General features: G+C 42.1%; 1 protein-coding gene across 1 annotated transcript; it reads right to left on the bottom strand.

Annotated features, from left to right (window-relative positions):
- Window positions 1–14,167: 14,167 nt before the first annotated feature.
- LOC149271751 (NADH dehydrogenase [ubiquinone] 1 alpha subcomplex subunit 6-like) lies at window positions 14,168–43,340 on the bottom strand. The gene is made up of 3 exons (XM_089507147.1): window positions 43,202–43,340; window positions 20,535–20,650; window positions 14,168–14,299 (listed from the first exon to the last, which is right to left on the bottom strand). Exons 1-3 carry the CDS (start codon window positions 43,338–43,340, stop codon window positions 14,168–14,170), a joined length of 387 nt encoding a protein of 128 aa, XP_089363273.1.
- Window positions 43,341–72,089: the final 28,749 nt, after the last annotated feature.

Genomic DNA, 72,089 nt, shown 5'->3' on the forward strand with positions numbered 1-72,089 from the left:
CGCAATGGGCGAGAAAATCACCTATAAATAGGGCCGTTTTTGAGGGGGCTGTTCACTTACCTGGCGAACCGCTGAGCCGATACTGCACTGACCTTTGAGTCTGGTGAGCAGTGGCAAGGTTAGTAAGCTGAAGACTCCATGGAGGAATTAATGAAAATGCTGCAGGAGCGAGTTGCAGGAAGAGGAGAAGACTGGCTTCGCGGTTGTCTTCAGGCTTCTTCGTTTTCAGACGAATTGGTTCCTGTTAATCCGAGCAGTGCAGAAGACGGAGTGGTGGAGGAGGAGCCGGAGGAAGTTTTTATACCGGCGAAGATCCCGCAAGATGGCGCTCTATCGCGGGATGACGGCGGTTCATCTAGATCAGGTGATCGGGTCGCGGTTACGTCTGATAGACGTAGCAGACCCGGAAGAAGAGTCTCTGACACCGTACAGATGAAGAAAAGGCCCGCTTCTCGGGTGAAGGAGGTGAGGAAGAGGTCCAAGACTCTGCAGGACCCGGGTGAAGGCTGCAGCACACAACTCAGCAGCCGGGGCAGGCGTCTGTCACAGGCTGTTCCAGATGCTGCAGAACAGCTTGATGCTGAACAGAGTGTCTTGAGAGCTGAGGGCAGAGCTGGTGAAGATACTGTTCAAGACGTTGGCGCCACAAGCGGACAAAGAAGGGCTTGTAATTCCGGAGTCGGTTTGGGATTTGACTTCACCCAGTTAAGTGATCTGTTGGTGAAATCTGTTTCAAGGAATACATGGGAGGGTTACTCCAAGGCTTGGAAGGCTTGGACTGTTTTTGTTCAACAAAGGAATTTGGATATTTTTGAAGGAAGTATAGATGGAGCTTTATCTTTTGTGGTTAGCTTAATTGATAAGGGTATGGCAAAGTCTAGTATAGATAGATGTTTATTTGGTGTAGCTTTCTTTTTCAAGTTGGCTGGTAAGCAGCATTCGTTTAGGGATTTTTTAATTAAATAGGTGCTCAAAGGCACTAGAACTAGGATGCCTGATGATAGAAGACCTCTGTCATCAGGGGTATTACAAAGTTTAATAAGTATTTTGTATAGAATTTGTTGGGATGAGTTTGAATGCAGATTATTTAAAGCTGCTTTTGTGACAGCTTTTTTCTGAGCTTTTAGAATTAGTGAGTTAGTTGCAAATAATAAGAATGGTGGGTCTGGCTTACAGGATAGAGATGTGATACGTGACGTTAATTGTTTGTCAGAGCTTCAAAGACGGACAGGGACGCCAAAGGTTGCTGGGTTGTCTTGAATAGGTTGGAGGGTTCAGATATTTGTCCTGTTGGAGCTGCAGAGGCGTTCAATGAAGTTCGGCCTGGGGTTACTGGGAATTGGTTAGTGCATCGGTCAGGGTTACCCTTAACTAGGTTTCAATTTAGGGGGGTTTTGAATTTGGGGTTAAAGGAATTGGGTTTAGCAAACGAAAAATATACCACTCATTCTTTTAGAATTGGCGCTGCTACTGAAGCTGCCTTATAAGGTTTAGATGATTCAATGATTAAGAGGTTAGGTAGGTGGCAGTCTGACCGTTTTAAAATATATGTTAGGCCAAATTTGTTATAATATTGTTATGATGTTTTAGTAGTTGTTAACTTTGCATTTTTTACAGGTCGTCCAACTTTTATAGTTTGGATTGTTGGGCATTCTTTTGTATTTTGGGCACAAAGAAGAGCAGCAGCAAGAAGCTATGGAGAGAATTTAGGTTTTGCTGAGAATGATATTGCTATTTATTGGTTAGGGGTAAGAGGTTTAAGGGTTAATAATTTAAAAGATTGCTTAGAAGAGGGTATAGATAATTTTCCATGGCCTAATGCAATTATAATACATTGTGGCGGTAATGACATGGGTAAAATGAAGTCATTAGATTTAATAATGTTTTGTAAGAGTTTAATTTTATGTTTTAAAGAATGCTTTCAGGATGTGTTATTGGTTTGGTCTGAGATTATTCCACGCTTTCTGTGGCTGCAGAGGCCAGAATTAAAGGCGTTGGAAAGGGTACGTCGCAAGTTCAATAGGGCAACAGAAAAATTTATGTTGTTGGAAGGTGGTTTTTCTTTTAGGCATACAGAGTTAGAAGGAGGGTGTGTGGGTTTTTATAGACAGGATGGTGTTCATCTGTCTGACATTGGTAATGACATATTTAATGTTGATTTGCAGTGTATGGTTGAACAGGCCGTGGTGTGGTGGGGTAGGGCCTCAAATGGTCATTAAGAGCCCATTTGAGGCGGTTGGGGTGAACTGTAAGTTTAACTTATGCCGACTGGCTTTTATGGCGGTTGGCAAGATTATGTGATTTCAGTCGGATGCCCTGGGCTTGTGCCAAGGGCTTGTTATGTTTATGTTACAATGGTTGCAAAGTTATTTCGTTACATTGGAAGTATGTATATTTGATAAACTAAATAAAAGTCCACGGCCTGTTTCATCCAAGCATGGTGTTTGTGTATATTTATCAATGTGTGGTTATTTTGTATGTGTATATATATACATATGTTGTCATTAAGCTTAATGTCCCTTACAACCTCATGATAAAGCCTGCAACTATAGGGCAGGGTGCCATGAGGTTGTGGGGGCGAATAAAGGTCAGGTTATTATTGTTAGGTATAGGCTGTGGGGTCAGGGAAAGGAAAATTCGCCCCTCCCACCCACCCTGTATTATATTGTTTTGTATTCTTTGTCGTGGCTTTTATCGGGGTATAGTTACTCTATATCTTTAGGGTGAACTGTAAGTTTAAGTTATGCCGGCTGGCTTTTATGGCGGTTGGCAAGATTATGTGATTTCAGTCGGATGCCCTGGGCTTGTGCCAAGGGCTTGTTATGTTTATGTTACAATGGTTGCAAAGTTATTTCGTTACATTGGAAGTATGTATATTTGATAAACTAAATAAAAGTCCACGGCTTGTTTCATCCAAGCATGGTGTTTGTGTATATTTATCAATGTGTGGTTATTTTGTATGTGTATATATATATGTTGTCATTAAGCTTAATGTCCCTTACAACCTCATGATTTTAATATTTAGGGACTGAGACATTATACTGAGGATTGTGTGCAGACGTTCTACGGGAATGTTATGGTATTTATTGTTTCTGTTTAATATTAACCTCCTTACAACATGTGTTAAATGCTGCTTATTATTTGCCTAATTTATTTAAATATTTAGGGACTTGCACTTTATATTGACGACTGTTAGCAGGTATGTAATATTAGTATTGTTGTTTGTGGTAATACGAATGTCCCAAAGAAAAAAATTATTTTTCGCCTTGAGTATAAATTACATGGCTGTATTACAGTAATAACTCCCAGCTTTGTATACAGTGAGGTTGGTTAGTATTGACAAAACCTGGTTTATCTTATTTTTGTTCCGTTCAATCTCATTGTGCACTTGGAGGCAGCAACTGTTGTCAGTCATGTGATCTTTGTGTGACTTTTCCTGAGCTGATTCTTTGTGGCAATGCTAATGAAGTCTGTGTCTTACCCCCACCCATGTTCTTCTGTGTCCTGTCCCATATCAGTCTTGTTAAGACTACATGATACTCTGTATGAAACATTGTCCACTCCTCAAACAATCAAAACATCTATTTTGTGGTGGCAGATAGAAAAAATTGGAAGTGCCCCTCCTGAGATCAGGCTCTATAAAAAGAAAAAAACAAACAAACATAAAAACATTGGATATTTCTAAACTCAGGACAAATATTAGAATCTATTTAGCAGTTTTTTTTTCATTGGCTGTCGTAGATGAGTAAAAAATGTTTGAAATAAAATCAGAGAAAGTGCCCTTCTAGTCCAAAAGCTTGAGTATCTATATTTCTTACACTGGTCCATATTTTTTACAGCTGTCAGATATTAGTTCAGTATCTGCTTCTCTTGGGTGGTGATTTCTTTAGTACATACTATTACATCCTAGAATGTTGTTCACCCAAAGTACATCAAACAGTTAATTAATGCAATTAAAAGCATCAGTTAATCACACTGTACTTACTGTATAAACTATGTACATAAAGAGTAATGATAAATTAGAAATGTGTGAGCTTGTGTGAAGAAGTATTTGCCTACTAAGTTTTATTTTAACTGAGGGTGCAACCAGACGCTTTTCAAGTCCTTAGCAAGCAATGGCTTCAGGAGTTCTGTTTCTGCTATAAGTGATTTTTGCCCAGCAAATTTCTGCATCATAACTAACACACTAAAAAGAACCAACAAGACAAAGATGAGTTTAACTTTAACATAATGCTAACAATAATACAAACAATGCTATGTTGCCTGTTGATATAAAGGGTTAATGAAGGTCATAATTTGAAGGCAACAAAATACAAATAAGTAGAAAAAAAACATCTACCGTTTTGAGAAACTTCTAGATGACTGGGCTTTCACTTCCCAATAAAAGCTACGTGACCATGACACAGCATAATAAAAGTACTGAAGCAAGTAGGAGGAGGTCAGGTTGACTCAGCATTAAATTGTGATGAAGGATTTGATTTACAGTTTGTTATGTTGCATTACATACAGTTTCAAGTGTAAAATTAGATCCTCAAAATGTTTTAAAAATGCTGGCTCATAGTGTCTTACACAATACCATACCTCCCAACATTTCAAAATGTGAAAGAGGCACAATATAGCAAAGGATCACCGGAGCTGCTTATAAATATGAACTCCACTCTGTAAGTAGCAACAATAAATATTTAAAAAGCTCTCAATGAGAGAGACATGGGAACAGAGGAGTAGGTACTCACTGGATACAAGTGGATACTCACTGGAAACACCAGCCGATTTCAGGGTGAACAAACGCCATTATCAAGGTGAAACATTGATAGGTTTCACCTTGATAAGGGTGTTTGTTCACGTCGAAACGGATTTTGACCATTATCCTGGCTGAGTCTTCTGCTTTTTTTCATATTTATTATTGATGGTGATACACTTGTATCCAGTGAGTACCTACTCTCTCATTGAGAGCTTTTTGAAAATGTGAGAGGGACACTTATTTTTTTTTGTTAAATCGCTCGTGAGGAACTCACTAATACAAGCAATTGCACTTTACAATGTCGCGCTCGCATCGCCAACCTTCATTTTTGTCTGCGGAGTCATGCATATTACATATGCCAGAGTGGCATATAAGGGTATAAGGCATTTCTGGAGGCAGAGTGGCATATAGGGGGTTAAAAGGCATAACATGGGGCAGAGTGGCATATAGGAGGGTTAAAGGCATATCGGGGAGGAAGAGTGGCATATAGGGGATATAAGGCAATTCTGGGGGCAGATGTGCATAACTTGGTGCAGATTGGCAAATAAAAGGAAATATAAACAAAAAAATTGTTTACATAAATTAATATTTACTAGTAAAACTTTTTCTCTATAGGGTCGTCTTATAATCAGGCTTTTTCTTTTTTTCCTAAATTAATATTCAGATTTTGTGGGGTCGTCTTATAATTATAATCTTATAATACGGTATATTTCATAATCGGTAACATTCAAAATACGAGGAGGCAAGTATTATCCCAACCTTTTAACCGACCCATCTTTTTCTTGTTTCAGATTGAAATATTTTTTTCTACTGTTATTCTTCAGAGTTTTCATCTTGGTTGTATTTTTTTGTTCATTTTGTTGCAGCACAAGAGGAAGATTGGTTGGCTGATTGATATAATATCATATATATATATATATATATATGCCCTGCTGTGATTGGATACTGCATTCTACATTTGCATACTGTAATGCTTCAATGTTTTTGTTTAACTATTGATATTTGCTGCTACATTAGTAAAGAGAGAATCGTATGAATAATATTTAATCCATACTTTGTCGCCGAAGGCTAGGAAAATCCTACATTTTTGTTTACAATGGTGAGGCAGACCGAAATACTGAAGCTAGACTTAGAGACTGACTAGTATGTTTAGTTCATTTAAGCTTTAACCCCTTCATGACAATGGCTGATTTTATTTTTTGTACCCTTTTGTACCTTTTAACATTTCTGCGGTGCTCATGTTTGGCTATAATTTTATTTTCCCTCTGAATCCTCACAAAATTAGGTAAAGTGATGGAAAATCCCCTCCAAGTTTATCAATTCAGGTGTCCTGATTTCAGAAATACCTAATTTATATAGATTTTCCATACTTTCCCAGCACTAGGGAGCATACTATAAGGTGTACATTTTTTATGCCTATGGCTTAACGGGTTTGGGGGTTGTGAACGGGGGCAGGAGGATTATACTGGCTAAATGTTATGCTAGGGCAATGGGATCGAAGGTTTTCTAATTTATTTATTTTTTATTATCTTTTTTATATATTTTTTTATTTTATGTATTTTTTATATATATATATTTTTACACAAAAATGGTTAGAGGTCCTCTTAGGGACCTCCTGAACATGGCAGTGATGTCACAATGACATCACAGCTCACATTATTATTTTTATTATTATTTATATTATCATTTTAATGATTTTTTTATCATTATTTTTAAAATGAATTAACGGGTTTTTTTTTTCCTTCACTGTTTCAGGACGGGAGGGGGAGTGAGAGACATGGCGATGCCAGCTTCTGTTGTCAATGGGGAGTCCAGGCTGTCAAACGACAGCCTCATCTCCCGTGCAGCGGCAGGGATGTGTCCCTGACGCAGCACGAAGGGCTGGACATACCGGTATGTCCATAGGAGATTGAAGGGGTTAAGGGCAATAATTACAAGTAGCGTTTTGCTATTTCAAATTTTTTTCCCATTTTTGTGCTATTTGGGGCATCTTTGTAGCCAGCTGATGCACTTTACCTTATCAAACCATATATTTATTAAAACTAGACACCCCAGGGTATTTCAAACGCTAGTATCTTAACTCTTTCTATGCACTAATTCTACCGCCAGTCAAACTTTGTGGTAGTCATTTTTTTAATTAAGGTATTAATATACTGCTCCTGGTATATACCACTGTCAAACAACATTCCAATACGTGTTCAGCAACAGCTCCTGAGTTCAGTGATAAACCTATGCAATGGGTGTTGTCAGGTTGTTTGGGGGGGGGGGGGGATTAGCCAAATTTGGGGTATGCAGAATTCAGTTGAAAATTACTCCTCATGTTCTTTCAACTTACCCCATCAAACCATACATGTTTGAAAACTAGACACCCTAAGGTATTTCAATTCCTGGTATTTGAACCCTTTCCAGGCACTAATACTACAACCAGCCGTAGTCAAAGTAAAAAAAAAAATACAAAAAAAATATCTAAGCTCACAAAACCAATAACCAGCAAATAGTAAATAAATATGTTAATGACTAAGCAAATATACTTATCTTCCTGAGGACCAGCAAATAAGTAATTTGAGGATTCACCGGATTTTACATGTTATGGGCTTTTATGATTGGTTCATCTGTGTTCCATTGTTCATGTTTGGTTGTACTGTTTTTTCTCAACCTGATTAACTTTTTTGCTGCTATGGAGACTTAGGCATAATATGAGCCTCTTGTCTGTTAAAAAATCATATTGTTTTTTATAACTATACACCCAGGGGTATTTTATTTTCCATGCACACATTTAACACGAGCTACATTTTACATTAGGAATCTACAGCTCCTGGTATATGCCACAGCCAAACAACACCCCAATATGTGTTCAGCTACTTCTCTTGAGTACAGCGATACGCCCACACTTTTGTTTGGGAGCTAAAAGGTCATATTTGGGACGTGTGCATTTTTCAACTTGACATGTGGTCATCCTGCCCCCATGTGTTATTTTGAACATTGTTAAAGTTGGCAAATTCAATTTACCCCATCAAGCTACATAGGTTTGAAAACTAGATGCCCTAGGCCTAGGGTATTTCAGATGCCAGTATTTTAACCCTTTCCATGCACTAATTTCACCATTAGCCTTTGTCAACATTTGTGGTGCTATTTTTGTGTCGTCCCCCCCCACACACACACATTGTACTTCAGGTGTGAATTTACAGCTCCTGGTATATGTCACCGTCACACAACACTCCAATATGTGTTCAGTAACATCTCCCAAGTACAGTGATTCTACCTCTTCATGGGGTTTGACTAGCTATTTGGGGGCAAAAGGGCCATTTGGGGCACGCACATTCTTCACCGTTGAACTTTATTTGGTGATCCACTGCCCATGCTCTATTTGTAGTGCCCAATAAAACAATGTATTTTTTGAAAATTGTCACCCCAGGGTATTTCAAATGCTGGCATTTTAACGGCAGCCTTTGTCAAAGTTTGCAGTAGTATTTTTGTGTGTATTTTTCCCCACACACGTTATACTTCATGTATGAATTTACAGCTCCTGGCATATATCACTGTCACACAACACACCAATGTGTGTTCAGCAACATCTCAAGTACAGTGCCTTGCATGGGTTTATCGGGTTATTTGGGAGGTAAAAGGCCACCTTTGAGAGGTGTGCCTTTTTTTAAATTTGGACATCTGGTTAGTCGGTGCCCATGTCCTATATTTAGGACATTTTTGAAATCTGTCAATTTGTTTTACCTCTATTGTTTTGTTTCTAAACCAGACTTCCCCTGGGCAATTAACATCCCAGTATCTTTCATGCGAGAATTTTTGTGAAGCTACAGCGCAAATTGTAGGACGTTGGGTCTCAGAAAATGAGGAAAATCTCAACATAACAAAAACAAATATTCATTAGGATCCAGGCCTTTTGTAATTGGGCTGCAACGTGAATAGAAGCGCTTTTTTTTTTTTTTTACGTGGAGGAGACAGAGGGGTGCCTATATATATATATATATATATATATATATATATATATATATATATATATATATATATATATATATATAAAATCGGCGGCAGGGGCTAATAATATATATGGGCGGCGGCCCATTTGCGCCGCATTGTAGAGTGGTCTGTTCTCCCCACTAAACAATGGATATCGTTGGAGGAATCCTTCTTGACATCTCCAATTAGTGCGATACCATGGATTCGCGATCCATTGAGGTGTGTCTCGTACTCTGCACACCCACTTATTGTCCCCACCTTGAGAGTCTTTAGGAACATTTTGAGGGAAGGCTCGCTTTCCAGGTTCCTGGCTCATTACTCCCTCTGGATGGGAACCCGGGCTTCCCACTGGGCCACTCGCTGGGTGGCTTGAAAGCCTTTTTACCTCCTAAGGTGCACCTTCTTCGCCTGTGCCATGTAGTTAGTGGATGTGAGATTAAACCTTTGGGTGCATTACTTGGTCGGGGTTCTCCTACTTTTTCGCTCCAATTCCTCTACCACCAACTCAGGCACTTCATCATGTCCTCAGGGGTCTTGCCGCTTGCTGATAGGCAGCTTACACCTCTGGAAAGGTATTGTCTCGAACAGAAGGAACCTCCCCACTTATTGTCCAAGTTGTACGCGCTATTGTTGGCGCCGGAACCGTTGGCTAACCCTTATTACGTTTGCCTTTGGGAGAGGGACTTGAATTGTTCGTTCTCCTCGGAGGACTGGACGAAAATTATTTCTAACACACAAGGGCTCGGTTTCTAGCCGGATGCAGGAAACAACCTTTAAGATACTTACAAGATGGTATAGGGTCCCTTTGGACATCCACAGGTTTTTACCCTAAGTGTCACCTACCTGTTGGAGATGCTGGGCCCATCTAGGTTCCTTACTACACATTTGGTGGTCGTGCCCCGTTATTAGACCCTTTTGGGATGCTGTCGTAAAGGCCATTCGTGAAATTGCCAATCCCGATTTTCAGGCTTCTCCCGAATCTATTCTCCTCCATCACACAGATATTCCGCTTACGAGTTACAAAAAGTCTCTGACATTCCATCTGATTAATGCGGCTAACGCTATTCTCCCTAGACACTGGAAGTCAGCCACCCCTCCCTCATTTTCAGCTTGGGTAAATCAAGTTGAATTGGTTTACCAAATGGAAGTTTTGGTTTGGTCCGCCAAGGGTGCTGGTCATAAAATTGAGCTTAAATGGTTCCATTGGCGTACGTACGTGGCGAACTTGGAAAAGCATCTCCCACCTATCTCTTTATAAGGCGATATCTGCTACTTGCCTCTCATGACACGAGGTTTTGCCGGGGGACTCCCCTTGTACGCTTTCTCGTGTGCATTTCCATATGGGGTACTTGATTGCCACTGGTTATCAGGACATCCCACTGGACCCTGGGACCGACATGTTTCGTTATAATTTCCTTGTTATTTGTTTTATTTTTACATGCCGGGTATTCTTTCTCCTTCGCGGATTGTCCCAACCTGCCTGGCCAGTTTTATGTTCTTTATATAGTTCATACACTCTGTAAGGTGCCATTAATTAACCTTCTCACATACTTAAAGCCAATACAGAGAGGGGCGTTTGCTCCGTTACATGTCTCATCGAATGCAACCTCTCAGCTCTCCATTGCGATAATGTCACCGGTTTCCAACCGTCTGGGGCTGATATTGTTGTAAGCCTTTCCCCTCTGGGTCTATATGTGTTGATACTGTACCTTATGTGTTGGCTATGTGTCAGGTTTGAATCTGTTACTTTTACCTGTGATACACGGTCCACCCAGACCACATCGCGAATTTAGCTTATCCACCGCAATGTCTACTTTTGGTCTATAATATCCTTACTGTCATGTTTCTGCTTGTATCAACACCACTGTGTACTGTGTTCCTTAGACATATGTCCAACCATACCGGATGTTCATTGTTATTTCTGTATATGACACTCTGTATTGTGTTTATTTTCCCAAACGTGCAATAAACAGAGAATGGGGGGGGGGGGGGGATATATATGGGCAGCAGGGTCTAATATTCAGCTATTATTTTGAAATCATATTTCAAGAGATAAATACTTACTATGTACTTAAAAATGCATGTCTAATGCGTATATGTGATGGGGCCCATCACATAAATCAATAACAAAGGGAGGGTCTTGCTGGTGGCAGGAATACAAATAGTGCTGGCTGGAGGCGATCATACAAGGGTCTGGGGGCACCACATTAATCTATACTAAAGGTGCTGGCTGAGGCATCAATACACAAGGGACAAACACACTAAGCGGGGTATCAACGACAATGCAGAGAGTGTGTGTGTGTGTGTGTGTGCGCGTGTGTAAAAGCCTGTCCTGGTGCGTGCGTTTGGTTATCTGTTTCCTGGCACTCAATTTACAGTAGGAACTATTTAATCTTTACTTATCCAGAGATAAAACGCGCTCCTGAATTTGTAGTGACGTGTGTGTGTGTGTGTGTGTGTGTTTTTCTTTCATAAAAATGGGCTGCTCAGTCTTAAATGCCCAGGCCTATATTTTTTTTGTCCCAGTCCAGGCCTGTTAGGATCTGTCCGTTTTGGCACTATTAAAACCTCTTTTGGTGCTTTTAAGCAGGGAAGGGATTATATATAAAACTATACACAAGTGATTAATAGGAGCAGCCCAAAAACTCAATTTTTACTAACCATCATTTGTTTTCCCTGAATATAGTGGCAGTACACGTCAATTTAATTGACTCAAAACTCTCTGCTAAATTACCATCCCAAGAAACACTGCATCTCCTTGGGCTATTCTTAAAACAGCTTTCCATCTGTGCACAGATTACAAACTTTTTCCTGCAACCGTCTGGTAGCGGATCAGAACCTTCTGTGCAAGCGACATGCTTTGCTTCAGAGGCAGACTTCTTCTGAGTGGGTGGCGGTATTCTGTCCTCATCTAGTTTTACTGGAAGTACAGGACTAGACATCTGCATGCAAGGACAGAAATAGACAACCAGGAGGGGAGAGGATATTTTAGAGACAAAGAAAAATCTTACCGTAAACTCCTCTGTTCCGTGTGGCGGATTGGCGACACAGAAATCCTTGTACTGACATGCACCCACTGCAGTCAGACAGGAAGTACAGCTTAAATATCCAATTTTGAGTTTGGTGAGCACTCGGAGGAAGACTACCCCAGACAGCAACCCGTGTGCCTCCCCTCAGGACTATCGTCCATCCTAGAAGGGGGCAAGAAAGAACTGAGGATTGTTGGAGCGAGTATTTATGGGCTACTTGTCCGCTTGGAATAAGCACACCCACATGTACTGCCACTACATGAAGGGAAAATATACAATAAATCATGGGATGAATAGTCTCATTGATTATGACTGCGACTGATGGTTTCCAACATCATGTGAGTTTTTTTCTTCTACGGGTAAGAGACAACCACTCAAATTTAACTCAGTGGAAGCCAAAAGTGTTACTCAGCAGTAGAAGCATTACAAGTGTTAAAAGTTCATTTTATTGCCTTTGCTAGGTCTGCAGCAGTTGGGCTTTCTAAGTTTTGTTTTTTTTTGGATTACTTTAGAGCTCTTGTAGGATTTTAAAATTAGAAGCCATTACTTTAAAACCGGGTTATGTTTCAATTATACACTTACACTACCTGCAAAACCTTGTTTTGTGTAGTAGAAATGTGTACTGTTAATGGTGAATTTAAAAGGCTGCTAAATGGAAGAGACTTTCAAAAACAGAAGCCTTAACCCTTTAAGGACAATGGGCGGTCCCTAAACCCATTGAAAACAATGTATTTTGTCATTAAGGGGTTAATATGCTCACCCTAGAACAGGGCTCGACAATTCCCAGGCGCCAGAATTTAGTCCTGGCGCCTAGGTGTTTGTCAGCCTGTTACATCCACAAAAAAATTGCACAGCCACTCCGAGCCCGCCCTCGAGTCTGAGATCACTCTCACGGAGTGATCCTGTAGGCTGAAAACGCGGTTGCAGGAAAACCAGCAATCGCGTTTTCAGCTGCCACAGGCAGCTTCAGGGAAGGGGGTGATGTGCTGATTTGGTCCCCACACAACACCCCCCAGCTGCCTGATCGCTCCATGAGAGCAGCAGTGCAGCGTTAACACCTTCAATGCCGGCATTTTAGGGGTTAATTCCAGTTTTGTACGGGGCTCTGCTGCTGGTGGTCTCCCAGGCAGACCAGCAACAGCAAAAACAAGCCTCCATAAGCCCTTTGATGACTCCTGTAGGCATGGAAGCCTACAGCAGTCATCAGAGACTCCCCCCTGCAATGGCTGGTCTATAGACCAGCAATCGCGTCCCAGCTGCCAGAGGCAGCTTCAGGGACAGGGGGAAAAGAGTTCTCCACACTCATGTGGAGACCGAAGACCAGCCCCAACCCTCCCCTGCTGCCCGATCGATCCATGAGAGCGAAAGTGCAGCGTTAACCCCCCTTCAATGCCACAATTGTGTATGACACATTTGTGGCATTGCAGGGGTTAACATTTGTCCCCACAAGCTTGTGGGGACTAAATATCAGTCAATGCTGTGCTCCAATGGAACATCAGCATTGAAAACAAAAATAAAAAAACCCCAACAAAAACCAGCACTGACCTGAAAGTCCAGGGTGCTTCCAGGTCAAATGCTGTGAGTTTAGTAAGTGGGCTGATGATGATCAGATCACTCCTGACCAACGGTTAGTTTTAAAAAAAAAAAAATCCTGGCTCCTGACTTTTTTAGCTGGCGCCTAGATTCACAACAAATTTGTCAAGCCCTGCCCTAAAAGATAAAAACACAAGGGGAGTAGAAACAAATGTATGCTTAAATATTAGAGCAGTGCCAAAACTACTGGACATGATTGTAAGTCAGGTAGTGTATGAAAATTGTATATTCTAGAAAGAAGCATATACTGGGAAGAGACCACAACATATCTGCATCACCAAAAGGAGGAACATATTAGTAAAACAGTCCATCTGTAGAAATCAATGCACGATAAGTAGTTTACCTATGATCTAAAAAGTAGTGTGTGTCTATACATTGATGTAGAGGCCGATTTAGCCATATTAGTATTTTACCGAATTTAAGGGTCATTTAAATGGTGGCGAGCCAAACAAGTTGCAATATACAGTAGCTGAATCAGTGTTTTTTTTTGTTTTTTTTTTAATAGCATTTACAGAATTTGAAGTATTTAATCACTTTTGTACACCGTTTGTTGTGTATACATACTGGTCATATCCGCAGCACCACAAAGTTAGAAGTCTGTGGCCTGTTTCCCTGTTATTTGTGCATATTTTGACATCTTGCCCAAACTTCTGATCAATGGTAAGTAGAGTAGCTCAGGGTTCTATCCAAAGCCTACTACTGTTTACTAGAGCACAAAGGGGATAAAAACAAAACCCGTTTTGTTAACATAGTAAATTATTTTGTAAAGGAAAAAACCCACACACTGGACTAAATAATTAAATCTTTATTTTCAATAGTGTGCCAGAAATTATTGGTCTTGTCCAATGTAAAACTTTGACAGGAAGTCAGCAGGTCGTGGTGCCTCGGTTTCATGGAAGTATCGCATTATATGTGTTCTTTGCTTCCAAACCTTTATAGTTTCTTCAAGGTCCATTTTTCCCTAAAGCATAACATAATATTTTGTTGGAATTAGTTATATTTCGGTTGGATTCAATGTTGCGCGTGAAAATAAAACGCTACTTAAAAGCAGATGCATAAGAAGTGGCTTACCTATCATTTTTTTTTTTTTTTTTAAATAGAGGTCCGACTATAAGATCCGGATCTCCCGCAGCGTTGCAAGGGACATGGACGCTCCTCTCTGGCAGCCAGTAAAATGTCTGCGCGATGCACACAGACAGCCCCCAGTGCTACCTAGCACTTCAGCTGGGGCATCTATGACGGAGCGCCGGTGCGATATGCCCTTCTGGCGTTCCATAACACAAGCCCTGGTGGAAGTGCCGGGCACCAGCGGAGGTTGTCTGCGTGTGAGGGATCTGGATCTTAGTCTTATAGTCAGATCTCTATTTGAGGGCAGATTATAAAATAACCTCGAAGGTCATGTCATGACGGCAGTCTGTTACAGAAGCCCCATAGAAGTGCCGGGCAGCAGCGGAGGATGGCCCCCACTAGACAGCAGTCGGTCTGGAACATGGGGGTGCAGAGTGGAATATCTGGGGTCAGATGTGCATAACTGGGGGCAGGTTGGTAAAGAAATCCTTTTCTCCATCATAGTTTTATTAAATGTGAAGAAAATTGTTTACATGTGAATATTTACCAACACCCAATTTGTTCATTAACCCCTTCAATCCCAGGGGTTTTTGGTACCTCAAAGCCCAGAGCAATTTTGCCATTTTTGGGGTATGTCGGTTTAGCGATTATTCTCTGTTCCTGTGACTAGTGTACCCATGTAAACTATATATTGTTTTTTCAAGGAGAGATAGAGCTTTCGTTTGATACCATAGTTGGATGATCGGGCAGTTTACAGTGTAACAGCTTACCGGCTTTCATGCCAGAAGCTGTTACAGGCGATCGGCAAAGCCGGCTTCTGCTGTCAGTGGGGAGTCCAGGCTGTCAAACGACAGCCTGGTCTCCTGTGCAGCAGCAGGGATGTGTCCCTGACGCTGCACGAAGGGCTGGACATACCGGGACGTCCATAGGGGTTTCTTTGTGGGCGTTTTTTGGACGTCCCGGTACGTCTATAGGGGAACGAAGGGATTACATTTTAAATAAAAAAGTCAGTTTACCCAATCAAAAAAAAAAAAAAAAAAAAAAAAACCGAGACACAAATTGGCCAACTAATCGATTATGAAAATAGTTAGTTGCAGCCCTAAAGGTAATCTTCCTTTTATCAATTATATTCTCCACCGAATGTACAAGAGAAAAAAAAAAATAGTCAATAAATACGTAGTGAAAAGGTCTATGACAGAAAAATACATTTAAAAATATGCAGCAACCTGCATCCACGACGTAAAATAAACCAAAATAGGTCATCGGATTAAAAGTCCAAAAAGTGTTTACCCTGTCAGGGCTTCCTCCTGGCGTCACCCTGCTTGCTTTCTCCAACACTTTATTGAACCTCCCTATGCTATATTTTGCCTCAAAATAATGCTCTTGGAATGTAAAATGTAATAAGATACGAATAGTAAACATGAACCATTTTTCCAGTTTACTCAATACATAAGCCATTTAGTTTAACCAAGAATTTCTAGCCTACCACTGACCAATGTATCTGGAAAATACGCTTTTACGAAAAAAAGTATGGGTCACAGTACAGATCCAAGGTATCAGACACCTTCCTTTGAATACACAGTTATCTACAAACTTCTGTTTCTGGTCAACAAGGCATTGTATTAACAATTAAACACTAATTTACTCAAGTCTTTTATGAGGCATGGTCAAATCCCTTACGAAAATATAAATAGACCAGATGGCCACAGTAGATATGGCCTATTTTAATGAACATGTAGTGCACCATGATTATGCACATTCAGTTATTGGTATCTGTTCCAACAAGCATCACGGAAAGAAAATATGATATAGAATATAGAGGGCAGCTGGGGAGACAAGAAAATTCGGCCCACTGGCTTAGCAGCCTCCGTGAAAGCAATCACAATATGAAGCCCTTTGTTGTAAATGTTGGTCTCAATGCAGTGTAAAATGTATTGACCTCTAATTGCAGAGGTCTCTCGCAGTACTCGAGAGGCATGGTTCTTGGCCAGGAGGAAGGGCAAAATATACACCCTTAAAACACCAAATTAAATGGAAAGATCTTCTGCAGATTAACAGTTTCAGAGAACAAATATATGAGATTATTCCTTCCTTCTCCAAATCCTCTACCTTGTCTTCTAAAGCAGAAACTGTGGATTTTGGTTTTTCAACTGATCTGTAGTTCACTAGTGATGTCTTCCTGGGACGAAGAAAAAGTCAAATATTGTCTCATTGCTGCCACTAAATTGTAATTTTCCCTTAATTTGCCTTGAAGAAATTAGATGAGGTACTCCACCACCCTTTGTGAAATGCTGTCATGATTATCCCAAATAGCCAGTAGGGCTGGAGGGGCCCTTACATTGGCCTGCACTTATCTCTTGCGGCTGTGTCTCTTGGACAAATGTGTATAGGTGTAGTTTACAGAACCTGGATTGTGTGAAGGGACCTAGGATAGTTCATGTGCCAGTGAACAAGGATTCTGCCACCAATATTTAGTCTAGCGAGACTGTAAAAGGATGAATGGTATAGAAGAGTAAAGGTGTAGTTCTCCCTTGAGAGAGAGCATTAAGTAGAGAACAAAACAGCTTTCTTTTACTTCTCCCAAGAGGCCTCCAAAGGGGAACAGCACCTTCAAGTGCCGCAAAAACATACCGTTTAGTATTCAAATTTCCGTTTGTTCACTTAACTATATAAAGTATATTTGTTCATTGTATACCAATATATACCATGTCATCTTGGTCTGCTCCTCTCATCTTACTCAGGATCCCCCATCTGCTCTTGACCCCTACACTAGCTTACATCTTAAACCTCTCCCCCCCTCTAGTTGATCTGTCCCATCCTCCTTTAAGCATGCTACTGTAACTCCTATCCTGAAAAAAAGCCCTCACTGGACCCAACTGATCTGTCCAACTTCCTCTCACCTCCATGCTTCTTGAAATAAGTTACTTAGTTATTTGTGTGTAAACTAACTCCTTACTTGACCCCCTACCCCCTGGATTCGGCTATAGACATTCTACCGAGACTGCCCTTACCAATGACCTCACTGCTAAATCCAAGGGCCATTACTCCATTCTAAAATAAAGAAGCAGAGGCTCAGCACTCAAATGGTAAGGCGAGTTTAATTCACGCATTTGCCTGCGTGAAATAAACTCACCTTACCACTTGAGTGCTGAGCCTATGCTTCTTTATTTTGGATTTATTGAAGGACTTGGTGGTACCCTGACTCGTGCACCATCTCACTACCGAGTGCTGTATTCCAACTTTTTTTTTCTGTGTATTACTCCATTCTAATCCTACTGGAACCATTCACAGCTTTTGAAGAAAATCCTTCGAGTTTGGTCTCCAAGACTCTCCTGGTTCACATCCTACCTCTCTTATCAAAACTTCAGCCTCCATCTCCAGTAACACTTCCACTTCCCCTCTCAGGGGTACACTACCTTACTTGGCAAAAAAATCTCATCCTTTGGCTTTCAGTATCACCTGTATGCCAATGACACCCAGATAGAACTGCCTTGCCTCTGTCTCTAACTGGATGTCTGCATGTTTCCTATAAGCTACTCAAAAAATGAACTCCTCATATTCCCTCCCTCCAACGCTTATATTCCCTCAGTCTCCCTAAGTGTCAATGGTGCAATAATCTCCACAGCCCCTCTCGCAGTTCATTCCTTCCCAGCACTAGATGCCACTAAGGCTTTTGTCCATGCCCTCATCTCTCGCCTCGATTATCACCACTTTATTAACACCTCTCCCCTCCCCATTTTAGAATTCACTTCAAAATCCTGACAATTGCTTTTAAGACTCTTCATAGTGGTTCTCCTACTTGCATCTAGTCATCTATCTGTAAATACATTCCTAACCCATCTCCACTCAAACTCTGTCCTCTACTCTTATTGCTAGCTCTAATGCACGCTTCCATAATTTCTCAATAGCTGCCCCTATCTTCTGGTATGCCCTCCGCCTGCCTTTGGTCTTTCAAGAAAATCCTTCAACCCCCGACCCCCCCCCCTTTTTAAGGACTTACAAAGTTACATTAAACCCATTCCTCCTATAATCCTTAGCTTACCTCTTGTGCAATACACTCCCTCTAAACTGTAAACTTGTTTGAGCAAGGCCCACCTTCCCTGATTTTGTAAGTCATGTTACATACTACATATGTCCTGTTCACTCATTTTACAGCCACTGTCACCGACAATCCAAAAGTCTTATGACTCGAAATACAAAAAAGTGAAGCGCAATATCCTAATTAAATATAAGTATTACACCTTCTGGTGAGGTGGTGCTGCAAAGACAAAGGAACAAACGCCCCAAAATGTTCCAAATTAAACACAATCAAAACCACGCAAGTGTCTGCGCACCCAAATAATGAGCGAGTAAATTATATGTACAAAGATACCCTTCCAGCGAGCGTTACCACACACGGTATCCAAAAGGCTCATATATAAAGGGAAGAGAAAAAAGAAAATTATGGTGTAATATATCAAAGTAGGCCTAAAAAACAAACAAATAAAAAAACATGCTATTAAGCAGATTGGACGCTTACAATTTAAAGGGCATAAATATGCCCATAGAGTGTGATGATCTCCTTAGGAGTTTCTTTATCCCAAACTGGTACTTGTAGATAAAGGTAGGCAGCGGAGGGGAGTAGATAAAAGTATATTGTTTGCTTGGCAAACAATGATAAACATGTAGGGCTGCAACTAACGATTATTTTAATAATCGATTAGTTGGCCGATTAATCGGATAAAAAAAAATGCAATTTTTTTAAATTTAAAATAATGTAATAAAAAATGTACAATTTACACTTTCATCTCTTTATTGCAATGGCCTCTTGCTATTCACCTTATTTTACTGACATAATAAAAGCTACAAGAACCCAGTGTACAAAGTTATTAGTAAATATTAATTCATGTTAACTATTTTTCATATTTAATAAAAACTGAGAAAAAAGCCTTGTTTATATTTTTTTATTTACCAAACTGCCCCCAGTTATGCACATCTGACCCCCAGCTTGCCACTCTGCCCCATATATGCCTTATACCTCTTATATGCCAGAGATTCCACTGTGCCCCCGATAAGCCTTATACTCCTTATATGCCAGTGATATCCAACTGAGCCCCCAGATATGTCTTATGCCCCCGATATGCCTTATAACTTCCAATATGCCACTCGCCCCCATTTATGCCTTATACCTCCCTATATGCCACTCCGTTCCCCATAAATGCCCTGCACCACCCTGAAATTCTCCGATTCACACTCTGTCTCCCCCAGATATGCCACTCTGAAATCCATTATACCCCCATACACCACTCTAACGCCCCCAGATATGCCATTCTGCCTCCCTGAAATTCATTATACCCCCCATACACCACTCTGCCTCCTCCCCCCTCCTGTCAGCAACGGAGGTTCACAAGACACAAGGGAGCCGGGTAGAGAGGCAGAGTGGCGTATGGGAGGGGGGGGGTGAGGAGGCAGAGTGGCGTATGGGAGGGCGGCTCCCATACCCCCTCCCCCCCCCCATACACCACTCTGCCTCTCTACCCGGCTCCCTGGTATTTTGTGAACCTCCGTTGCTGACATGCACTTACGCTGAGGCTTCTATGAAGCTGCAGTGTAAGTGAAGGGCAGTAACGGAGGCTGTCTGTGCGATGCAGACCCCCACCAGCTGACAGAGAGGATGATCCTCTGCAGGAGACCTCGATTCTCTGTCAACCGGTGGGGGTCTGCACGATGTGCACAGACAGCCTCCGTTACTCACCTTCACTTACGCTGAGGCTTCTATGAAGCTGCAGTGAAAGTGCCTGTCAGCAACGGAGGCTCACAAAATACCAGGTCGGGAGTCGGGAGAGAGGCAGAGCAGTGTATGGGAGGGGGGAGGAGTCAGAGGGGGGAGAGAGACGGAAGTGAGAGACCGGCCGACAGCGAGGGGAATCCAGGTCCCCTGCAGCGTCGCGGGGGATCCGGATTCTAGTGTTATAATCCGATCTCTGTTTGAGGTCGGATTATATAAGGATAAAAATCGATTCGACTAATCTATAATGAAAATCGTTGACAACGATTTTCATTATCGATTAGTTGTTTCAGCCCTATAAAAATGTTGATGTCATTGTGGTTCAGATAAAATTAGTTTAACTTGTCATATTAAAAATTACCTTGATAACAAGCATGTCAATTACTCTTGGATCAGTAACATGGACAGTCTTCTGAAACATCTCCCGCACTTTGTCTCTTCCCTGCTTCACTGTGACATCCAACTGGTAAACCTGGACTGAAATTGTAACACAGGCATGGAATATATAGCAATATATAATTATACAAAATACAGCTCAATGTTTAATGCAAACAGAACAAACTACGTATCTATAAAATTACAAAGGAGTTGCTTTCTTTAACCCCTTCGTGACAAAGGCCGTTTTAACATTTCTGCACTGCTCGTGCTTAGCTGTAATTTTCTTCTTATCCGTTTACTGAACCCACACAAGTTATATATATTGTTTTTTTTCAGGACAAGGGCTTTCTTTAGATGACATTGTTTTGATTGTATCATATTATTTACTATTAAAAAAAAGGATAAAAATGTAGAAAAAAAAAAAGACTAACTTTTACATGAAAAAAATATTTTACTCATCTATAAAAGGTAATGAAAAAAACCTGCTAAATAGATTCTAGTATTCATCCTGAGTTTAGAAATACCCAAAGTTTTTTGCTTTTTTCTACACGTTATGGGGCAATAAGTACAGGTAGTGTTTTGCTATTCCAAAGCCATTTTTTCCAAATCTGGTAATTCTTCCCCCCATGTGCCATTTCGGGTATCTGAAGCCGGCCAATGCAATTTACCCCATTGAATCATTTTTGAAAACTAGACACCCCAGGGTATTTCAGATGCTAGTATTTTAACTCTTTCCATGCACCATATCTACCACCAGTCTGTCAAACTTTGTGGTAGTCTTTTTTTTGCATTTGTTTTTTCACACACATTTTACTTCAGGTATGAATTAAAAGGTTCTGGTATATGTCACTATCATAAAACGTGATATGTGTTCAGCAACATCTCCTGAGCACAGCGATACCTGGATTTTGCCTCGCAGTTTGGAGGCAAAAGGGCCACATTTGGGGCATGCGCATTTTCAATGTTGAACTTTGGCATTTGGCGATCCACTGCCCATGCCCTATTTGGTACATCTTTGAGCCGGGCCATTTCAGTATGCCCAATAAAGCCATATATTTTTTAAAACTAGACACCCCAGGGTATTTCAAATGCTGGTATTTTAACTCTTTGCATACACACATTTTACCACCAGCATTTTTTTCAAAGTTTGCAGTAGTATTTTTTTGTGTGTATTTCCCCCCCCACACACACCTACTTTATGTATGAATTTACTGCTCCTGGTATATGCCGCTGTCACACGACACCCCAATATGTGTTCTGCAACGAGTACAGTGATACCCCACATGCATGGGTTTGTCATTTTTTGGGGGAACTAAAAGGCCACATTTGGTACGTGTGCATTTTTCTAATTGGAAATTAGATGTGTGGCCATCCCCCCCCCCATGTTAATTGGGACATTGTTGAACCAGGCCAATTCAATTTACCCCATCAAATCATAATTTTTTTTTTTTTATTTTTTTTTTAAAGTAGACACCCCATTGGCATTTAATATGCCAGTATTTTAACTTTTTCCATGCGAGAATTGTTTTAAGCTAATGTGCTAATTTTAGGACTTGTTCACAAAAAATATTATATATATAAAAAAACATTTTACGTGAAGGTTCCCCTGATATTTTTAAATTTTACTGCTTTTTTAACCATTTTTTCTAATTATTTTATTTTATAATTTATTTTTACTAATCACACTGATTAGAAAGCTGGGCTCCATTGACTTGCATGGTTGAATGCAGTACCTGTATTCAACCTGCAAGTGGAGCCGGAGTTCTCTAGAGGGTCTGGAGACCGGCTAGTGAACTTTTGCATCTTTTTTTTTTTTTTTAACCGGGCGTCTGCCCGCCATCTTGCGGATGGCGAAAATCACTTGCAGCGGCGGCTGTGACCGCTCTCCGGAGCGGTCACAGCCCGTCCTGGGGTAAGTATTTAAGTTTAGGAGGCGATCGTTGATCGCCTCCTAAACGCTTTTAAAAACGGGCGTCCACTGCCATACAATGTATGGTGGATGTTGACGCCCCGGGGAGGGGCCAGGCATGGCCCCTGGTGCCGATCGTGGCATTGCTGAATGCCTCGAGGTCGAGGCATTACAGCAACGCGGTTTGGGTGCAGAAAGCGAACGTAGATCGCTTTCTGCACCCGTTTAAAGACATGACGGTCCTGGCACGTCAATTGTCACTAACCTGATGTTAGTGCATGACGTACCAGAACCGGCAATTGTCATTAAGGGGTTAAAAACCTGAGTAATTAGCGAGTCATTAAATTGACATGGCAAGGTAATTTAGAACTTAAAGATCATTAGCAGTAATGAAAAACGTGTATGAACAACTGCTTAACCGCTAATAGTGATGCATAGTAAAATCCAAGGGAAAATTATTCTACATTACACCAACACACAATATTTAAAATGTCCAAATATTTTAACGAGTGCAGTTTGAGACATGGTTTAGGACTTTTATGTGTCCGTAAACTATTATTCCTAGGTATCTAGGAGACGATAAACAGTCTTTTTTGAGACTTGAGAGACTAGCTCTGTCATTTGTGCATACCCTCTGTATCTGTTCTGGCAAGGTGTCATCTTCCCAGGACCCCTGTGGTGACTCATGGCCTAACAGATAAGGATCCTGTTATAGGAATTCCATTTTTTCCATCACCTTTACCCCACCATAACTTATTGGCAGATCAAAGATGGGAACAAATTCTTGGAAAAGGTGTCATAATTGGTCATGTGGTCAGAGGGGTGTTTTCTTGAAAGAATCTGATTTAGGGGCGAGAGAGAGCAGATTATATAATGTACCGTATTTGCTCGACTGCTCGTATTTCCCACTCTGTCCCCAGAAATGCCTTATACCCCCCCTATTTGCCACTCTGTCCCATGATGTGCCTTTTAACCCTCTATATGCCACTCTGCCTCCAGAAAGGTCTTATACCCTCGAATATGCCACTGTGCCCCATGATATGCCTTTTAACCCCCTATATGCCCCTCTGCCCCATGATATGCCTTATACCCCTATATGCCACTCTGGCATATAGGGGGTTAAAAGGCATATCATGGGTCTGAGTGGCATATAGGGGGTTAAAATGCATTTCTGGAGATAGATATATATCTATATCTAACTGCTGACAGCAATCACACTCCTATCAAGCCAAGGCAGCCAGTACATGCTGGAACCTGGGGATGATAGTAGTGGGATTACAGCCTCCCTATGCCATGCTACCACCACCACCCCCCTTACACATCCATGCTATCACACACACACACACACATTCACAAACATTTAAATACTCATTCATTCCATTAATCACAAAAACCCTCCCCCACCCCCTTACCTGAACTGCAGATCTCTCACTCGAAGACTTCTACAGGGGCCCGGCTGTGCGAGCAACTTCTTAGAGTTGTGTGAGGACTGTGCTAGCTTTTTGGTCTCCTGCTGCTAGAAGCAGAGACGCTGCTCGCGACCAAAGCCCGGTAAGCAGCATGGCCCCAGCAGAAAGAGGTCTGATTAGAAGACGACCTCGATTAGAAGATGAGTGGTATTTTTCAGAGCATTTGCTCTGGAAAAAACCTCGTCTTATAATCGAGCAAATACGGATATATATATATATATATATATATGATGTGGGGGTTATTTGGTATAACTGATGCCTTGTTAAGGGGTGAAGCTAGTAAATCCAGAGGCCTGGCGCTATTAACCCCTTCATGTCCACGCCCTCTACACCGTCACGGCTTGGCAAGTAGTCCTGACTGTAACAAGCTCCATGACCCCCACTTGGCCACTAGACATCTGGGGTAATTTGTTAAGCACTCCTCTAACAGGTTTTCTGAAAATCAATACAAGATTAGTAAAAACACTGTCCAGTTTAGCCACAAACATCTGCATATAATGTGTGTGTTTTATAACTAGAGCATATAATTACAATGGAATATACAATCACCTTCCATTCCAATTAACCAGGACTATCCAGATATTTGCATAATTTATCAACTACTGCTGCTGCTGGAAGCATCCACTTATCTGTGGTGGAGTTGGCTAGTGAGTGGCTGGAGACATAGGCGATTCACAGGCTGAACTGAAGCAGCTATTATATAGTCAACAAGGTCAGTTGGGTACTGACAGAACTACATTGCTGGGCCAAATTACATCCCCTTCCTGAGAGTTGCAGTCTTGGACACTTGGCCACATTCAGTCTGGGCATTTGGGCCATGGTTCCTCCTGTGGGGGAATTGTAGGGGGGTCACCTAAAAATGCAGGTTGAAATGTGCAAAGACTTTCTGCTCACACCATAGGAGGCCCCTTCCATTGTAGTTTCCCCGCACCTTAACAGAACAATTATAAAATTAACTTAAGTCTTAATCTTGTGTGATAGGTCAGGAGGAGATGCGGTGGGTCTACCAACTAAAAACATTACATCCATTTGGACTCAACCAAGACTTTGACTTGTTTAATTTTTTATGATTTTTTTGAGCGCCGATACAGTCTTCTCCATTCTTTCCTTTTTCTGCAGGAATTCTATCCAAGAATATTTACACATTCATTGATATATTCAATTGCGCAGTATTTTTGAGTTAGTCACCAATGCTGTATTAGTTAGATGTGTTTATTCGTGACTTAGTATTTTATTGTGATAAACAGGCAGACTTTGAAGCAGTTTGCACTTTAAATTAACCATTGCAACACCAGTACTCTTCTATAATTAACCTTTTGCACGTTGTGCAGCACTTTATGAACATATGTAATTTGTGTCAAAAGACCTGTATGATATATTTGTGGCTATTTCATATGCGATGACCTCATTTAGAACATTGATATTTTTTACGTGTTTTATCTATTAATTATAGTGATTTTGTAAAGGGGTTAATGGACTCAAGTAATCGGTAGAGAAGAGGTTAATGGCTCTATAAATGGGAAGACTGGAGGTGGAGAGACTATGCACCTGAGGAAGCCGATTGGTGAAACGCATTGTGCTGAATACGCCCATTGAGGAAGTGGACACCGAGGAATCCTGTGAGAACCAAGCTGTTACTGTTACAACACAGCATTATTCCGGTCCTTTCCACGGGAGCGTTAACGTATTCTTATATGCAAGATACTACTTTATTTTTTTAACTCTTTCCCCTCCGGTCTTTTCTGTTACAAAGAAGAAACTCCGTTCCCCAGAAGGGGCTTTATGGGCTTCCCAACAGAGGAACCTATTGAAGAATCCACTTTAATGAATTTAAGTATTTAATTTCTGCACATATTGTGGTGGCATTTGTACATTTTGTGCAGCACTTTATTTCTTTGTTTTATGCAATTCAATTATGTACTGATGTGATAGTCCTTTTCTCCTGTTTAAAACCTGTCTGTTTCTGTGGATAAATATGCTATATTCTGTTCAATAAAATGTTCATTCCTGCTGTACTCAATTTAAGGTAGTTGTGTCTACTTATTGGACACACATAGCAGGGTTCCAAATTGTGCATGCTGTCTGGTGCAGGAAGTGATTTTTGGAGACAACAGGCAGATACATCTGGGTGATCTCTGGGAGTGACTACAGCTCTCTTGGTGAACCCGTTACAGGAACATCAGAGCTCTAACGTCTGACATGCCCACAGGGATGATGTGCAAGGTCAGTACTTTTGTCAGCTCAGACCTGCATAAACAAATCTGTGCTTTGCACACTCATGTTTGTTATCCACGTGCTCAGGAGACACATCCCTCCTCAAATACGCTTAGAACATGAAAAAATAAAAATTAAAAAAATCTGTTCTAGGACGAAGTATGGTTGCTGTGAATCACATTGAAAGGCAAGGGAGTTATCGTCAATTAAATATTCAAGAAATATTACTGGATGTTGCGATAGAACGCAAACGCTTGCTTTTGATTAATGTCTATGCTCCAAATGCCCCTAATGAATCTTTTTACTGTACACTATTTGATTTGTTAACTACTGTTGATTTTTCTGATGTTATTGTGGGGGGCGATTTTAACTCTGTGCTGGACTCTAGACTGGACAGGCAGGGTTCTCACAGACTCTTACAGACGGACGACCTCACAGGGGTCCGCTTATTGACGCATCGTTTATGCCTTGTGGATCCTTGGCGGGTATCGCACCCCACAACAAGGGATTACACTCATGCTTCTAGGGCACACTGCTCCCTGTCCCGTATAGATTTTTTTTTGGTGTCTCCCTCTCTTATCCCTCATGTTACCCACCCCTCCATACACAACATTGTTATTTCCGATCATGCCCCTATCACTTTGCGGTTGACTTTGGGTTCTGTCACGCCGTATACACGTCACTGGCGATTTCCTCACTACCTTATTAACGATGATTTCAAACTATTCTTAGAAGCTACATGGGGCAATTTTGTAGACGACAACTGTGAACACGCAGACAACCCGACTCTGTTTTGGGAAACTGCGAAGGTGGTGTTGAGAGGCCATATTATCTCCTACGCTTCTAATCAGAAAAGACTGTGTGACGGAAGCCTCCATCACTGGGGCCACTGGAGAAGCCTGACTGCCAGCCTCCTCCCTATTGACTATGGGCCCTGGGTTTGTAGAGACTTCTGTGGCTACCCCCAGCAGTATCATCTCATCACTGGCTGAGGGGATTATCTCCGGCAGACAGCCAGGATCTGCCACCAGGGAGTGACCACCATTCTTTGATGTTTAATGTTGTATAAATCAGTCTCCCCCCCTATTGTATTGTTAATCCCGTTACTGCCCCTGTTGTCTCTGAGAGGCAGATTAAGGGGGAGGTTTGTGTCCCAATATCTTGTTTTATGTTAATGTGTGTTTTGCTGGATATATCCAGCTCTGTGTGTCTAAAATAAATCAGTTTTCGTTTGGTTTTATCCTACACTGAGTTTCGGCTAGTGACTGGGGAACCGGGGAAAGTGTGTTGTCCCAGGCTAAGGGAGCACAAGACAGCGGAGGTAGTCGGTCGGACTAGCCAGCTCCGTGACATTGGTGGCAAGCGGTGGGATTTCTTCTTAGTCTGAGGGACACTTACTTTCTACCGGGATTGACCGACAGGACGGCAGACTTCGGTCGCCTTGACAAGGACATGGATGTGGTATCCGAATTCCAGGGACTGCTGCGGGTCATCCTCTCCTGCTACACCACTGCTTTGCCTACAGAACAATACCAGAACCTGAGGCAAGTGGTTCGACGGTCAGTATGGCAGAGGGCTGTTATACGCCGGGGTCGGTGTCTTCCAAGCTCCGAACAAAAGATTAGAGACCAGCGGGAACTACGGATGTCTTTCCTGGGACAGCAACCCCAGGAGCAATGGGTATCCGAATTGGACAAGCTGGTCCAACAGGAGGTAGAGCTGGAAGATCACTATAGGGCTCTGCAGTGGTATACAGAGCAAGCATATTGGGGAGCTGCGAAAGATTGTTCTCCAGAGGGCTATGACTTTGGTGGCCCTGGATTATTATGGGATAGTCTTCAGGAGGATCCGGACTTCGGCAGTACAGCGGAGTGGCGGATTGAGGACATCCGGGATTTCAGGGAGTGGGACCTCCCAGATGCACTAGGACTTAAAGGTGATTTAGACTTTTTAATTACGCAGGAGTGGGAACTGGAGAAGGCGTATAAAAAACTGTTTGACCGCGTTCAACAGAATGCCCCAGTGTCCAGGGATTGTATGGATTTTGTGGATGTGATTGAGTGGTCAGCTGAGGGTGTTGACCCAGGCGGGGTGGATGGGACTGCGGTCTCCACCCCTGAGTCAGAGGGATACTGGGCAGCTAATCCAGATCCGATACTGGAGCTGTGCGACTGTGCTCCACAACCAGATCCAGAGATTGTGGATCTAACTGATTTTACATCTGAGGACGTTAACCCAAGAGGGGTGGATAACACTGCAGTCTCCACACCGGGGGCCTCAGAATGCTGGGCAGTCTGCCCAGATCTCTTAGTCCCATCTGAAGAGCTGGCAACAGGGCAGAGCGCTGCTGGCTTCTGCCCCACATCTGCAATGACTACAGGGATATGTGACAGCCAGCCCTTCTCCCCAGCGGCAGCTCACATGTCCGGGAGCGGAGGAACTTGTTTTTCCTCCCCAGCGGCAGTGGGAGGAACCGAGAGATGTGACAGCAGGTCCATCTTCCCAGCGGCAGCTCACATGTCCGGGAGCAAAGGAACCGGCCCTCCCTCCCCAGCGGCAGGCCGACCCACAAGATTCCCTAACCCCAGCTGAAGTGCTGGCAACCAGGCAGAGCATCGCTGGCCTCTGCCCAGCACCTACCAAAGCTGCAGGAGTTCAGGGAGATACAGCGGCCAACCCGCCCCCCCAGCAGCAGAACCTAATTCCAGGACCGGATCAACCGGAACTCTCTCCTCAACGGCAACAGGAGCACCAGGGAGGGGATGCAGGCGGCATCACTCCCCAGCGGTACCCGGGAGATGGCGCAGCCGGCCCATCTCCCCAGCAGCAGCAGGAGCACCAATTTTGGGAGGGAATTAATGGGCCAAATAAACTGACTGACTACGGAGTCAACCCGTTTGGGGTCTCATCCTATGTCAGTCCAATTCGAAGGGGGGAGAATTGTGACGGAAGCCTCCATCACTGGGGCCACTGGAGAAGCCTGACTGCCAGCCTCCTCCCTATTGACTATGGGCCCTGGGTTTGTAGAGACTTCTGTGGCTACCCCCAGCAGTATCATCTCATCACTGGCTGAGGGGATTATCTCCGGCAGACAGCCAGGATCTGCCACCAGGGAGTGACCACCATTCTTTGATGTTTAATGTTGTATAAATCAGTCTCCCCCCTATTGTATTGTTAATCCCGTTACTGCCCCTGTTGTCTCAGAGGCAGATTAAGGGGGAGGTTTGTGTCCCAATATCTTGTTTTATGTTAATGTGTGTTTTGCTGGATATATCCAGCTCTGTGTGTCTAAAATAAATCAGTTTTCGTTTGGTTTTACCCTACACTGAGTTTCGGCTAGTGACTGGGGAACCGGGGAAAGTGTGTTGTCCCAGGCTAAGGGAGCACAAGACAGCGGAGGTAGTCGGTCGGACTAGCCAGCTCCGTGACAGACTGGAATGATAAATTTACTAGCCTTAGTCAGGATATGAGTGTAGCGTATTTAGAGTATATCCGTGACCCCACTGACGTCACAAAAGCTCGTTATTTTACCACTAAGGAACTTTTGGATACCTTTTTACAGGCTCGAGCTCAGTCCCAGATGGACTATACTCGTGCACGTTTTTTTAAATGGGGAAACAAATCGGGTAGCCTGTTAGCAACTATGGCTAAGCCAAAGGTTCTCAGACATAACATCACACACACATTAAAACCCCACTAAATATACTTGAGACATCGCCCACGGTTATTAATAAACTTTTTCAAGATTATTTCTCCACTCTTTATAAAGCCGCTCCGGATGATTTTGATATTGGGATTGGCCTGCTTCGGCGGGCATCTTTACCCAAGCTTACCCCAGCACACAGAGACATCTTGGACGCTCCTATTTTGGAGGCGGATGTCCAGTCCACCATATCGTCCTTACACAACAAAAGGGCTCCGCGTCCCGATGGCTACCCAGCCGAATTCTATAAAAGCCTTCAGCCGCACATTAAGGGGGTCACTGACATCGTTGTTTAATTCCATTATTCTGGATAAGCCTAACATTGCTAATTACTTACTACCTAAGCCGGGTAGAGATGCCACATTAATACCTTCCTACAGACCGATCACTTTAATCAACCAAGACATGAAGATCTTGGCGAAAATCTATGCTGATCGCCTGCAAACCATCTTGCCTTTCATTATCTGCCCTCAGCAACTGGGATTTTTAAGGGGGCGGCACTCGGTACAGGGTATCCGTGCGGCTATTGCAGCTACTTTAGCTTCTCCCTCCCTTCCCCCCAATTCCTATCCTACCATTTTAAGTTTAGACGCTGAAAAGGCATTTGACCAAGTCTCCTGGTCCCATTTGTGTCGGGTTCTAAAATTCCAACATTTTGGCCACACCTTTTTGACATTAATTCGGCAGTTATATTGTTCTCCCTCCACGGTCATTACGACTAATGGGTTGGATTCTCCCCCGATTCTCATGGAACGGGGTGTACGTCAGGGATGTCCCCTTTCACCGCTGCTTTTTAATTTAGCTTTGGATCCTTTGCTGAGGTTGTTTCTTTTATCTCGCAATATCCCGGGTATTGATGTGGGTCCCCATCAATTGAAAGCTTATGCATTCGCGGATGATGTCCTTCTCTATATTACTCACCCGCGTCTTACCATACCGCTTATTTTTGACCAGTTGGATACGTACGGGAAGGTTACGGGGTTTGTCGTTAATAGGGTTAAATCCCGGGCTTTGTGTCTGCGCCCCTTGAGATGCCCCCCAGGCATGCCTCATCTGGGAATACAGTGGGGATCGAAGTCGCTCTTATATCTGGGGGTGAAGATACCCAAGTGCCCGACTCATCTCTATAGCTTCAACTATAGACCTATGGTTAGGAAGATCGCACGGGAATTGCAGGGTTGGAAACATTTGCCGCTCTCTTTTTCTGGGAGGATAGCCCTTCTTAAGATGGTGACATTCCCCAAATTGCTATATCTTTTCCAGTCCTTGCCACTTTTTCTTAAACGAGTCGATGAGACACTCCTGAATACTTTATTTCGACGTTTTATTTGGAATCACAAAAAAACCAAAATCGCGACCTTTGGTTTGCAGCGTGAACAATCAAAATTAGGTCTTAACCTCCCTGTCATTAGGGATTATAATGTTGCGGCCTTATATCGCTATGCGGTGGACTGGATCTCTTGCTCCACCACTTACGCAGACTAAGTTGGATCAGTGTTTTAGCCCCTCTGTTGCTATCCAGGCCCTTCTCCACACACCCTACACTCAACTTCCCCCACATGTTAGGGACAATCCTTTGCTTTACTCCACTATAAAATCCTGGAAGTTGGTCAGACTCCGCTTGGGTCTCCAATGGCGATACTCTTTATTCCAGCCTTTTCTTCAAAACCCGATTTTTCAGAATGGTCAGGCGTCCGCCGTTTTTCAGGTCTGGGCGACACAGGGGATACGCACTATTGCCCCCTTTTTGGACCATTCCTCAAGGACGCTTCTGCCCTTGATTTCTTGTAGGGATAGACTTGTATCTATTACCATACCTTGGTTCGCATACTTGCAAGTACAGAGTTTAGTCAGGTCGCAGTTGGGCCCTCTCACACTGCCAGACTGGACCAGTCCCCTTGGTGGACAGCTTAGGCAGCCTTCTTCTGCTCCGACGTCTACGAAGTTTATCTACAAACTGATACACACCATACCTCACCATGACTATTTGCCGAAAGGCTTACTAGCGTGGTCCACACATTTTCCTGATGTCACGGGTGATGATCTGCTTCATAGCACACTGACCACCTGTAAATTATTACCTGCTAGCTCCTACCTAGACATGCAACTTAAGATAGCGCATCAGGCCTACTTATCTCCCCATAGACAATTTTTAATCGGCATAATACCAGTGGACGCTTGCCCAAAATGTGGTTTTGCAGGTGCTGACCTGTTTCATAATTTTTGGGCTTGCCCTCTGATTCGTGTCTTCTGGACTACTATCCAAACCTTTTTGAGGCAGTTATCAACTGCTGCTTATTGTATTGACCCGGCGGCGGCCATTCATGGCCTTGTTAGGATGGGGGGATCCAGGGATGTGACATTAATAAAGATAATTTTGGCAGTGGCTAGGAAATCCATTTTGCATCATTGGATACAGGCGTCCCCACCATCTCTGTCCCTGGTTCGTACTAAATTGTTGTATTTGCTTCAAATGGACTGGTTGGATGCTTCCCTCAATAAAGACAAGGGTACTAGGCGTTTCTTTACGAAATGGGAAACCTTTATTAAAACGTTGGACGAACCCCTTAAGGCACGAATTATACATACTTTTCAGGATACCTCGTGGTTCACTGCCCGCTTACTCCGAGGTGCTACCCCTTGCGCCTAAGTTGTTACTATGTTTGACTAGACAACTGACGAACAACATGTATAGATATGTATTTATGCATTTTCTTTTTTCTTTTCTTTCTCTGTCCATGGCCATGGGTTTAAATGGTTGTTGGGTGGGTGGGGTGGGGGGGCTTGTTTTCGTTTTTTGTTTTTTCTTTGAATGTTATTGTGTCGCTTGTCTCCCTTATTTGGGACTGTGTCCTGTTCCTTGACGTCTCTGAGACAGTGGCTGTATCGTTTTGTCACAATGTTCTTGTTCTTTGTTAAAAATTAATAAAAAGTTTAAAAAAAAAATAAAAATATTCAAGAAATATATAGCTTAGTATTATTTTTGAAGGTTAAGGGTTTGCACACGATATGGCAGCAAGTCTTGATAAAAGTCCCAAAATAGGACTGAATCATCGATCTCTGTACTTTTGCTTAAAAAATAAAAACAGATAGGAATGTAATTGCTGTTAATCATACATATATTAGCAGTGATTGGTTTTTGTGACTTCTGCAGGGTCCCGGCTGTACCCGGCCCCCAGGGGAAGAAGGCAGGCGGCAGAGTCATGTGATGTGCATTCACATGACCGCCATGTGCATTCACATGACCGCCATGTGCATTCACATCACCGCCATGTGCATTCACATCACCGCCATGTGCATTCACGCTGCTTACACACTGTGCGACCAACGCACAAGTAAGCAGCCCAGCCCCTGCAGACGATTTTCGGCCGTTTTTTGCGTTTCGGCATTTTGCCGATAATGCACATATATCGGTGCATCCCTGGTACAGACAGAACCCCTATTAAACCCTGCACCTGGACTCCTACCCGACCAGCTTGCCCGGGTCCTGACACACACAGGCAGTCACACATAAGATTACATACACATACGTGACCCAGTTGCCAGTACGTGGTCCGGTGGTTGGGGACCCCTGCTAGAGAGGACCCACCTCACAACTTACAGGACATAAAGGATCTGCTGCTAACATCTTGGTGCCAGACACCACATGAGGTCTACGCAATGTTAGGCAGGTGGTCATAACGTTATGGTTGATGGTTTGAGTGGGGTTATGTATATTCTAAATTAGGAAAAGGCAATCTATGGATTACATTTGTGTTGTGCAAGCTCTATGTTACTGTTCCTTTAATTTTAATTTTTTTTAAATTGTTTTACTAATGGTCACTGCCAAGTAATCAGGGACTTACAAAACCCATACGATTTTTTTTTCCCACCCAGAGAGTATTCTGCGGCAGCATCATCTTCACATACTGTGCTACTTCCAGTTTCTGATCGCCTCCTAAATGACAATTTATGGCATCGATCACGAGGCGTTCAGCGAGTGGCCTGGCTCAAAAGATAGGGCATAGACACAGACCGGCCAAACTAGGGGGGGTGCAGATCTGGTGGGCTACACAACCTCAGCTGTGATTCAAAAAAAATATATATGGTAACATGTAAAAATTCCCCACTGTCACCAAAAAAAAGTGCAAATATATACGTTTTTGTTTTTTTTGTTTGTTTTTTTTTTTTTATGAGCATGTCCTACAATTAGGGCTATATCTTCCCTAAAAATTCCCACATGGAAAGTGAAAATATTGGATTTGATGAGGTAAATTGAATTGGCTAGCTTCAAAGATGTCCCAAATATGGGACATTGGCACAGGCTGACCAGATGTCTAAATCGCAAAAAAAAAACCACCAAAACATAAACCTCACAAATGTGGTCTTTTACCTCCACACAAACCCACGCATGTGGGGTATCACTGCACTCAGGAGATGTTGCTGAACGCATATTGGGGTGTTTGACATAGACATACCAGGAGCAGTAAGTTTATACCAGGAGTACAATACAAAAAATGTTGGCTACCATAAAGTTTGACAAAGGCTAGTGGTAGAATTAGCACATGGAAAGGCTTTAGATACCAGCATTTAAAATACCTTGGGGTGTCTAGTTTTTAAAAATATATAGTTTGATGGGGTAAATTGCATTGGCTGCCCTCAGATGCCTGAAATAGCAAAGGGGGCAGAATGACTAGATTTGGGGACAAAATGGTTTTGAAATAGCAAAACGCTACTGGTACTTATTGCCCCATAATGTGCAGAAGAAAAAAAAAAAAAAAAAAAAAAAAAAAAGTGGGAAACTCAGGACAAATAGAATCTATTTCGCAGGTTTTTCCATTAGTTTTTGCAGATAAGTAAAAGATTTTTCAAAGAAAAGTGAGAAAGTCATTTTTTTTAAAAATGTATTTATTTATTTTTTTAACACCCCCCCCCATATTTTATATAAATATTTATAGTAAATTAGATATGATGAAAATAATGGTATCTAAAGAAAGCCCTTTTTGCCCTGAATGTACAAAATGTACTACGAGAAAATGACAAGACCTGCTACTACTGTTTTCCCTCTCGCAACTTGCCAAACTCTGATCTCTACACACCTTCTCTCTCCCCAGCCAGTGCTTGCTCATTAAGTAGTAGGTTCCTCTCCATATTGTCAAAGCCCCTCAGCGTTGCAAGTTGCTCTTAGATCCACTACCTTGGATTGCAAGTGGGCTACTTACTCACACTCACAATAATATAGCCCTTGGGGCATTTGCTCTAGGAGTGCATGCATGTGGCAAGATGTGCACTGAGTGGCATAACCCAACATGGTATTCCAAAAAAAAACAAAAAACATTTAAACAAAAGTGCAAGTGTACAATTTACACTTTGCCATCCTTCCCATCTTTCAATGCTTTCCTGGCAATTAACTCAACTTGCAGCGCTGTTTAAGTAGAAAGCAAACAAGACTAGGGCTGCAACTAACGATTATTTTAATAATCGATTAGTTGGCCGATTATTTTTTCGATTAATCGGATAATTTTTTTTATTTTAAATTGGAAAAAAAATTAATGTAATAAAAAACGTACAATTTACACTTTCATCTCTTTATCACAATGGCCTCTCTATTCACCTTCTTATTTTACTGACATAATAATGAAAGCTACAAGAACCCAGTGTTTCTCAAACTAGGTTTTAATACAAAGTTATTAGTAAATATTAATTCATATGTTAGCTATTTTTCATATTTAATAAAAACTATGAGAAAAAAGCCTTGTTTAAATTTTTTTTTTTATTTACCAAACTGCCCCTGGTTATGCACATCTGACCCCCAGCTTGCCACTCTGCCCCCATATATGCCTTACACCTCTTATATGCTAGTGATATGCAACTGAGCCCCGATATACCTTTTACCCCAGATATGTTTTATGCCCCCCCTGATATGCCTAATATCGATATGCCTTATACCCCCTATATGCCCTGAAATTCATAATACCCCCCATACACCACTATAACTCACCCATACACCACTCTGGCTCCTCCCCCCTCCCATACACCATCTGCCTCCTCCCATACACCACTCTGCCTCCTCCCCCCTCCCATACACCATCTGCCTCCTCCCATACACCACTCTGCCTCCTCCCCCATCCCATACTCCACTCTGCCTCCTGTCATCAACGGAGGTTCACAAGACACAAGGGAGCCGGGTAGAGAGGCAGAGTGCCGTATGGGAGGGGGAGGAGCCAGAGTGGTGTATGGAAGGGTGGCTCCCATACACCACTCTGACTCCTCCCCCCTCCCATACACCGCTCTGCCTCTCTACCCGGCTCCGTTACCGACAGGAACTTTCATTGCAGCTTCATAGAAGCCTCAGCGTAAGTGAAGGTGAGTAACGGAGGCTGTCTGTGCGATGCAGACCCCCACCGGCTGACAGAGAGGATGATTTTCTGTCAGCCGGTGGGGGTCTGCACGATGCGCACAGCCAGCCTCCGTTACTGCCCTTCACTTACGCTGAGGCTGCAGTGAAAGTTCCTGTCAGTAACGGAGCCGGGTAGAGAGGCAGAGTGATGTATGGGAGCCACCCTCCCATACACCACTCTGGCTCCTCCCCCTCCCATACGGCACTCTGCCTCTCTACCTGGCTCCGTTACTGACAGGAACTTTCACTGCAGCCTCAGCGTAAGTGAAGGGCAGTCTGGCCCCTCCCCGGGGCGTCAACAGCCGCCATACATTGTACACGCCCGTTTTAAAAGAGTTTAGGAGGCGATCAACGAATGGTGTCGCTGGAATGCCTCGATCAGGAGGCATCCAGCGACACCAAACACTTACCTCTGGATGGGCTGTGACCACTCCGGAGAGCGGTCGCAGCCGCCGGTGATCTTCGCCATCAGCAAGATGGCGGCGGCCCGGGAAAAAAACAAAAAAAAAAACAAGATGAAAGTCAATGGAGCCCAGCTTTCTAATCACATTAGTAAAATATTAAATAAAAAAAAAAATGTGCTAACATTTAAAAATAATTATGCAGTGAACCATCCAGTACCAGCAAAATCTGTATAAAAAATATTAAAAAAAGTATTAAAAAAATAAATATAAAGTTAATTATTTTGAGCAAGTGCTAAAATTTCTCAAAAATCTTAAAGTTAAAAATAAAAGCACTTCAAATACCCAAGGGATGTCTAACATAAAAAAAAAAAAAAAAAGCTGATGGGGTAAATTGGAGTGGCCGAGCTCAAAGATAGGGCATAGGTACAGACTGACCAAAATGGAGAAAAAAAAAAAAAGCGCACTTTCCAAATGTGGCATTTTAAATCTCAAACACGACAAACCCATGCATGTCGGGTATCACTGCACTCAGGAGATGTTCCTGAACACACATTGGCAGTGACATATACCAGAACCTGTATATCTATAACTAAAGTACAATTCGTGCGAAAAAAATTAAAATAAAATTACTATGACAAAGTGTGGTTGTATAACTGTTGCATGGAAAGGGTTAAAATAACAGCATTTGAAATACCCTGGGGTGTCTAGTTTTCAAAAATATATGGTTTGAATGGGTTAAATTGAGTTAACCGGCTTCAAAGATGTTCCAAAGAGGTTTGGAAATCAAAACGCTGCTTGTACTTATTGCCCTATAACTTACAAAAAACAGAGTAAAAGATTTTTCAAATAAAAGTTTTTTTTATAGTAAATAAGATGATACGATCAAAATAATGGTATCTGAAGAAAGCCCATCTTGTCCTGAAAAAAAAAATATATAACTTATGTGGGTACACTAAATGGGTGAGGAGAGAATTCCAGCTGAACACAAGCACCACAAAAGTATTAAAACAGCCTCGGTCCCACAGGGTACAAAAAGAAAAAACGAGCCCGGTCCTTAAGGGGTTAAGAATTTATTGGTCGGATATATTTAACCCCTTAAAATGACAGCTGTTTTTGTACCCTTTGTGACAATGTTTTAACATTTCTGCCGTGCATGTTTGGCTGTAATTAAATTATACCGTATTTCCTCACGTTAATTCTGGGACCTGAAATTTGAAAAATAAATGTATTGCATAGTTATTGAACTCGTTTTATCATAAAATTCATACTCGCCACTCCCCTAAGTACCCCATTAACCATATCTGAACAAATTAAGCCCCAGCTTCCCTAAGTTTAAGCAGCCCAAATATTAATGTTATACTCAGATCGGCAGTGGGACTGGGAGAAAAAGGGTCAGGGCCAATCAGCAGAGTGACTGCAGGGAGGGACTGTAAGTAGTAACTGCTGTGAGTCACACTGAATGAAACTAATTATAAAACGAGGGGTATTTTTCAGAGCATTTGCTCTAAAAAAAAAAAAAAAACCCTCATTTTAGAATCGATAAAAATCGATTCAACTAATCGATAATGAAATTCGTTGGCAGCGATTTTCATTATCGATTAATTGTTGCAGCCCTAGAAGACACCCCATCAACTTTAGAACTCTCTCAATCTTTATTTTATCTTTTTAAAATTTTTGACACATTTTCTTTGAACTGGATGATTTCCCTTCTGATGTCATGATATAGCTGGTCTATTTTTTTTCCTCAGACTTGTATGACTGGCTGCTGTAACTGTTGGCTGCTAAAAGGTCACAGGAGAGTCTGTTGATGAATGTCTTTATATCATCGAGGCACTTCAGCAACACTGGCTGAGTTTAGGAAGCTTTTTTTTTTTTTTTTTTAAACCGCCAGCCTCCACCATAACCGAAATGCACATAGGCATTCAATATGATGAATATGAATCGTATGGGTCCCTACATTTTTTTTGTATGTCAAGGTATTGCAGCAACACCAGCTGAGCAAAGAGGGCAGTTGCCGATTGCCTTCTACGCTCTTAACCACATGAAGTGTCTTGACTGCAACTCCTGACTCGACTCTTCAATCCGCATTCTGTTCTCAACATTCTACTGAGAAGACTTTACTTACATCCTACCTTTCTGATCATGCCTTCAACATCTCTCTCTCTGATAACACTTCTCTCACTGTGAGCACCCCAAGGCTCAGTTATAAGACCCCTTCTGTTCTCTACACTACCACGTTTGGCAAACTTCTCATCCTTTGGCTTTCAATGCCACATGCATGCGGAGGACACCGAGATTACCTATCCACTCCTGATCTCTCACTCTTAAAGAGAGAGGTAAGGCAGTTAGTTACATGATCCAACTCTGTCTTCTCGTTTCCTAAAAAGCAAAAACTGAACTTTCCATAGCCTCCCCTCCATTGCCAGCATTCTCTCATTGTCAATGGTGCAATCATGTCTCCATCCTCCCATGCTCACTGCCTTTGCTTCATCCTTAGCTCTATCCTTCACTCCCCGCATTCAGTCTGTCCGCATCCAACGCTTCTTAACATAAGATGCCACTAAGGCTCGTATCCATGTCCTCAATATCTCCGGCCTTGATTATTGTAACTGTCTTAACTGGTCTAGCCACCATGAATGCTGCTGCCAGACTTTTCTTCTCCAATCGCTTTACTAATGCCTCTCCCCTCTGTCTCTTCACTGGCTGCCTGTAAACTTCAGGGTTCTTTAAAAGTCAGGATTTTGAAATGCTCCTCATGGTGGCCTTTAATGGTTTCTGTATGTAATCTTGCTATGTTAAATACTAATCATTATGTCCTGTCTACCCTTTGTACAGCTCTGCAGAGACTGATGGCTCTATATAAAACAATTATAATAAGGAGCTAAGAGCTCTTTATAGTAGTTCCCCTACTTACATCTTGTCACCCAACTGTAAATACAATCCTAGCCTGTCTCTCCACTCAGACAATCTGTGTATCCCCTACTCTGATTTCAAGCTCTCACTGGCTGCCCCATATTCTGGAATGCCTTCACCTGGCCTATCCATGGTCATGCCTGCCTTTCGTCCTTCAAAAAACAAATCCCTCAAACCTGCTCACCTTTTTTTTAATTTATTTATATTTCGGACTTACAAACTTAAGCATTAAACACTTCCCTCCTGTATTGCTAAGCTCAATACTTACAACAAGGTGGCTGGTTTAGCCCTAACAATGGTATATGTATAATACAGGGCTTGACAAATTTGTTGTGAATCTAGGCGCCATGTAAAAAAAGTTAGGAGCCAGGATTTTTTTAAACTAACAGTTGGTTAGGAGTGATCGGATCATCATCAGCCCACTTACTAAACTCACAGCGTTTGACCTGGAAGCACCCTGGGTTTTTTTTTTTTTAACTCTTTCGATGCTGATGTTCCATTGGAGCACAGCATTGACTGATATTTAGTCCCCACAAGCTTGTGGGGAAAAATATGTTAACCCCTGCAATGCCACGAATGTGTCATACACAAGTGTGGCATTGAAGGGGTTAACGCTGCACTGTCGCTCTCATGGAGCGATCAGGCAGCAGGGGGGTGTTGGGGCTGATGTCCACACTCATGTGGAGACCAAAGAACCTTCTCCCCTGTCCCTGAAGCTGCCTCTGGCAGCTGGGACACAATTACTGGTCTATAGACCAGCCATTGCAGGGAGGGGAGTCTTTGATGACTGCTGTAGGCTTCCATGCCTACAGGAATCATCAAAGGGCTTGTGGGGGCTCGTTTTTTGCTGTTGCTGAGCAGAGCAGCAAAAACGGGAATTAACCCCTAAATGCCGCGATCGCGGCATTGAAGGGGTTAACGCTGCACCTTCGCTCTCATGGAGCGATCAGGCAGCAGGGGGGTGTTGGGTCAGGTCCCCACACTTGTGTGGGGAACCAATCAACACACAACCCCCTTCCCTGAAGCTGCCTGTGGCAGCTGATAACACGATTGCTGGTTTTGCAGCAACCGCGGATTCAGCCTACAGGATCACTCCGTGGGAATGATCTCAGGCTCGGGCTCTGAGTGGCTGTACTGTCTGCCCAGACTCCTGGGCAGACAGCAGCAGCGCCCCCGTGTGGTTACTCAGCCTCTTACATCCACATTTTTTTATGGATGTAAGAGGCTGACAAAACCTAGGCGCCAGGACAAAATTCTCTGTCGCCATGGCGACCTGGCGCCTGGGATTTGTCGAGCCCTGGTATAATACATCCTAACTCGATCTAGATTGTAAACGCATTTGAACAGAGCCCTCCTCACCTGTTTCACCTCCGGAGAGCAGTGACAACTGCCATTGGGAGTGAATTTGCTATAAAAATAAAGGAGTTGAAGTCTGGCTCCCATTGCAGGTTGAATACAGGTACTGCATTCAACCATGCAAATTAATGGAGCCCAGCTTTCTAATCACTATGTAATTAGTAAACTAAATGTAAAGAAAAATCTAGTAGTAATATAATATATATATATATTTTACATACACACTCTATTTGCTCAATTATAAGATGACCCTGATTATAAATTTGAATATTAATTTAGGAAAAAAAAAAAAAAGAAAAAGAATATAAACCCTGAATATAAGACTACCCTATAGGGAAAAAGCTTTACTAGTAAATAATTCACATGTAAACTTTTTTTTCCATATTTAATAAAAACAAAAAAGTTTGACAAAAAAAATTTGTTTTTATTTCCAGTTATGCACATCTGCCCCACAGGAATGCCTTATACCCCCCTATTTGCCACTCTGCCTCCCTGATATGCCTTTTAGCCCCCTATTTGCCACTTCCAGACTACCTAGTGTGGGGCAGCCAGCCGCTGCTGCTGGCCGGTACTTCCGCCATGACGGAGCGCCGGCATCACATGACCTTCCAGTGCTCCGTCATAGAGGTCCCCCCCCCCTGAGGAACTGGCGGCAGCAGCAGAGGTTACCAGACAGGAGGATCCAGTGCCCCTGCAGTGCTGTGGTGGATATGGATCTTAGTCTTGTAGTCAGACCTCTATTTGAGGTCTGAATAGAAGACGACCTCAAATATAAGATGAGGGGTATTTTTCTGAAAACATCCTCATCCTATAAAATAGAGCAAATACAGTATATAAATAAAATCTATATTTTTATTAGCAAGTCCTAAAATTAGCGCTTTATTTTCTCACATGGAAAGAGTTAAAATGTTAAATGCCTAAAAAAAAAAAAATGAATGATTTGATGGGGTAAATTGTTGAAACTGGCCAATTCAGTGTCCAAATTAACACACAGGGAAGGATGAGACCATTAGACATTTCCAATCTGAAAAAGGCACACATCCCAAATGTGGCTATTTAGCCCGCAAAGAACCCAACAAACCCATGCATGTGGGGTATCACTGTACACAGATGTTGCTGAACACATATTGGGGTGTTGTGTGACAGTGACATATACCAGCATTTAAAACACCCTGGGGTGTCTAGTTTTCAAAAATACATGGTTTTTTTTAAGTGCACACTGAATTGGATAGGCTCAAATAGGACATGGGCACAGGATACCTAGAGTATGTGTGGCAAAAAATACACACAAAAAAAATAAAAAAAAAATACTACTGCAAACTTTGACAAAGGCAGGTGGTAGAATTAGTGCATGGGAAGAGTTAAAATACCAGCATTTGAAATACCCTAGGGCGTCTAGTCTTCATAAATATATGGTTTGATGGGGTAAATTGCATTGGCCAGCTCCAAAGATACCCAAAATGGCACATGGGGGAAGAATTACCAGATTTGGAAAAAATGGTTTTGAAACTGCAAAACACTACTTGTATTTATTACCCCATTACGTGCAGAATTTTTTTTTAAATAAATTGGTTATTTCTAAACTCAGGACAAACCTTATCTATTTAGCAGGTTTTTTCATTAGCTTTTACAGATGAGTAAAATATTTTTCAATAGTCCTTTTTTCTAGAATTTTCACCATATTTTACACTTTTTTTTTTATAGTAAGTAGTATGATACAATCAATATCATGACATCTAAAGAAAGCCCTTGTCGTCCTGAAAAATAAAAACATATGTAACTTGTGAGTTCAGTAAACAGGAAAGGAGAAAAATTACAGCTAAACACAAGCACCATAGAAATGTTAAAAAAGCCACAAAGGGTACAAGAAATAAAGTCAGCCATTGTCACGAAGGGGTTAATGGGGGTAACAGTCACCTCCCAAGTACTAAGGGGTGAAAACATGGAAAATGTATATAGTTATAGCGTTGCTGTTTATAGAGCAAGTGACTGTATGCACTATAAAATCCTAATGTACTTGAGGGTGGGCCGGGAGCTTTTCGTGTAGTGTTGAGGTCTGATAAAAACGATTATACTGGTTTATAAATTAGGAACCATTGTAAAGCAATAAAAAAAAAAAAAAAAAAAAAAAAAAAAAAAGCTAAGTTTAGATAACATAAGTAGTTATTTATAAATCCTTCCCATAAACCGCATGGGCACAGTATATGACTATATAAGATCTCACAATACACTAACTTCGAAAATACACGCAAAGGTCAAACAAAGAACACCGTAAAACATAATAACACCATGATTACCCTTACCTGTGTTAGGTACCTCCCGATACCATGCCCGATATAGTTCCCGAACACGTCGTTTTGCCTCTCCTAAATCACGACTCAGAAGCGGCTTCACGGCAGTTAAAGAACGACCTAAAGTGGACGCAGCAGATGCCGTCGCCATATTTCTTCAACAAACGCAAGCGCATGAACAGGAAAAGCCAATCAAACTGAAGCCTATGAACCACCAATAAACGCGAAAAGATGACGATTAAATACGCGCCTGCTCCAATGAAGGACAGAACTAAAGTCTGTAAAGGCGTGTTACGATATCACCCGTGATACCATTCAGAAGTCATGTTCGCAAATTGCAAAACACATATTTTAATCCGGTCAAGACTTTAAAATCTGTAGAATTTAAAAAATACGTAATGCTTTACTAATACAATGTAAAAAATATCTGCAGTTAAGAGTAGGAACAAATTCTCATGACGTATCAATTTTATAAGCCTTCCTTAAAATGTTTTGCTATATAGCATAAGTAGTCTGATATCCGAGTTTTAGTAGTGTTTGTTTATTGTAACCTGTTTAAGTATGCTTCTACACCCTGTACTCTGTATTGCGTGATTCTATTTGGCGACGGTGCAAGACGTGACCTTAGTAGTGGGTACATTGGCGGTGCAGTGACCTCTAGCAATTACGTAACATCCATGTCTTTACCAGTGGGCATGATTTATTGGACAGGTTGAAAATCTAGAATGCATTAAAGGGCTCCTAATTCCCGGAATGTTACGTCTGAAGGTTTTCTGCGCAGAAAAAAGAATCCCTGTATTACTTATGAAACATAACAGTACCCGGTGATGCTCCTTGGTAACCTGCTTGATTTATTGAGATAACCCCAAGAAAGATCTTGTTCACACCTCAAAACATTTCAGCGCTTCAGTCCCATAGGTTTTTTTCCAATGAAAGAGAGAGCTTCCTTTTGTTACCATACTTACATGATTAGCTGACAATTAACATAATTGTAATTTAGTAAAAACTAGAAAAACAAACATATTTTTAATATAGTTTCCCCTCTGAATCCTCACAAAGCTACATTGACATAAACTACCCTGACAATTTATTAATTCTGGTGTCCTGATTTCATAAATACCTAATTTATATAGAATTTCTATACTTTCCCAATTCTTACATGGCAGATATTATAAGTTGTACATTATGCTTTCAAAACTGTTGATTTTTTACATTTTAAATGCTGAGGTTTCAACTCCCAATTTTGAACAAAGAAATGTAAAACAAAAAAAATACCTACAATAGCATATACCAAGGGTGTCCAAGTTTTTTCTGCAGTGGGACACTTCATCAGAAATGTATATGTGCATGGGCCGCACTAATTTTTCACCGAGAGAAAATATGGCCTTTAATATTATACACAGATTGAAATAAAGTAAATGACACAAAACATTTACTTTCCTCTCAGTGGTTTCTGGGCCTAGTAGGTTTTGTCCTCTGAAGTGACTACAAATTCAGGATTCTTGATAAGTAAAACTAAAATAGATCTATTTATTCTAGGGATGTACTGAAATTTCTGGACCGAAACTAAAATTTCAGTAAATCACAGGGCACCATGGCAGCCGTCCCATCGCCAGGGCCGCGCCGAGGCAGCAGGTGGCAGGGAGAGGAGGAGAGAAAGGGGTGCAGAGTGGTCGCACATGAAAAAGTTTTTAGCAACCGCTTGGCCCCCTTTGTCTCCTCTGCTCCTTACCGTTGCCCTGATTGCGGTGGTGGAAGCTCGAGGCCTTGGTCGCGTTGCGGCACTTCATGATGAGCGCCGGGATATGACGTCATATCCTGACGCTCAGCGGTGAAGCTGTGTGTGCTGTGGCAGGACAGCAAGACTGAGGCCTCGCGCTCCCACCACAGGACCTCACCAGGGCAAGTGAACTGCAAGGGGGGGGTAGATAGTAAGAAAGGGGGGAGAGAGGATAGATAGTAAGAAGGGGGAGGGTTAGCTAGTGAGTAGGGGGGGAGAGGAAGTAGATAGTGAGAAGGGTAGTAGAGGGGTTAGACAGTGAGTAGGGGGGAGTGGGTAGATAGTGAGAAGGGGAGGGGATTGTGAGGAAGTGTCAGGCTGATAGGAGCGAGGAGAGGAACCCAGTACGCAGGCTACCTTCCAGAAGATGAGGGAAGGTTTAGTGGATAAGGCAAAATCAGAGTCCGAGGATCAGGGCGAGAGAGAGCAACGAAATCCGCAAGACGAGCCAAAATTCGGGGTCGGAGAGATCAGGATAAGCGAAGTACAAAGCCAAGGGTCAAAACCAGAAATCACAAAACTAAATAGCTCTGTCAAGGAAAAATAACAGCACTGAATGAAACTCAGTGCCAGTTTAAAAATCCTCCACTAGATGTCGCCCCTCCTCCTTGTGTGGTGTCGTTGACGTGCATTCCCCAGGCTACGTCGTGCAGGAAACTAGAAGAGGCAGGAGGGGGCGCCCGCGCCCCTAAACACAGTTTGGAGGAGCTGGTTCAGGGAAGATGGAGGTTGTGGCGTGGGAGAAAGTAACTATCCGCGGGTACTCAGGTGAGTTACTGCAGTGAGGATTCTCTCGCCGCGGACCCTGACAGGAAGAGAGGAGAGGGGGTAGATAGTGAGAAGGGGAGGAGATCGTGAGAAAGGGGGGTAGTAAGAATCTTGAGAGAAAGAGTGACAATGAGTAAGATAATGAATGAAGTAATGTGTGGATGAATCATGTGAATGGGTGAGAGAATTAATGAGGTAATGTGTGGATGAATTGTGTGAATGCGTGAGATAATGAATTAATGTCTGTATGAATTGTGTGAATGTGGGAGATAATAAATGAATTAATGTGTGGTTGAATTTTGTGAATGCGTGAGAGTATAAATTAATGTGTGGATAAATTGTTTGAATGAGAGAGAATTAATGTGTGGATGAATTGTGTTAATGAATTAGAAAATGAATGAATTAATGTGTGGATGAATGGTGACAATAAATTGTGAGAATGCATTAATGAATGTGTAAATGATTTGTGTGAATAAGTGAGAGAATTAATAATTGTGTGAAGGAATTGTGTAAATGACAGAGTGAATGAGTAAGTGACTGTATAAGTGTTTTGTGTGTATCGTAGATGTATAAGTGATTTGGGACAAAGATGACACAGGACGGGCTGTTTGAGGACAAAGATGTCTTATGCTGGGCTGTTTGCGGACAAAGATGGCTCAGGCTGGGATATTTGGGGACAAAGATGGCTCAGGCTGGGCTGTAATTTGTGTGTGTAATCTGGGTGCTGGTCAAGTTCTATGTGGACACCAGGGCTGGTTTTGGGGCGTGCAACCTGTGATTTATACCTGCAATTTAGTTTTTTTTTAATATATACCTTTAATGCGGAGCTTATATGTAATTTCCAGTTGATCTATACCTACAAAGCCGGATTTCTGTGTTATTCTGTTGATCTATATCTGATAAGCTATGTTTCCATACATTATTTATGTATACCTGGGTTTGTATATCTTATTTAGTTGATCTATACCTTCAGTGCTGAGTTTACATGTGATCCCCAGTTCATCTATACCTGCAAAGCCGGGTTTGTGTGTTATTCTGTTGGACTATACCTACAATGCTATACACGCAACTGTTGTTTACATGTGTTGTTTATTTGATCTATACCGGAACTATAGGGAGGAAGGAAAAGAGAGGTGTGGCATAGTGAATGAGGGGACAAAGGGACTCTGGAAATGATTACGGTGGAGAGGACCTTTCAAAGTCACGGTAGAGTCAGAAGGAGGGAAGACTGCACTGACTCTCACAGTCTTCCCTTAATCTGCAGTCAGTGTGGCAAATATTTTTTTTTTGGTGTGGGAGCAGAGGGAGTGATTGCATGCTAGGGTGCGTGCAGGGAGTGCAAAGGAAATAATTGCCTAGGGTCCAATTTTTTCAATATTTAAAGGAAAAATGTTTGTTACAAACATTGTTTTTCCCCTATATTTAATGTATTTAAGGAGCATTATTGTTACCAGTGTTTCCAGTTATATATTATTGTACTTGTTTGCACTTGCATATACATAATCTCTAATTAACCCCTTCGTGACAAAGGCTGATTTTACTTTTTGTACCCTTCGTGACAATGGCCGTTTTAACGTTTCTGCGCTGCTCGTGTTTAGCTGTAATTTTCTTCTTTCCCGTTTACTGAACCCACACACATTATATATTGTTTTTTTCAGGACAAGAAGGGCCTTCTTTAGATGACATTGTTTTGATTGTATCATATTATTTACTATTAAAAAAAAGTATAAAATATGGTGAAAAATTTAGAAAAAAATTACTGTTTCTAACTTTTAGTTGAAAAATCTTTTACTCATCTATAAAAGGTAATGAAAAAACCTGCTAAATAGATTCTACTATTTGTCCTGAGTTTAGAAATACCCAATGTTTTTATGTTTTTTTGCTTTTTTCTACACATTATGGGGCAATACGTACAGGTAGCGTTTTGCTATTTCAAAGCCATTTTTTCCAAATCTGGTAATTCTTCCCCCCAGGTGCCATTTCGGGTATATTTGGAGCCGGCCAATGCAATTTACCCCATCAAGTCATATATTTTTGAAAACTAGACAGCCCAGGGTATTCCAAATGCTAGTATTTTAACCCTTTCCAAACACTAATTCTACCATCAGCCTTTGTCAAACTTTATGGTAGTAATTTTTTTTGCATTTGTTTTTTCACACACATTTTACTTCAGGTATGAATAAACAGGTTCTGGTATATGTCAGTATCATAAAACACCCCAATATGTGTTTAGCAACATCTCCTGAGTACAGCGATACCTCACATGAATGATTTTGCCTGGCTGTTTGGGGGCAAAAGGGCCACATTTGGGGCATGCGCATTTTCAATGTTGAACTTTGGCGTTTGGCGATCAACTGCCCATGCCCTATTTGGTACATCTTTGAGCCGGGCCATTTCAGTATGCCCAATAAAGCCATATATTTTTGAAAACTAGACACCCCAGGGTATTTCATATGCTAGTATTTTAACTCTTTCCATGCACCATATCTACCACCAGTCTTTGTCAAACTTTGTGGTAGTCATTTTTTTGCATTTGTCTTGTCACACACATTTTACTTCAGGTATGAATTAAAAGGTTCTCGTATATGTCACTATCACAAAACACCCCAATATGTGTTCGGCAACATCTCCTGAGTACAGCGATACCTCACATGAATGATTTTGCCTGGCTGTTTGGGGGCAAAAGGGCCACATTTGGGACATGCGCATTTTTCAATGTTGAACTTTGGCATTTGGGGATCCACTGCCCATGCCCTATTTGTTACATCTTTGAGCCGGGCCATTTCAGTATGCCCAAAAAAACCATATATTTTTGAAAACTAGACACACCAGGGTATTTTAAATGCTGGTATTTTAACTCTTTGCATGCACACATTTTACCACCAGAATTTTTTCAAAGTTGGCAGTAGTATTCTTTTGTGTGTATTTTTCCCCCACACACCAATGTAATGTATGAATTTACTGCTCCTGGTATATGCCGCTGTCACACGACACCCCAATATGTGTTCATCAACATCTCCTGAGTACAGTGATATCCCACATGCATGGGTTTGTCATTTTTTGGGGGAACTAAAAGGCCACATTTGGTACGTGTGCATTTTTCTAATTGGAAATTAGATGTGTGGCCATCCTTCCCCCCGTGTTAATTGGGACATTGTTGTAACATAGTAACATAGTAACATAGTTCATAAGGTTGAAAAAAGACCAAAGTCCATCAAGTTCAACCTATATACATATTGTGTCCCTACTGTGTTGATCCAGAGGAAGGCAAAAAAACCCTTATGAAGCAGATGCCAATTGCCCCATACCAGGGGGAAAATTCCTTCCCGACTCCAAATATGGCAATCAGAATAAATCCCTGGATCAACGTTCTGTCCCTATTAATCTAATATCCATAACTTGTAATATTATTGCTTTCAAGAAACACGTCCAGGCTCCTTTTGAACTCTTTTATTGAGTTTACCATAACCACTTCCTCTGGCAGAGAGTTCCATAATCTCACCGCTCTTACTGTAAAGAACCCCCGTCTGTGCTGGTGTAGAAACCTTCTTTCCTCCAACCGTAGAGGATGTCCCCTTGTTATAGATACAGTCCTGGGTATAAATAGGTCCTGGGAGTGATCTCTGTACTGTCCCCTTATATATTTATACATAGTTATTAAATCCCCCCTAAACCGTCTTTTTTCCAAACTAAATAACCCTAATTCTGATAATCTTTCTGGGTACTGTAGTCCTCCCATTCCCCTTATTACTCTGGTTGCCCGTCTTTGAACCCTCTCCAGCTCCACTATATCTTTCTTGTACACTGGTGCCCAGTACTGTACACAGTATTCCATGTGTGGTCTGACTAGTGACTTGTACAGTGGTAGAATTATTTCCTTGTCGTGGGCATCTATGCCCCTTTTGATGCACCCCCTGATTTTATTTGCCTTAGCAGCAGCTGCCTGACACTGGTCGCTACAGGTAAATTTACTGTTAACTAAAACTCCTAAGTCCTTTTCCATGTCAGTCGTCCCCAGTGTTTTTTCCCATTTAATACATATTCCCAGCAACCCAAAATTAGGCGCGCATGTACATATGTGGGAAAAAAATAAACAATAATAGTGCAATAATGTAAGATTCAAAGTGCTGTATGTGCGTGTATTATATGCACTCACAAAATTACAGATGGTCAAGGCTCTTCAGAATAAAATTCTTTCTTTATTTCTTCTTATTACTAAAAAAATTGATAAAAAGAGAACGGCCAATAGTGCAATATATTCCTGTGGTTGTTATAGGAAAAAAAATGCACTTACAAGATGGTAGATATTTTCAGGCACTTCAACTGAAAGTCCGAAGTTTAAAAGCAATGAAGTCCAAAACAGTAAATAGTCCTCGTAGGTAGTCCTCAACGCGTTTCGCCTATCGGCTTCCTCAGGAGAACAGTTTCTTTCCGAAAATTTCATGATGTTCGTGGGTGTAGAGCGTCTATTTATGTATTTTGTGTCCGTGTTCCGTGTTCACTTCCGGGTTTGACGTCAGCGCGCTGTTCCCGTCGTTGCCCGGCAACCGTGACGTTTCGATGGTCCATCCCTCCTGTGTCTACGGCGTCTCCATGCGTCTCCTAGCAATAGGGACGCTGCATATCTCCTTCCGTTTCAAATACACAAGTCCTCTCCCCTTTCTGCTTGCAAGCTCATCGAATCATTGTGGTAATTCTCGAGCGAGACATCTAAAGGAATCTTTAATGTCGCTCGTATTCATAATGTTTAATGAAGGAGAGAGGGGATATATTAGGAGTTTTATAATACATAAAATACAAATGGAGAACGGAACCATGGAAATGAGAGAGTAGAAAAAGGAGATAGTATATACTATGTGTATATACAGAGATGTAATGTAACAATTTGTATATAGAGAGACTCATAAAATAAAATAAATAAATAGGGATAATCGTTAGCTTGTGTGCATGTAGAGAGACATAAATATTTTATTTTATGTGACATGATTAATTTATTAATATATAGCAATGTATATGAAATGTGAACATTAAAAAAAAAAAAAAAATAAAATAAAATAAAATAATAAATATAAAAATAAAAATAAAAAATAATTTATAATTTATAAAAAATAATTTATAATTTAGAAAAAATAATAAATAATAAAAAATGGATAAAAATGAGACTGAACTAATAAAATATGGCCTGGATTTTAATAGCGGTAAAAATACATAAAAGGATTAATGTAAATAAATTTAAATAAATTAATTTATTTAAATAAATTAATTAGGCCCTATATCTATCTATCTAATTTCCTAACTAGTTTAAAATAATTTTATAAGACCAGTGTATATATTAAAAATGAATTAATAATCAGTCAATAAAAGCAAGTATATCTAGATCAGTATTTAGGCCACCCTTTTTATATGTCTGAAATTTAAAAATCCATTCTGTCTCCTTTTTGGACAGTACTGTATTTATGTCACCTCCTCTCCAGTGTGTTTTTACCAAATCAATTCCTAGAATTTTAAAGTCTGATAATGAGAACATTGTACACGTATTACAGTGTCTAGGTACACTGTGTTTCGTATTTACATTCCGTATTCCCCCTAGATGTTCCAGTATTCTAACTTTAAGTTCTCTTGTAGTGCGTCCAATATACTGTTGGCCGCACTTACATTCCAATAGATATATCACATTTTTAGTATTACAATGAATGAAATGTTTTATTGAATATTCTTTCCCTGTATTATTGCATTTAAAAACTGTGATTTTCTTTTGTTGGGTATTGCACGTTCTACACACTTTGCACCTCCCACATTTATGAAAACCCGGGGATTTGTCCACTAAAAAGTTCTGATGTTCTTTCTTTTCATCTTCATTAGGTAATAAACTGGGTGCCAGAATAGTTTTTAAATTAGCCAGTTTTTTATATATGATTTTCGGTTTATCTGGGAGATGACCCTGTAGTATCTCATCTTCCTTTAAAATAGGCCAGCATCTACTTAGTGCTTTCTTGATGTGAAGTGCTCTATCGTTATATTGAGTTAGGAAGGAGAATTCATACCCGTCTTTGTTTTTTTGTTTTTTATTGTGGTTTATAAATTCTTCCCTTCTTTTTTTCTGTATAGTATCAAAACTGTCTGTTAGAAGATCTTTTGGATAATTTCTTTCTTCGAATTTGTTTAACAGGAGGTGGCTTTGTGTCATAAAGTCTTCATCATTGTTACAATTTCTACGTACTCTAGTGATTTGTCCCTTGGGTATGTTTCTAAGCCAACTGGGGTGGTGGCGACTAGAAAAATCAATAAAACCATTACCATCTGTGGGCTTAAAAAAAGTTTTGGTGTTTATTTTATTGTCTCTAATGAAAAGGGTAAGGTCTAAAAAGTCTATTTGTTGTTTATCAATACTTGATGTAAAATTTAGATTATATTCATTACGGTTAATATATGCTATAAAATTATGTAAATTTTGAACATCACCTTGCCATATTATAAGTACATCGTCGATGCTATATATTAATAAATTAATCATGTCACATAAAATAAAATATTTATGTCTCTCTACATGCACACAAGCTAACGATTATCCCTATTTATTTATTTTATTTTATGAGTCTCTCTATATACAAATTGTTACATTACATCTCTGTATATACACATAGTATATACTATCTCCTTTTTCTACTCTCTCATTTCCATGGTTCCGTTCTCCATTTGTATTTTATGTATTATAAAACTCCTAATATATCCCCTCTCTCCTTCATTAAACATTATGAATACGAGCGACATTAAAGATTCCTTTAGATGTCTCGCTCGAGAATTACCACAATGATTCGATGAGCTTGCAAGCAGAAAGGGGAGAGGACTTGTGTATTTGAAACGGAAGGAGATATGCAGCGTCCCTATTGCTAGGAGACGCATGGAGACGCCGTAGACACAGGAGGGATGGACCATCGAAACGTCACGGTTGCCGGGCAACGACGGGAACAGCGCGCTGACGTCAAACCCGGAAGTAAAGACGGAACACGGAACACGGACACAAAATACATAAATAGACGCTCTACACCCACGAACATCATGAAATTTTCGGAAAGAAACTGTTCTCCTGAGGAAGCCGATAGGCGAAACGCGTTGAGGACTACCTACGAGGACTATTTACTGTTTTGGACTTCATTGCTTTTAAACTTCGGACTTTCAGTTGAAGTGCCTGAAAATATCTACCATCTTGTAAGTGCATTTTTTTTCCTATAACAACCACAGGAATATATTGCACTATTGGCCGTTCTCTTTTTATCAATTTTTTTAGTAATAAGAAGAAATAAAGAAAGAATTTTATTCTGAAGAGCCTTGACCATCTGTAATTTTGTGAGTGCATATAATACACGCACATACAGCACTTTGAATCTTACATTATTGCACTATTATTGTTTATTTTTTTCCCACATATGTACATGCGCGCCTAATTTTGGGTTGCTTTCTGTTGAACACTAAGAGGAGTGTTATTGCGGGCTGCGGCAGTACAGTGAGGAAGTACCTTTTTAATATTTTACTTTCACGTTCACTATCTGGTGTTTATCTCTTTACCTTTTGGCAATACATATTCCCAGCCTGGATTTTTCTTCCCCATGTGCATAACCTTACATTTATCTGTGTTGAACCTCATCTGCCACATCCCAGCCCAAGCCTCCAACCTATGCAGATCCATTTGTAATCGTGCACTGTCCTCTATTGTGTTAACCACGTTACAGAGCTTAGTATCGTCTGCAAAGATTGATACTTTACTATACAATCCCTCTACAAGGTCATTAATAAATATATTAAAAAGAATAGGACCCAAAACTGACCCCCTGTGGTACCCCACTAGCAACAGTAACCCACTCAGAGTATGTACCATTAATAACCACCCTCTGTTTCCTATCACTGAGCCAGTTACTTACCCACATACACACATTCTCCCCCAGCCCTAGCATTCTCATTTTATGTACCAGCCTTTTATGTGGCACCGTATCAAATGCTTTGGAAAAATCAAGATATACGACATCCAGCGATTCACCCCGATCCAGTCTTGAGCTCAACTCCTCATAAAAGCTGATCAGGTTAGTTTGACAGGACCGATCCCTTGTAAACCCATGCTGATATGGAGTCATACACTTATTTTCATTGAGATACTCCAAAATAGCATCTCTTAGGAAACCCTCAAACAGTTTACACACAACAGAAGTTAAACTAAAAGGCCTATAATTCCCCGGGTCACTTTTTGTCCCCTTTTTGAATATTGGCACAACATTTGCTATGCGCCAGTCCTGGGGAACAGACCCGTCACTATAGAGTCCTTGAATATTAGAAATAGGGGTCTGTCTATTACATTACTTAACTCCCTTAGAACGCGGGGGTGAATGCCATCTGGACCTGGTGATTTGTCTATTTTGATTTTTTTTAGGCGGCACTGCACTTCTTCCTGTGTTAGACAGGCGACATGTACTGGGGCAGTTATCTCATCCTGCTGTATATTACCTGGCATTTCATTTTTCCTCTGTGAATACAGCAGAGAAGAATATATTTAATAGATTAGCTTTTTCCTGATCCCCGTCTATAACTTCTCCCTCATTACTTTTTAAGGGGCCAACGCTTTCATTTTTATATCAACACCGTTTATTGACAAAGCAGATGATAAAATGACAGTGGACATATCAAGTATATCGGTACAAAGTAGGACAAAAGCAACATGAGTACAAAGTTGCAAAGGAGCATACAAATGCGGGTCACATAGCGCCAGCAAATACATCAAAAACTGCAATAGGCAGAGACACAATGACCAAGCCGTTGTTATCTGTAACCGCAGAACGACCCAGCAGCAATGCAGCGAGCAGTAAAGTAACAAAATAAACATTATAGCAATACACATGTTACAATGTCGTTATTCCAAGATAAACAGTGAGTGGAAAAGAACAAACAAAAAAGAAAAAACATAACCATGCTCCAGGGAAATAACACATCTGAAAACAAAATGTATAGTAGCGCAGACCCAAGGGCCCAAAGGCGGAAGACTAGGAGAGTCCCGAAAGTAATATCGACCCACCAGCCACACCGTGAGGCGGCCATAATTAGTGCGAAAGATAAAGGTCCACTACGCAACGCTTTCATTTTTAACCTTTTTATTATTTATATAGTTAAAGAACATTTTGGGGTTTGTCTTACTCTCTTTGGCAATGAGTCTTTCTGTCTCCACTTTTGCTGCTTTTATCTGATTTTTACATATTTTATTTTTTTCCCGATAGCTTTTTAGTGCTTCCTCACTGCCTTCCTGTTTTAGTAGCTTAAATGCCTTTTTTTTGCCATTTATTACCCCCTTTACATTTTTATTTATCCACATTGGTTTTCTCTTGTTCCTGACTCTTTTATTCCCATACGGTATGTACCTTTCACAGTGAGAATTTAAGATAGCCTTAAAGATCTCCCATTGAGTGTCTGTACTCTTGTTTTTGAGGACATTTTCCCAATTTACAGTGTTAAGGGCTTCTCTTAGTTGATCAAACTTTGCCTTCCTAAAGTTCATGGTTCTTGTGGCTCCTCTAAGAGTTCCCTTATTGAAGGACAAGTTATAATGTATCATATTGTGATCACTATTTCCTAGATGCCCCCTGACCTGCACATTAGTTACTCTGTCAGGTCTGTTGGTTAATATTAAGTCCAGTAGGGCGCCCCCTCTGGTCGGGTCCTGTACCATTTGGGACAGATAATTATCCTTACTTATAGTCAGAAACCGGTTTCCTTTATGAGATTCACAGGTCTCGGTTTCCCAGTTTATGTCGGGATAGTAAAAGTCCCCCATAATAACCACCTCATTGTGATTTGCTGCCTTGTTTATTTGCTTTAATAATTGATCTTCTGCTGCTTCCATTATATTTGGTGGCTTATAGCAAACCCCGATCAGTATTTTATTATTTTTCTTTCCATATATTTCTACCCATAATGACTCCACATTATCATTTCCCTCACATATATTCTCCCGCAGTGTGGCCTTTAGGCTGGACTTTACATAAAGGCAAACTCCTCCCCCTTTTCGTTTTTTTCGATCCTTCCTGAATAGACTATAACCCTGTATGTTAACCGCCCAGTCATAGCTATCATCCAACCATGTCTCTGTTATACCCACTATGTCATAGTTTTCTTCAGACATTATTAACTCCAGTTCGTCAGTTTTATTGGTCAGACTTCTGGCATTATTAAGCATACAATTTAGAGGTGTATGGTTTTTTTCCCTATGAAGCCTATCCCTATTGACTATTCTAACCCCTCCCTCAGCGCCACCCCCAGGTACATTTATAAGCCCCAGCTTTCTATCTACACTATCTTCCCCTTCTATATTGTAGTTTCCCTCCCCCCCTTTACCTAGTTTAAACACTCCTCCACCCTTCTGGCCATCTTCTCCCCGAGCACAGCTGCACCCTCCCCATTGAGGTGCAGCCCGTCCCTACCGTAGAGCCTGTATCCGACAGAGAAGTCGGCCCAGTTCTCCATGAACCCAAACCCCTCCTTCCTACACCAGCTTCTGAGCCACTTGTTTAGCTCCCTAATCTCCCGCTGCCTCTCTGGTGTGGCACGTGGTACAGGTAATATTTCAGAAAATACTACCTTGGAGGTCCTTGCCTTAAGCTTGCTACCTAAGTCCCTGAAATCATTTTTAAGGACACTCCGCCTACCTCTCACTTTGTCATTGGTGCCAATGTGCACCATGACTGCTGGGTCTTCTCCAGCCCCCCCCAGTAATCTGTTGAACCCGGCCAATTCAATTTACCCCATCAAATCATAAATTTTTTAAAAGTAGACACCCCATGGGCATTTAATATGCCAATATTTTAACTCTTTCAATGCGAGAATTGTTTTAAGCTAATGTGCTAATTTTAGGACTTGCTCACAAAAATATATTTTTTATATATATATTTTATTTTTTCTGCCTTTTTTTAAAAAAAAAATTTAAATTTTTTTTTAAACTTGAAGGTTCCCCTGAACCTCGATTAGAAAGCTGGGCTCCATTGACTTGCATGGTTGAATGCAGTACCTGTATTCAACCTGCAAGTGGAGCCAGAGTTCTCTAGAGGGTCTGGAGACCGTCTAGCGAAGTTTTTCATCTTTATTAATTTTTTTCCCGGGCTGCCGCCATCTTGCTGATGGCGAAGATCACCGGCAGCTGCGGCTGTGACCGCTCTCCGGAGCAGTCACAGTCCATCCAGAGGTAAGTGTTTGGTGTCCCTGGATGTCTCCTGATCGAGGCATTCCTGTGACACCATTTAAGTTCAGGAGGTGATTGTTGATCGCCTCCTAAACGCTTTTAAAACGGGCATCTGCCCCGGGGAGGGGCCAGACATGGCCCCTGGTGCCGATCGTGGCGTTGCTGAATGCCTCGAGGTCGAGGCATTACAGCAACGCCGTTTGCTATCTACGTTCGCTTTCTGCACCCGTTTAAAGACGTGCCGGTTCTGGCACGTCATTTGTCGTAAACGACTTGTTTTTCCGTGTCGTGCCAGAACCGGCAATTGTCATTAAGGGGTTAAAACAGCTTGCCTTGCTGAGAGATGGCAGCCTGAGAGTTTAGCTTTGTAGCTTTCTTACTATCATTCAATCAACGAACCATGGAGCGCATATACATAAGGGAGAAAAAATAAAAACAATGATGTCGCAGTATAATAAAACCAATGTAGGGTTTTATATGGTGTAAAATCAACTCACAAACGAGCTTGATAAATCGGACCCATCAGAGGATGCAATAAAAAGTTATTTTTAACGGCTTCTTAAAATCTGTAAGATAAATGGACTAATGCAGTGTGACGGAAGCCTCCATCACTGGGGCCACTGGAGAAGCCTGACTGCCAGCCTCCTCCCTATTAACTATGGGCCCTGGGTTTGTAAAGACTTCTGTGGCTACCCCCAGCAGTATCATCTCATCATTGGCTGAGGGGATTATCTCCAGCAGACAGCCAGGATCTGCCACCAGGGAGTGACCACCATTCTTTGATGTTTAATGTTGTATAAATCAGTCTTCGTTTGGTTTTACCCTACACTTAGTCTCGGCTAGTGACTGGGGAACCGGGGAAAGTGTGGTGTCCCAGACTAAGGGAGCACAAGACAGCGGAGATAGTCGGTCGTACTAGCCAGCTCCGTGACATTGGTGGCAAGCGGCGGGATTTCTTCTTAGTCTGAGGGACACTTACTTTCTACCGGGATTGACCGACAGGACGGCAGACTTCGGTCGCCTTGGCAAGGACATGGATGTGGTATCAGAATTCCAGGGACTGCTGCGGGTCATCCTCTCCTGCTACACCACTGCTTTGCCTACAGAACAATACCAGAACCTGAGGCAAGTGGTTCGACGGTCAGTATGGCAGAGGGCTGTTATACGCCGGGGTCAGTGTCTTCCAAGCTCCGAACAAAAGATTAGAGACCAGCGGGAACTACGGATGTCTTTCCTGGGACAGCAACCCCAGGAGCAATGGGTATCCGAATTGGACAAGCTGGTCCAACAGGAGGTGGAGCTGGAAGATCACTATAGGGCTCTGCAGTGGTATACAGAGCAAGCATATTGGGGAACTGCGAAAGATTGTTCTCCAGAGGGCTATGACTTTGGTGGCCCTGGATTATTATGGGATAGTCTTCAGGAGGATCCGGACTTCGGCAGTACAGCGGAGTGGCGGATTGAGGACATCCGGGATTTCAGGGAGTGGGACCTCCCAGATGCACTAGGACTTAAAGGTGATTTAGACTTTTTAATTACGCAGGAGTGGGAACTGGAGAAGGCGTATAAAAAACTGTTTGACCGCGTTCAACAGAATGCCCCAGTGTCCAGGGATTGTGTGGATTTTGTGGATGTGATTGAGTGGTCAGCTGAGGGTGTTGACCCAGGTGGGGTGGATGGGACTGCGGTCTCCACCCCTGAGTCAGAGGGATACTGGGCAGCTAATCCAGATCCGATACTGGAGCTGTGCGACTGTGCTCCACAACCAGATCCAGAGATTGTGGATCTAACTGATTTTACATCTGAGGATGTTAACCCAAGAGGGGTGGATAACACTGCGGTCTCCACACCGGGGGCCTCAGAATGCTGGGCAGTCTGCCCAGATCTCTTAGTCCCAGCTGAAGAGCTGGCAACAGGGCAGAGCGCTGCTGGCTTCTGCCCCACACCTGCAATGATTACAGGGATCCAGGGAGATGTGGCAGCCGGCCCTTCTCCCCAGCGGCAGCTCACATGTCCGGGAGCGGAGGAACTTGTTTTTCCTCCCCAGCGGCAGTGGGAGGAACCGAGAGATGTGACAGCCGGTCCATCAGCCAGCTCCGTGACATGCAGTATCTTGGGTAAAATGATCTGAAAGATCTGGATGCGCTTACAGTTGAAATTGGCACAACATGAGAAGCACTGTGCATCTCAAGGCAGTCCGGGCAGACAGGGAGCGATCCCGAAGAAAAAGATCAACACAAACGGACCAACTATCCCACATTCTCATAACCAAGAACAGATTTTCAACCTTTCTTCATTCACCTATAAAGAAACGCAAAACAGCCATAGATATAGAGGATGTAGGATCGAAGTCTCAAGGCTGTAAAATATCCAGTCTGGAGTCTCTCTCTCGTTTCTTTCTCAACGCGTTTCGCCAATCCTACTTCTCCTACCTCAGGAGAATAATTAATAGTAGTCGGAGAAAAAGATACGTGTATGTGTGCGATCCCTTGTCCGGTCTTATGTAGTGGATACTTCCGGGTTTGACGTCACTGCGTTCAATTTGGGGGGGGCCTAGTGGCCGATAACGTGTCATAAGATCTCCCTCTCGGGGTGTGGCATCCCTCCATGGCTGCATTTTCTTCCTTGTTGAACGGGGTTTGGTCTAGATAATTGACGCAAAATCAGGGTCTGTAAAAGTGGCGTCGAAGTGGAAGATATGGAAGGGAAATAAAAGGAATGTGCCTGGAAACCGACACATACATAAAAACAAAAATGCAAATCGCCCTTTTAGTAAAAATGTATTGTGTAGATAAAAATGTTTAAATAAACGTTGTTGGTCTCTTGATTTGTCCACAAATCTTTTTCAAGAAAATATTATGAATCTCTGGAAATCAGTATTTTTGTATGGAGAGTTAAGATGTTTATTGTGAGCAATTAGAAATAAATAATTAAAAGTGATGATCAAATAAAAGACTATAGTAGATGCTTTCTAAAAGCATTCAAGGTAAAGGAATTAAGGAACACAAAAGGGATTGAAATGAAAGTGCAGTGTGCAAAGTGTAAGGGAGAGAATATCCCATAGAAGGTAAATTATTTAATTCACGAATGCCAGAATTTCAAGCTCTGTATTTAGACCTCCCTTCTTGTGCGCCTGAAATTTGTAGATCGACTCTGTTTCTCTTTTTGCTAATTCTTGTTTGGTATCTTCGCCAATGAGAAGATATCAAGTCTATTCCAATGATCCTAAAATTGGGCAGTGAAAAGATTTTACAATTATTGCAGTGTTTTGGAACACTATGTTTTGGGTTTTTATTGCATATACCTCTGAGATGTTCCAAGCCCCTTATTTTTAATTCCCTGGAGGTACGCCCGATGTATTGTGTCCCACAGCTGCACTCAAGAAGATACACTACACTTTTTGACCTACAGTGAATAAAATGTTTGTTAGTGCATTTAAATGTAGTAATTTTCTTTTCTTGACGATAACATGATTTGCATAGTTTGCATTTTCCACATCCATAGAAACCTGCATTTTTTAGATAAAAAAATTATTTTCGGCAGCTTTATCTGTGTTGGGAAGAACGCTGCTTGGGGCTAAAATGGATTTAAAATTTTCTGATTTTCTGTAGATAACACTTGGTTTTTCTGGTAAGTGATCTTTCAAAATATTGTCCTGTTTTAGGATAGGCCAGAATTTGTTAATCGCCTTTTTAATATCAAAGGCCTTATCATTATATTTAGTTAAAAAAGAAAAGTCAAAGGTTTTGTTTGACTGATGTTTCTTATTATCCAGAAAAGCTCCCCTTTTATTTTCTTTTATGGATCTAAAGCTACTTTGGAGAAGATCTGATGGATAATTTTGTTCTTCAAACTCAGTTATTAGTTGTTGGCTTTGGACAGAAAAATCCCCCTTCTCTGTGCAGTTCCTACGTATACGAGCTATCTGTCCCTTTGGGATATTTTGTAGCCACTGTGGATGGTGACAACTTGAGTAGTCTATGAAACCGTTTCCGTCTGTAGGTTTGAAAAACGTTTTAGAGTGTATTTTATCTCCCAGAGTGTATAGTGTGAGATCCAAAAAATTAATCTCTTTTCGATTAATACAGGAGGTAAATTGAAGGTTATGTTGATTCTGGTTTACATAGGTGATAGATTAATTCAGGCTTTCTGCATAATGCTTCCAAATAATTAAAAAATCATCGATGTAACGTTGCCAGAGGACCAGATTTGCACCTAAAGGGTTTTTGGACCAAATAGAATCTGCTTCCCAATCTGCTACATATAGATTGGCGTGCAAATCTGGTCCCCATGGCGGTGCCACACAGCTGTAAATAGAAATTATGTTCGAACCAAAATAAATTATGTTTAAGAATAAAATCAATACAATCTAAAATAAAATTATTCTGTAAAGGGACCATCTTAACGTCTGTCATGCCTCCAGCATCTATATGTACTGTGTAGTGTGCTTAATTACATAGGCACTCCATCTAGTGCCCCTCTGCTGTTCCCATCCCTCCCAGGCATTCTGGGAAAGAGAACTCCATTTTACAGACTGTAACTTCCATGCCCCCATGTGGCAGCATCGCTGGTAAGCTTGTGGACTTACTCCACAGTTATTCTCAGTCACCGCTGCCACCAGTTACACAGACTCTTATATTCAGGAGCAGCAGCTGTATTTGTCTTAAGTTGTGACTAGCAGACCAGTTCTCCACATGTCATCTATGTTATTACATGTTGTGTTTCAGCCATCTTGTATTATGATGACATGTTAGTTGTATATGAACATGTGTTCATTCATGTTTTCTGCTCTATTGTTTTCTAGTTTCACCGCACATTTCCTATAATTCAATAAATCTACTGACTTCATCATACAGTCTTGTCTATTGAAAAGTAGGGCGGTTTATCTGCATGTCAAACTACACACACGCCACGGGGTAATGTGTAGCGAGGACAGAACAACGTTGTTTTGTAGGACTCTACTAATGGCTCATATCACTAAGTCGTGGGGAATGACTGTGTACAGAAACGATACAGCTATGGTGGCCCAAATGTATTCTGAGGGCCATTTGATATTTTGCAAAATGTTGAGGGTGTGTTTAGTATCCTGGATGTGTGAGGGAAGTAAGGAATCCACGTATTGGGAAGCATTACTGGTAAGAGAATGAATACCACCAGTGGCGACTCTAGAAACAATAAATAGGGGGGGGGGCACACAAGATACCATAGTCAATCTGGGGGGGGGCATTAATAATTTCCACCATTAAATCATACCACTGAAAAAATAAATAAATAATAATAAATATATATATATATACTGCCAAAAGTAATGTGCTATGGAATGATACTTTTGTTATTGGACTAGCATAATACTTGATCATTCAACATGGGAAGCCTGAAGCCACAATTTAGTATGACTAATACTTGAAATAAATATTACAGAGTAAATAACACAATACCTTAATTTTTTCACTAAATTATTTCAGGGCCTTGAACGTTTTGTCCCCTGAAGTCACTACAACTTCAGGAGGGCATTTTATCTCTGGATAAGTATAAATTCAATAATTCCTATTGTAAGTTAAGTGCCAGGAAACAGATGACCAAACACACACACCAGGACAGGCTCTGCCACACCGACACCCAAACACACACAACAGGACAGGCTCTGCCACTCCAACACCCAAACACACACACCAGGACAGGCTCTGCCACACCGACACCCAAACACACACACACACACACATACACACACACACAGGACAGGCTCTGCCACACGGACACCCAAACACACACACACCCCAGGACAGGCTCTGCCACACCCACATCCAAACACACACACACCAGGACAGGCTCTGCCACACTGACACCCGAACACACACACCAAGACAGGCTCTGCCACACCAACACCTACACACACACACACACACCCCAGGACAAGCTCTGCTACACTGATAACCAAAAACACACAAACAGCAGGACACAATCTACATCACAGACATCTACAGCAGGATGGATTTTTCACACTGCATTGTCGTTTATGCCCCCTTGGTGTTTTTGCCCCTTGTGTATTGATGCCCCAGCCAACGCCCTTTTAGTATAGATTCATGTGGTGCCCCCACACCCTTGTATGATCGCCTCCAGCCACCACTATTTGTATTAATGCCCCCAGCAAGCCCCTCCCTTTACTATTGATTTATGTGAGGGCCCCATTGCATATATGCGTTAGACATGCATTTTTAACTACATAATGAGTACTTATCTCTTTGAAGTAAAGACTATTATTGAAACATCAAAATTACAGCTGAACTGGCAGTTTCGTTAATATTAGACCCTGCTGCCGATACATATAAATATTAGATCCTGCTGCTGATATATTAGCCCTTGCTGCCCATATATATTAATATTAGTCCCTGCTGCCGATATATATATATATATATATATAAATATATATATATACATATTAGACCCTGCTGCCGATAGCAGGTATAGATCAACACATTAACACCCAACTTTGCATGTATAGATCAATTGAAATTCACTTGTGATCTCAGCATTGAATGTATATATCAAATAAACAGAATCAGACATATAAATCCTGTATTTGCAGGTATACCATAATAACATATGAAACGTAGCATTGCAGGTATAGATCAAATAAATACATGGAAACAGCATTGCAGATAATAATCAACTGAACAAGACATACAAACCCTGTATTTGCAGGTATACATAAATAATGTATGGAAACATAGCATAGCAGATATGGATCTACAGAATAACACACAAACCCAGCTTTGCAGGTATAGCTCAATTGGAATTCACATAAAAACACGGCATTAAAGGTATATTTAAAACCCCCTAAATTACAGGCATTTGTGTTGATCCTTTTCTTTGGGATCGCTCCCTGTCTGCCCGGACTGCCTTGGGACTTTGATGCACAGTGCTTCTCATGTTGTGCCACTTTCAACTGTAAGTGTATCCAGATCTTTCAGATAATTTTACCCAATATACTGCACTATTGTAGTGCATTTATCTTACAGATTTTAAGAAGCCATTAAAAAGAACTTTTTGGACTTCCGGGGTGACGGCTTAGCAGACTGGCTTTTTTTTTTACATGGGCTCCTGCGAGTTTACCTGCAACCATCATCATCGTGCAGGAGATTTAATTTTCTTGTCCGGATTTCGTTTCTCCCGTATCACCGCAGAGGGACTCACCTTTTTTCCTCCCGGAATCCGGGTCAATTACCTGTCTTTGAGCTTGGCGCGGGACTCGCACTGCTCCGCTTCACTTTCCCCCCGCTCCACTGCTTTGCGGCACTACAACACTTCAGTGACTTTCTGTCTTCCGGTTTTCTTCTTTTGTTTTTTTTGTTTTTTCTTTCATTGTTTTGTTTCCTTGCAGCTATCATTATGGCTGGATGCCCACCGCATGCTTACTTTTGGGCCTTGAGCCGCACGTCATCCAGCGCTGTCACGTGCCTCTCCTTCGCCACTACCTCACAGCAACATCTCTCGCTCCGCCGATCACCTTCTTCCCTACATATCCTGCACATACTCCGCGACGACAGCTACCCTCCTTCACTACATGTCCACGTTGGAGACTCCATTCCTGCTTATAATCTGGCTACTCTATATAACACATGGTGATCTATCTATTTGCCTGGACTCTCTCCTTTCTTTTGCTGTTGCTGCCGTTATGTGAGTACTGAACTTATACTATATATGGCACCTGTCTACCTGTCCCCTCCACGTTGCCTTATATTGGTGATGCCTACTGCAACTCGTCGGAGACTCCGGTGCAGCGACATGTTGGACACTGTATAAGTACCGGCATACCACAAACTTACCTAAGACTTTTGTTCGATTTTTTTTTTCTTTGTTTTATTATTGCTTCGTTGATTTAGTACTCGTGTGTGGTTTTTTTTTTTCTTTCCTCGGCTTCTTTCTTTCTTTTCTATATTCTCCTTCTCGCCTGACCCTGCCTCCTAATGGAGAAATACATGGACAACATGTTGAAGACGTCAACCAGACAAGGGAAGGCTAGGGACAAAACAGGATCGACACTCAAGACCTCTTCGTGCTGTGCAAGGCGAGAATACAGACGCATCTATTTCTAATGATCCTGCGCCTTCCGCTTCTATCTCCTCGCAAGAACTCATTAACATTCTGTCACCTTTACTGGATCAGAAATTGGAAAAACTTTCATCCACAATCGACTCCACCCTTGCTGAACTTGCCTCGAAGGGCAAGAGGATTCAGTCACTGGAGACTCAGCTCTCTGATCTCGAGGACGACGACGCCGGCCTCAAAGCCTCAGAACAATCGCACGAGGAACTTATTAGCGCTTTTCAGGCTCGTATTGAAGACCTTGAGAACCATAGCAGGCACAATAATTTGCGTCTTGTTGGTCTCCCGGAATCGGTCAAAACGTCCGCCTTATGGCCTTTAGTCACGGAGTGGCTTCCTGCTGCGCTACATCTCTCCTTCCCCCAGAATTGTTTGGTGGTAGAACAGGTCCACAGAGTAGGGCCGGAGAGACAGTCGCCAACCGCTAGACCAAGAACGGTCATTTTCAAACTGGATAAAGTCAAGCTTCTTGAAGCCTACAGAAAACACTCGCCATTAAAATACAAAGGTCAGACTATCTTATTATTTCAGGATTTCTCAGCCAGAGTTGCGGCCAAGAGGCGACAATTCTCGCAAGTGTGCTCCGTCTTAGTTAAATTTGCTCTTACCTATCCAGCCAAACTGCGTGTCACCTATCAAAGGAAGACGCTGTTCTTTAACACACCTGAGTCTGCAGATTCTTTTGTCCGCACCGATTTGAGTGATGCCGCGACCGCTGTGGACACTGTTCGAGGGTCAGGCCCTTCCTCTACTTCTTCTTCTCCCCCTCGCTCTCACTCTTCTAAACTTTCTCGGAACTGATGTTCCATTTTGCAATCCCACTCTCTCTGTTCCCACTTCTACCTTTCTGTTTTTATTTTGTTTGTTGTTAAAAGTTATAAAATGTCAACAGGAGGTGATTTTCTGTCAGATTCAGTGCTGTTGTCAGATGTTACTCTTTGGTTGCTGTGGGGGGCTCGCTGGGACTCTCACGCACCGTTTTTCCTAAATACTCTTGCTCTACTCCCGACTCCCAATTTGACCCTAGCGGGGGATTTTAATGTGACTGCCCACTCCCATTTAGATTCCACTGCTTCTCACGCCAGGTCTCGGTCCTTCCTCTCCACTCCGTTGATAGACCACTTCCGCCTCAATGACGTTTCAAGGCTTTCACACCCGGTAGACCAACACTATCAGATCCGCATAATTCCTTTTCTCGCCTGGATTATGTTTTCTTTTCCGACGATTTACTCCCTTTCCACTTGACGTCCCATATAGGCAACATCGTCATCTCTGACCATGCCCCTGTCTGGACTGAGTGGACGCTCTGTGACCCTCTCGCCTTCTCACATAACCGGAGATTTCCTTCATGTCCCAATCAGAGTCTTTCAAATCATTTCTGGAAACTGAGTGGCACAACTACATTGATGATAACATTGTTCATGTGGACAATGTTAATCTATTGTGGGAGGCCTCCAAACCGGTGCTTTGGGGTCTGATTATCGCATACATGGCGAGGCGTAGGAAGGGGGCCGAAGAAAAACTAATTTCTCTTAACAAGACACTGACCCAGGATTACCAGGACTATAAAGCGCATGGTTCTCCTGACACTGAACGGACCTACAGAGAAAACCCTGTACGATGCTTGGGCAACTGAGAAGGCTCAAGCCTCATACGCCTTTGTTCGGAATAAGTTTTTCCAATCGTTCTGGAAACTGTTAGCCAATCTCGTACGACACTCCCGTTCTACTCGCCAAGGGGTTCAGGAGGTGCGTCCACTCCGGCGTCCTCATGTACTGACCCTAGGGAAATTGCTTCAAGCTTTGCGGACTATTTTGAGTCCTTTTATGCTGACATTGCGGTTAGTACTGGGACGGTCTTGGAGGTTTTCGCCAAGGCACAGATACCTAAGTTGCTCCCTGAGCATAGAGAGGTCCTTGAGGCCCCAATTACACTCCGGGAGTTACGGACAGTCATTAAATCCCTGCCTAATAACAAAACGCCCCCGGTCCTGATGGTCTCCCGGGCCGAATGCTCCTCTTGCCCCGTATTCTTCCATATTTAAAGGATCTTTATGATAATATTTTGAAAGGTAATTCTCCCCCGCCAGATTTTAATACTTGGATAGTGGTTATTTTAAAACCTAATAAAGACCCTACCCTTCTCCCGTCATATAGGCCCATCTCTCTTCTTAATCAGGACCTTAAAATTCTCTCAAAGTTAATGGCCAACAGACTACAAATTATTTTACCTAACCTAATCCCTAGCTCTCAAACCAGTTTTATGAAAGGGAGACGCTCGACACAAAACATTCGGCACGTCTTAGCTGCCATACATCACACTAAACTTGCCCGACAGTACCATAACATTGTTGTAAGTTGTGACGCCGATAAGGCATTTGACAGGATCTCATGGCATTACCTTACTTGTTTTCTCAAATTCCACCACTTTGGGATGCCATTCTTGAACCTGTATAAAGCACTATATGAGTCGCACAAATAACGGTCAATGGCCTTAACTCACGGTTATTTCCGCTAGGGAAAGGTACTAGACAGGGCTGCCCCTTATCACCACTCTTTTTCAACCTGGCAGTGGAACCCTTGATACGTCTTGTGGAATCCTCTAAGCCCATTACAGGTATTATGGTAGGCAAGGTGGAACTTAAAACCGCTTAAAAAAGCTTAAAAAGTGGTTTTTGCAGATAATTTTCTTTTATTTTTATTCAACCCTAAGGCAGCTAGTCCACACCTCCTGTCTTTATTACACTTGTTTCATGAGGCCTCTGGTTTCCTAATTAACTGTAATGATCCTGTTGGTAAATGCAGGTAAGGAATCCAGTATGCAGGAAAGGTAGCAACAGGAACGGTTGGGACAGAGTCCAAAGAATAGTTGAGCAAGCCGGGTCAGGAATGGAGAAGGTAACGTAGTCAGGAGTAAGGCAATGGTTCAGCAACAGGAGGATCCTCAGACAAGCCGGGTCAGGAGTGGAGAAATCAGAGGAACAAGCCGAGTCAGCAACGAGAGGGTAATCAGACAAGCCGGGTCAGGAGTGGAGATATCAGAGTAGCCAGGAACAAACCAAATCAGGAGTAAACGCAATATGCAGCAGGGAACAGCTCAGCTGGGAACAACAACCGAGCACTGAATGAGTGTCAGTGCTCGGGTTTTAAACTTGCCGCCTCTCCAAGCCCCGCCCCCAGCTGATGACGTGGAGCTGTGCGTGCAGAGTGATCTCCACTGAGGCACAGAGAGATGGAGGGGGCGTGGCATGCGTGCGTGCTCCTCCTACCTATTCTGGAGGGGCGGCATGGGGAGCAGCAGACCCAGAGTGCCCGCCGGACGCGGGCACCGAAGATTGGGCACCGGGGAAGGTAAATGGCGAGTACCCGCTATCCGCGGGTACTCGGGAGAATGGCTCCGCTGCGGTTCGGGACGAGAACGTCCCGGATCGTGACAGTCTTCCCCCCTAAAGAGAGACCTCCGGGCTCTCAAGGGACCTGGTTTGTGAGGATGAAGGGAATGAAAGTCCTGTACCAATTCATCGGCATGTACTTCCCTGGCATCCTCCCAAGAATTTTCATTCACTTCGTATCCATTCCATTTTATGAGGTACTGGAGACGACCCCTGTATCTTCTGGAGTCCATAATCTGCTCAACCTCATATTCATCAGATTCGTCGACGACGATGGGAGCAGGAGGATCTGGGTGTCTACCTGGAAAAGGATTCTCAATCCATGGTTTCACAAGGGATACGTGGAATACTGGGTGAATCCGCATAGAAGGAGGGAGCGTTAGTTCAACTGCCACGGGAGAGATGATTCGTAGGATTGTGTAGGGACCCACGAACCTGGGTCCTAGTTTTCTGGAGGGACAACTTAATTTGAGGTGATTAGTGGATAACCATACCTTGTCCCCAGGTTTGTATGCAGTGTCTATCCGACTGGAATTTGTAACGTTGTTGAGATTTGATAAGGGTGGTACGTAAGTCCCGATAAATATTAGTCATCCTCGAGATCTGATCGGTTACAGCAGGAACAGCACTGGAGATAGGGGAGCCAGGAAGCATGGAAGGGTGGAAGCCATAGTTAGAAAAGAAGGGGGACATTCTGCCAGTGGTAAGAGTTGATACCAGTCGTCTTGTAGGTGAGACGTGAAGCAACGGAGATATTGTTCTAAAGTTTGGTTCGTTCGTTCTGTCTGTCCGTTGCTCTGAGGGTGAAATGAAGTAGATAAAGAACGCTGTATGTGTAATTCCTCGCAAAAAGCCTTCCAGACTCGTGACGTGAACTGTGTTCCTCGATCAGAAACTATATTCTCAGGTAGACCATGAAGACGAAAAATTTCTTTCACAAAAAAGGTAGCTGTTTCTTCAGATGTGGGTAATTGTTTTGCAGGAATAAAATGAGCCATCTTCGAAAATCTGTCGACGACCACCATAAGAGTGGTGTGTTGGTTAGATTCAGGTAAGTCCGTGATAAAATCCATGGAAATGTCGGACCATGGCCGCACCGGTACTGGCAGAGGACACAAAAAACCTGCAGGCTTATGGTGAGAACCCTTGGAACGAGCACATATATTGCAGGATCGTATAAACTTAAAAACGTCTTCCTTGAGATCAGGCCACCAGAAGGTTCTTTGAATTAGGTCAATGGTCTGTGTGATGCCCCCGTGTCCAGCTGCAGGGGTATCGTGAAAATGTTGCAGTATCATAAGACGTATTTCAGGAGGAGTGTAAATTGCATCTTTGTGATAGTACAACCCTCCTCGGCACTGTAGTTGAGGGAAATCAGATGGATTTAGGTGGGAGGAGAGAGAACGAAGTTCATCCCATAGAGAACGTGTAAGCGTTAGAAAATGTCCTGATTGTAATACAGTGTTCTCGTCATGGGAGGGTAATGTGGGTCTCTCGAACATACGGGATAACGAATCAGCCTTCGTATTACGGGAACCTGGTCTATATGTAATGTGTAACTGGAAGCGGGAGAAGAACAAAGACCATCTGGCAAGTCTGGGTTGCAGGCGTCTGGCAGTCTTAAAAAACTCCATGTTCTTATGATCCGTGTAAACAGTGATGGGATGAAGAGTACCCTCCAATAAATGTCGCCACTCCTCCAGTGCCAGTTTCAAAGCCAGCATCTCTCTCTCCCCTACCCCGTAGTTTCTTTCCGCAGGGTTAAGTGTACGAGAGAAGAATCCGACTGGGTGAAGTTGGTTGTCTGACTCATCTCTTTGGGAGAGGATTGCTCCTATCGCAGAATCAGACGCATCTACCTCGAGTACATATGGTCGTTGTGGTACCGGAAGAATCAATATGGGTGCCGAAGTGAATCTCTCCTTTAGAAACTCAAATGCTCTTTGTGCAGATTCAGTCCAGACGAACCTCCTTTTGATGGACGTGAGTGATGTGATTGGTTGAATGACTTTAGAGAAGTTTCTGATGAACTTTCTGTAGAAATTAGCGAAACCCACAAATCTTTGAACTCCTCTCCTGTCTGTAGGAGGGGGCCATTGAAGGAGCGTGGTTATCTTTTTTGGATCCATCTCGACCCTTGTAGGAGACAAAATAAAACCTAAAAATTCCACTGATTGAGTCTCGAAAACGCATTTCTCAAGTTTGGCATATAATCGGTTCTCTCTGAGACGCATCAATACCTTGGATACATGTTCTCGATGGGCCGGTAAAGATTCTGAGTAAATTAAAATATCATCCAGGTAGATAACGACAAATTGATCCAACATGTCTCTGAATACATCGTTCATAAAATGTTGGAAGGTAGCAGGAGCATTACATAATCCAAAAGGCATCACCAAATACTCAAAGTGACCATAAGTTCAGATATTAGAGGTAAAGGGTAACGGTTCTTGACGGTTATATTGTTGATCTCGCGATAGTCCACGCAGGGGCGAAGGCCACCATCTTTTTTAGCAACAAAGAAAATACCCGCTCCGGCAGGTGATGTAGAGGGTCTTATAAATCCCTTGGCCAGATTCTCGTCGATATAGTTCTTGAGCGTAACTAGTTCCGGTTCAGACATTGGATAGATGCGACCAAAAGGAATAGGAGCACCGGAGAACAATTCTATCGGACAATCATACTCCCTATGGGGAGGTAGTTCATTAGCTCCTTTTTTTCTCAAACACATCAGAAAATCTTGAGTATTGAGGTGGTATCTTAGGTATAGGCAGTGAACTAAAGTCATGAGCCACATTAAGAGATAAAGAGGGTTGATTGTGTTGTGAGCATTTATTAGAGGTGAACCGTACAGCACCGGTCTCCCAGTTGATAACAGGATTATGAGTCCTTAACCAGGGTAGACCCAATATGACTGGAAAAACAGGAGACGGCACCACATCAAATATAATCTCCTCCATATGATTAGGACTAATACGCATACATAAAGGTACAGTCTCTTTAGTAATAGGACCAGTCTTTAAAGGGCTTCCGTCTACCAATTGAAGACAAATAGTTGACGTCTTCTCCCTGGTGGTCATTCCCAGGCGTTGTATGAGGTCAGCATCCAAAACATTACTGCTGGCACCAGAATCAATCATGGCCAAAAGGTTGATGGGGTCGTCTTTCCACTGTAAAGATATTGAAAGGGATAAGTGATTGGAGAAGTGTAAGAATGCTCTCTTGTTAGTTTGCATAAACCGAGGGTTCTGCTTACCCTTAGGGGTACGTGTCTTGGTTCCGCATTCATTGGCGTAGTGACCTTTACCTCCACAGTACAGGCATAAGTCCAGGCTTTGGCGACGCTCCTTCTCAGACCTTGATAGAGGTCCCCTGATGAGGCCCAATTGCATCCATCGTCCCTAGGGGTTACCTTGACTGTCTGCCGTATGGACGACCAATTTGAGAAGGAGGTGGTTTGTCTTTCGGCCTTTCTTTCCCGTAGCCTACGGTCAATTTGAATGGCTAGGTTAGCAAACTCATCCAGAGAATTGAGTATATTGGTGCGGGCCAGTTCATCCCTAATATTCTCTGCCAATCCTAACCGAAATTGATCATGCCGTGCAGGTTCGTTCCAGGATGTCTCCATAGAGATCCGACG

This window comes from Sceloporus occidentalis, unplaced genomic scaffold (assembly GCF_023333645.1).
Source record: "Sceloporus occidentalis isolate IW3139 unplaced genomic scaffold, rSceOcc1.0.p SCAF_464, whole genome shotgun sequence".
NCBI classification, from domain to species: domain Eukaryota; kingdom Metazoa; phylum Chordata; class Lepidosauria; order Squamata; family Phrynosomatidae; genus Sceloporus; species Sceloporus occidentalis.

Excerpts from the sequence above, each read along its gene's own strand:
- LOC149271751 (XM_089507147.1), bottom strand. The coding sequence starts at position 43,340 with ATGGCGACGGCATCTGCTGCGTCCACTTTAGGTCGTTCTTTAACTGCC. Across the intron at positions 20,651-43,201 it reads TCGGGAGGTACCTAACACAG|TCCAGGTTTACCAGTTGGAT; the intron begins GTAAGGGTAATC and ends TTACAATTTCAG. Across the intron at positions 14,300-20,534 it reads TTGACATGCTTGTTATCAAG|GGAAAAATGGACCTTGAAGA; the intron begins GTAATTTTTAAT and ends GTTATGCTTTAG.